Here is a 72,089-nt window from a genome sequence, read left to right as displayed (position 1 = left end):
CAACGCATAGTGTTTCCTAGTGTATGTAGGTGTTTTCACTGTATTCTGAGTGTCTTTTAACATAGCACTGGCTCTAGGACTGGTTAGTCAGACTCAGTTACCACCAGTATCCGTCTGAAAAAGTTGAGGGTACAGGATGATTTTGCAACAAGGCTTCTTTCTGCTCTTCTGTTTGTTCTTTCTGCTCGTTATCCTTCTTCCTGCACTTTTCTTCGCCATTGAGGACTTCTGTTGCTTCTTTCTGCATTTCTTTTTTTTCTTCTTTCTTCACATGTCCTATCTCTGTAGGCATAGTTAGAAATTAGCATTTAAAAAACCTTTGAAATTCACTGAAAAAACCATAGGTTTCAGGCACGTTATAGTTAGGAATTAGCATTTAAAAAACCTTAAAAATTAACTGAAAAAACCATAGGTTTCAGGGGCGTTATAGTTAGTTGGACTTTTCACTCGTACAAAACCATTGAAATTCCCCCGTTATAGTTAGTTCAGCTAACTATAACTCGTGCGGCCGCAATGCACTGCTGATGACATCACATATTACATCACTCATGACATGGTCAGTGACATCACTCATGACATCACTCATGACATCTCAAATGACATCACTGATGACGTCATCCTTGTGATAGAGTGGCAGACCTCCTCTCCCCCTAATATAACCTTTGATACACACATTCAAAAATAGAAACTAAAAGTTTCAAAACAATGGACATACCAATACCAGTTACAACAACCTATTCAGTAATTCTAAGATCCACATACACATCCACTCATTCACCAACAGTCCTATACAGTCACTCATACATGTACTCACTCATCATATGTACTCATACACCTATACATCCTGTTACACAACGCCACTCATCCATAGAGTTACTCACACACATAGACACTCATGCTAATAAAGAATCAAACATCCATTTACTTGCATATACAGTTATACACACACCACCACACTTACTTCTACAGAAACTTACACATACTTAGTCTTTTAAACAATCACTTATAGAAACACATACTTATTCATACAGGAACTCTTCCTATCTCTCACTCTCACATATACTCACTTATATACACCAATAGTCACATATACTAGTTTGAAACATATGTAGTTACTCTTAAAGACACTATTGAGACAGTCATTCACTCACTAACACACCCATGCACACACTCATCCACCCATACAGTCCTGCAAACATGCTGTCTTCAACACATACAGTGAGTCACTCATTCATGCACCTATGCACTACGTAATACCCCCCACCGAACCATGCAGACACTCAGACTGATACTCAATAAACAAACTAATAACCTATATAGACACCCATGTAGCTACTCACCAACCCATGCAGCCACTTATACACAAAGTGAGAGACTGATACAGATATTTACATATTTAAACATTACTCACTAAGCCATGTATTCACTATGATACACTTAATCAGTCAGTTACACAATCAATTTTTCAAAAACAAATCATCCATTTAGACACTTATATACCCATTTATTCTTCCATCGACCTTGAGATATACATATATAAAACATATTTAATTTTCAGAAAAACACACATTCACTGGATGATGTCATCAGTGATGTCATCAGTGATGTCATTTGAGATGTCATGAGTGATGTCATGAGGGATGTCACTGACCATGTCATGAGTGATGTAATATGTAACGTTATCAGCAGTGCATTGCGGGCGCGCGAGTTATAGTTAGCTGAACTAACTATAACGGGGGAATTTCAATGGTTTTGTACGAGTGAAAAGTCCATCTAACTATAACGCCCCTAAAACCTATGGTTTTTTCAGTGAATATATATATATATATATCATTCGAGCATGGACTCCGCAATGGGTACTTACCATTACATTGCATGATGGGTGCTGTAGTCTTCATCCACTTGACTACAGCTGCAAACAATCTGGAGGAGCCAGCTGACTTCCCGCCCAAGGGGAGGACCTTAGCAGTACAAAGGGGAAGGGGTTGGTGTAATCCTGGTCTTGCAAAGGGCGTCTGATGAAGGCACACATACGCCGAAATGCATTATGCCCTGCATCCTTCAATAAAGAATCTTCCGGAAAAGCCCCGCTGTGTCCTCTGATCTCTTTCTATCGGAGTGGTCGTTGGTTGATATATATATACTTGGCCTCATCATTACATTGCTGTTTAGGCACTGTCCGTTTAGATTTTATTTGGTATTTATATCATTTAGACTAATTATTTATTTGGATATGTAATGAGAAATATTTTTTTAACAATATTTATGGATAAATAAGTATGATGTTATACTATGTTTGTTCTTACTAAAGGACACATAAAGATTTTCGATTTTCAATTCATAGCAGTATGTTTTCTAGCTTTACTATTGCCCTATAGTCAGGTGACCCGCATATGTTCAGGGAAGCACTATAAATTATTCACTGGTGTTCCGGTGTGTCATGTGATCAAGGCTGCGGAGACGCAGCCGAAACGCGTCATGCTGATTTTGTGACTGGGAAAATAAAAGCATAATCAAACTGCACTGCTGTGGTCCGTACCTGCTTTGATAATTACCAAGGAAGGTGGTAATCCAGGATTGTGTTTCTTGATATATATATATATATATATATATATATATATATATATATATATATATATATATATATATATATATATATTTACAGCTCCCAAAAACTCTCGTTGTTCGCACAGAGTTGAGCACTCACAGGAGGGGTTCTGTATCAATAATTAGTTTATTTCGGCAGAAATCCAAATAGCAGCGAGACAGACGCGTTTCAAATCAATCTTCATCAGAGACACTGATGAAGATTGATTTGAAACGCGTCTGTCTCGCTGCTATTTGGATTTCTGCCGAAATAAACTAATTATTGATACAGAACCCCTCCTGTGAGTGCTCAACTCTGTGCGAACAACGAGAGTTTTTGGGAGCTGTAATTATTGTGGGGCACCGCCACATCATAGCACCCGCCTGCGAGTGACCCGGCTGCCGGTGCAACCTTGGGAGCCTTCATATATATATATATATATATATACACATATATATATATATATATATATATATATATATATATATATATATATATATATATATATATAATCTACTGGCGGTCGCCAGTAGATAGTTATTCCATAGGAAATCCGCAACATTCTATTTGGAATAACTTTGGCGCCGGTTGACGAATCCTCGCAAAATTTTCAAAATAGGTGGGGCGCTCCGTTCCGCTCCTACCCTGAAAGTCTCGGGGTCATTCGTCAAGCGGGGGCCGAGAAAAAAGGGGGGTCCCAAAACGCGTTTTTCCCATGCAATTTTCCATAGGGACCTTTAGTCCAAGGTACAGCCCGAACGGCTGAATAGAATAACTTGAAATTTGGCAGAGAGGTAGTCCTCAGGTCAGGGATGTGCCTTTTGCAGGTCTGGTGTCAATCTGTTCAGTAGTTCCTGAGAAAATCAAAAGTAAAATCATATATATATGTGGGCGGAGCCTAACCACACATCTCATCCTGAGATCTGATTGGCTGTCAGCACTTCATCCAAGAAGTGTTGGCAGCCATCTTGGGACCAATATACATGATAGCACCTCATTAAAAAGCATTGCAGTTAATAGAAGGTTTTAAGTCTTTAGTTACATTATAAATCATTTGTTGATGGTACCATACTCATTTTAGGAATTGTGGTATGTTCTAAGGTGATTTCACCATGTGAAAAAGCCTTCTGCTGGGATATCATGATTGAGAGAAAAATATTTTCTCATGCTTTTCCCACAGAGGTTTGGTAGGTGATCTATAAGCTAAACTGAGAGCTTATTTTCTGTAAATTCACATTATCTTTCTCAGTCATGTGAGAATGAAATCTGACATTCTCAGTAAAACATGTACATCCAACAAGGGCAGAGGCTGTCAGTTGATTCCTTTGTGTTCTACTGCAGCTTCCCAGAGTGTTCCAAAGAACAACTAGAGCGCTAACAGTCCTACTTATGATAAACGTATGGCACACCTGAAGCCATCTTGCTTGGATTAAAGTGGTAACTCTTAAAACATTTAATTTAAAAAGGAACAAAATGAGGGGGTTCATTTTTCCATAAAAAGTATGATTAGTGCTGCAGAAAGAAAAATTAGGGCACATTTTGAGTGACTTCTCAAATCCTCTTCTATTCCATTAAAAAATTCTGACATACAGACTGAAACATGCACTTTCAATACCAGCTGCAGTTTCCCCTGGTGAGCAGTAGCTTTACTACAGTGATCTAATGAGCAAAAAGAGTGCTAACATTCTGAATGTATGGCAAATGTGTGACACATCTGAATGCCTTCTTGATGGAATCAAAGTAAAAAACTGAAAGTATTTCCTACTGAGGAGACTGCAGTAAATGAGGAAATTAGGAAACTTCATAACAAATAAGTCTCCCAAGATGGCCACCGGAGACAAAAGAGCCCAAATGTAGCCCAAATATCACCCAGATGTAGCCCAAGTATAGCCCAATGACAGAATGTCCCAGAGTGTTCTTAAAAACAACTAGAGCGCTTACTGTCTTCATTATGACAAAAGTATGGCACACCTGAAGCCATCTTCATTGGAATAAACTGGTAACACTTAAAACATTTAATTTAAAAAGGAACACAATGAGGGGGTTCATTTTGCCATAGAAATTATGATTAATGCTGAAGAAAGAAAATGAGGGCACATTTTGAGTGACTTCTCAAATCCTCTTCTATTTCATTAAAACATTCTGACATGCAGACTGAAACATGCACTTTTAATACCAGGAGCAGACTTCCATGGTGAACAGTAGTTTTACTACAGTGATCTAATGAGCAACTAGAGTGCTAACATTCAGAATTTATGGCAAATGTGTGACATATCTGAATACCTTCATGATGGAATCAAAGTAAAAAACTGAAAGCATTTCCTACTGAGGTGACTGCAGTACATGAGGAAATTAGGAAACTTCATTACAAATAAATCTCCCAAGATGGCCACCGGAGACAAAAGAGCCCAAATGTAGCCCAAAATCACCCAGATGTAGCCCAAATATAGCCCAATGACAGAAGTGTGCAAAACACTTATTATTTTGTGTTTTTGCAGTGTTATATAGTGCAGACTTGTCAGGTATTGGAGTGCTTTACATGAGCATTGGTTACATCACACAAGAACAAATTCATTTTGGTTGTAGACATGGGGAGACTAAGTGATTTGACCAGAATCACAGAATGTCGAGCTGAAGCAGAAACTCCAACCTGGTCCCCAGTTGCAAAGTCTGCAGTTCTGGAAGTAACACCACATCCTCTCCCCTAAGTGCAACATTTAATCAAGTGGTCAACTGGATAAAAAAACATAAAGATAGCAAATAATTTAAAAGTGCTTTGTCGCTATTTGAAAACTCAGAAAATATGACCTTATTTTAGTCTTTTAGAGCACTAACCATAATTTTGATGCCAATAAGACCCTCTCATATATGTAATTTCTAAAGGAAATGCTCTAGGTATTACAGTTTTGATTACATCAAGATGAAGTCAGGCGTTCCACACTTTTGTAATAAATATAGAATGTTAGAAAGCTAGTTGTTCATTAGGATACTGTTGAGAGGCAGAGGCCAGGGGCACGGACTCTGAAAATTGAAGGCAGGTAGGAGGGTGTAAAGGCAACAATTTAACCACACTGAGCAGGCAGGAAGGGCCGTGGCAGCACAACAGACTATGGAGGGCAGTGGAAAGGGGGGCAGGGGCAACAAACCAACAATACAGGACTTGCAAGAGAGGCTGTGGCAATGTAATAGACCATTGTGGGCAGAAGGAAGAGGCAATGGTAGTACAACCATACATGCCAACAGACCCGATTCAGCCAGGAAATGTCCAATGTTTTTAAGCTCAAATGGGCTTTATTTGATCTGTCTCCTGTCTACAATCTCCTCTTTTTCAATGTAACTCAAAGGGGAAAATCAATACCCCAGTTTTTTTTCAAAATCTCCCTCTTACCAAGTTCAAAATGTTCGCAAGTATGGTACATTGAATCATGGAAGGAAATGGGGTAGGGACATGGACTTGGATAACAGAGGACAGGAGGGACATGGAGAGGTGCACCAAACTGACCCTGCAGGGCAGGCATCAGGGTTTGCAGCAGCACAATACACCACACAGGGCATGCAGGACGAGAGTGCAGCACAACAATCCATAGAAAGCAAGAGGGAGGGGACAGGACCATGCACATGGACAACAGAGAACAAGAGAGGGGCAAGAGGCAATGGTAGCTAGCTGACCATAATGGACAGACAGGAGAGAAAGCTGCAGCATAACAGACCATAAAGGGCAGGAGGGACGGATCAGGGGCATTACAATGGAACAGACAAGCCAGGAGGGAGTGAGTAGGGGTCTGCACATGTAAACAGAGGGCTGGGGGCAAGGGGGCAGGGCAGGAGCAGCAAGATAGCCATGGAGGTCAGGCAGGATGGGCACTAGAAGCAAGACACACCATGAAGAGCAACAGTGAGACTGTGATGGCATACACACAGACCATGGAGGGAAGGTGGGAGGGGGTCGGGGGCAGCTAACTAACCACACAGGGAAGGTGGGAGGGGCCATGGCAGCACAGAAGACCATGCATAGCAAGTGGGAGGGTTAGTGGCAGCACAATGGCTATGATGGGCAAGAAGGAGGGTGCAGGGGCATGCACAAAGGACGATGGAGGATAGAAGGGAGGGTCAGGACCTGTGCACAGACAAGAAAGTTCAGGGGAAGGGGCCTCACAACAGACTGCATGGGGCAGGCGGGAGGAGCAGTTGCAGCACAACAGACCAGGGAGGGCAGAAGGGCATGGCAGTACAATGGACCATGTAGGACAGGAGGAAGAGGATAGGGGCATGGCATGTGGATAGGCAGGGTGGAGGTGGCAGGGACAGGTTACAGTCATCTGACAATGCTAGGCAGGTGGGAGGGGAGTGGCAGCTCAACAGAACACTCAGAGTAGATAGGAGTGGCAGCTCCATGGAACATGGTGGGCAAAAAGGATGGAGCAGGGGCATGCACAAAGACATCGGAGGGCAGGGGGAAGGAGAATAGGGGCAGCAAGCTAAGCACAGAGTTTAAGCAGGAGGTCAATGATGGGGCATAGAATTGGGCAATGGAGGGCAGGAGGAGTGGACTGGTAAATCATACTAAATTGAGGGCAGTGGCAGCACATCAGACCATGCATGGCAGGAGGGAGGAGGCTAGTCCATGGATTCACACAACAGAGGATAGGGAGGAGGGGGATGGAGCAGCAAGCTAACTGTTCAGAGAAGGCGGTTATTAGGAACTTTATTGTTTTTAAAACGTGTGTCTGTGCGAACTACTTAAAATATGAACAAGTATGCAGCATAATCTCACTTTTATTCAGGAAGAAGAGGACGTTTGTGACTGTGACTCCGGGCTCACTTGGCAGAAACACCCCCTACCCTCCACCCCCCATCACAAAATGTAATGCCTGTGAAAAGGGTAGGTGGACGCAGTGTTATATAGGACATAGTCCTGAGAGCACGATTGAAAATGAAAACTATATATAGTATATGGTATAAACTATGCACCAAAAAGTTTGATATAAGATTAACCGGGCCGTGAAATATAATATGCAATACATTGTGCGCAATGACAGATTCATTGGAGAGCGCGAGATAGCACAGGCACAGGCACGTGCTATGCGATATGCGCCTTGGAGTGTAATATGCACAGGGCAGTGTTGTGTAACCTAACTAGTCTCTAAAGTTGTAATATAAAATATGTGCTGGGGAGTGTAACGTTGCATATGCACTGTGACAAAGATATGGATCCCAGATTGTAATATGTATGGCATAGCGCTGTGCGTTATAACATAGGCATCGAGGAAGGCATGTTAGATGGGGCAATATAACCCGTGCGAAGGCAAGTGTGGCATGACATATTCACGGGGTGGTGTTACAGTGCACATGGGCTAGAGAGTGTCATAGCATACGCACTAGCTGGTGGAATACAACACAGAGGTGTGTGGCACTCGGCGGGCACTGGTGGGTGTAACACAGCATTGGGCTCATCCAGGAGCACGCTGTGATTCTCAAGTGAGGTTCGTCTCCTTTCCAGAGAGTAAAATAAAAAGTATTACACATCCGGCCGTGGATGTGTGTTTTATTAACTGTGAGGGGGGTTTCTTGCATAGTTTGGTCGAATTTTTGTCGAATCCCCTTTGAATGGCTTGGTGTGCGTGTGTATTAAATATGCCCGTCAATAGCTACCCATGTTTGTATAAATAAACGACAAGGGTGTCTACTTGGAGAGTACCCACCGGCGGGGGCGCCGGGATTAGGCACGGTAGGGCGTCAGACACGTCAGAGCTTCAATAACGGTGTAAATACATTCTACGTGGATTCATTGTATGCATAGTCGCCTTTTAATGAATATCACGCAAATCATCATGGTGATAGGTACATACAGTTTGTCCAGCATGTCCTAGGTGTTTCTATAAATATATATTCTTTTTAAATAATAAAAAACAAAGGCCGACCCCGGGGGATGGGGTCTCTGGGGCCATAATTGGCCTGAGGAGGGGGGCAGCGCAGCCCCCCTCCTAAAGAATAAAATTTTAAAAAAAGGCCATGGCCCGGGCGTTGGGATCCCCGGGGCCGATTAAGGCCTTGGGAGGGGGGCCACGCCGCCCCCTTCCAAATTAATTTTTTTTAACAAACAAAATTAGGGTGCAGGCCCTGGGGGATGGTGTCCCCAGGGCCAATAAATTAGAAAAAGAAGGGGGGCCACACAGCCCTCCTTCCTAAAAAAATTAAATAAATAAAAGACCGGCATCGCGCCAGAGGCCACGCCCCCTCCTTGCAGCACTCTGCAAATGCGCCCCCGGGCCAGTTGTAAGTTGGGGAATTAATTCACCTTCAATACTGAGTGTGCCTGAGGGCCAACTAGCCCAACAGGTATCTCCAGTATGCGCCAGGGAGCTGCGTTGCTGACAGGTGTTCTGAGGCCACGCCCCCTTTTATACCTCTATGCAACGCAGCTCTGTGGCGCTTACTGGAGGTACCTAGTGGGCTAGTTTGACCCTAGGGGCCCTTAGGATTCAAGGGGACTTATTCTCTCAACTTAGAACGGCCACAGGGTGCGTTTACACAGTGGTGAAGGGAGGGGACGGGGCCTGAGGTGACGTGTGCAAACACGCCCTGTGGCACGTTTAAAGTTGGGGAAAAAATTCCCTTTCAATCTTGAGGGACCCTGGGGGCCAACTAGCCCACCAGGTGCTTCCAGTAAGCCCCACTGCTCTGCGTTGCAGAGAGGTGGTGCAGGCCGTGCCCCTTTTTACACCTCTCTGCAATGGTGCTTACTGGACCTACCTAGTGGACTATTTTGCCCCTAGGCACCCTCAGGATTCAAGGGGACTTAATCTCCCAACTTAAAACGGCCACAGGGCGTGTTTACACAGTGGGGAAGGGAGGAGGCGGGGTCTGAGGCGACGTGTGCAAACATGCCCTATGGCGCGTTTTAAGTTGGGGAAATAATTCCCCTTCAATCCTGAGGGACCCTGGGGGCCAACTAGCCCACCAGGTGCTTCCAGTAAGCGCCACTGCGCTGCGTTGCAGAGAGGTGATCTAGGCCGTGCCCCTTTTTACATCTCTCTGCAACGCAGCTCTGTGGCGCTTACTGTAGATACCTTGTGGTCTAGTTGGACCCTAGGGACCCTCAGGACTCAAGGGGACTTAATCTCCCAACTTAAAACGGCCACAGGGCGTGTTTCCACAGTGGGGAAGGGAGGGGACAGGGCCTGAGGTGACTTGTGCAAACACGCCCTGTGGCGCGTTTTAAGAGGTAGTTTTAATCCCCTGCCCTATTATATACTAGGGGCTTACAGAGGAGGTCATGCTAATCACAGGGGGACCCCAACGCATAGTGTTTCCTAGTGTATGTAGGTGTTTTCACTGTATTCTGAGTGTCTTTTAACATAGCACTGGCTCTAGGACTGGTTAGTCAGACTCAGTTACCACCAGTATCCGTCTGAAAAAGTTGAGGGTACAGGATGATTTTGCAACAAGGCTTCTTTCTGCTCTTCTGTTTGTTCTTTCTGCTCGTTATCCTTCTTCCTGCACTTTTCTTCGCCATTGAGGACTTCTGTTGCTTCTTTCTGCATTTCTTTTTTTTCTTCTTTCTTCACATGTCCTATCTCTGTAGGCATAGTTAGAAATTAGCATTTAAAAAACCTTTGAAATTCACTGAAAAAACCATAGGTTTCAGGCACGTTATAGTTAGGAATTAGCATTTAAAAAACCTTAAAAATTAACTGAAAAAACCATAGGTTTCAGGGGCGTTATAGTTAGTTGGACTTTTCACTCGTACAAAACCATTGAAATTCCCCCGTTATAGTTAGTTCAGCTAACTATAACTCGTGCGGCCGCAATGCACTGCTGATGACATCACATATTACATCACTCATGACATGGTCAGTGACATCACTCATGACATCACTCATGACATCTCAAATGACATCACTGATGACGTCATCCTTGTGATAGAGTGGCAGACCTCCTCTCCCCCTAATATAACCTTTGATACACACATTCAAAAATAGAAACTAAAAGTTTCAAAACAATGGACATACCAATACCAGTTACAACAACCTATTCAGTAATTCTAAGATCCACATACACATCCACTCATTCACCAACAGTCCTATACAGTCACTCATACATGTACTCACTCATCATATGTACTCATACACCTATACATCCTGTTACACAACGCCACTCATCCATAGAGTTACTCACACACATAGACACTCATGCTAATAAAGAATCAAACATCCATTTACTTGCATATACAGTTATACACACACCACCACACTTACTTCTACAGAAACTTACACATACTTAGTCTTTTAAACAATCACTTATAGAAACACATACTTATTCATACAGGAACTCTTCCTATCTCTCACTCTCACATATACTCACTTATATACACCAATAGTCACATATACTAGTTTGAAACATATGTAGTTACTCTTAAAGACACTATTGAGACAGTCATTCACTCACTAACACACCCATGCACACACTCATCCACCCATACAGTCCTGCAAACATGCTGTCTTCAACACATACAGTGAGTCACTCATTCATGCACCTATGCACTACGTAATACCCCCCACCGAACCATGCAGACACTCAGACTGATACTCAATAAACAAACTAATAACCTATATAGACACCCATGTAGCTACTCACCAACCCATGCAGCCACTTATACACAAAGTGAGAGACTGATACAGATATTTACATATTTAAACATTACTCACTAAGCCATGTATTCACTATGATACACTTAATCAGTCAGTTACACAATCAATTTTTCAAAAACAAATCATCCATTTAGACACTTATATACCCATTTATTCTTCCATCGACCTTGAGATATACATATATAAAACATATTTAATTTTCAGAAAAATACACATTCACTGGATGATGTCATCAGTGATGTCATCAGTGATGTCATTTGAGATGTCATGAGTGATGTCATGAGGGATGTCACTGACCATGTCATGAGTGATGTAATATGTAACGTTATCAGCAGTGCATTGCGGGCGCGCGAGTTATAGTTAGCTGAACTAACTATAACGGGGGAATTTCAATGGTTTTGTACGAGTGAAAAGTCCATCTAACTATAACGCCCCTAAAACCTATGGTTTTTTCAGTGAATATATATATATATATCATTCGAGCATGGACTCCGCAATGGGTACTTACCATTACATTGCATGATGGGTGCTGTAGTCTTCATCCACTTGACTACAGCTGCAAACAATCTGGAGGAGCCAGCTGACTTCCCGCTCAAGGGGAGGACCTTAGCAGTACAAAGGGGAAGGGGTTGGTGTAATCCTGGTCTTGCGAAGGGCGTCTGATGAAGGCACACATACGCCGAAATGCATTATGCCCTGCATCCTTCAATAAAGAATCTTCCGGAAAAGCCCCGCTGTGTCCTCTGATCTCTTTCTATCGGAGTGGTCGTTGGTTGATATATATATACTTGGCCTCATCATTACATTGCTGTTTAGGCACTGTCCGTTTAGATTTTATTTGGTATTTATATCATTTAGACTAATTATTTATTTGGATATGTAAAGAGAAATATTTTTTTAACAATATTTATGGATAAATAAGTATGATGTTATACTATGTGTGTTCTTACTAAAGGACACATAAAGATTTTCGATTTTCAATTCATAGCAGTATGTTTTCTAGCTTTACTATTGCCCTATAGTCAGGTGACCCGCATATGTTCAGGGAAGCACTATAAATTATTCACTGGTGTTCCGGTGTGTCATGTGATCAAGGCTGCGGAGACGCAGCCGAAACGCGTCATGCTGATTTTGTGACTGGGAAAATAAAAGCATAATCAAACTGCACTGCTGTGGTCCGTACCTGCTTTGATAATTACCAAGGAAGGTGGTAATCCAGGATTGTGTTTCTTGATATATATATATATATATATATATATATATATATATATATATATATATATATTTACAGCTCCCAAAAACTCTCGTTGTTCGCACAGAGTTGAGCACTCACAGGAGGGGTTCTGTATCAATAATTAGTTTATTTCGGCAGAAATCCAAATAGCAGCGAGACAGACGCGTTTCAAATCAATCTTCATCAGAGACACTGATGAAGATTGATTTGAAACGCGTCTGTCTCGCTGCTATTTGGATTTCTGCCGAAATAAACTAATTATTGATACAGAACCCCTCCTGTGAGTGCTCAACTCTGTGCGAACAACGAGAGTTTTTGGGAGCTGTAATTATTGTGGGGCACCGCCACATCATAGCACCCGCCTGCGAGTGACCCGGCTGCCGGTGCAACCTTGGGAGCCTTCATATATATATATATATATATATACACATATATATATATATATATATATATATATATATATATATATATATATATATATATATATATAATCTACTGGCGGTCGCCAGTAGATAGTTATTCCATAGGAAATCCGCAACATTCTATTTGGAATAACTTTGGCGCCGGTTGACGAATCCTCGCAAAATTTTCAAAATAGGTGGGGCGCTCCGTTCCGCTCCTACCCTGAAAGTCTCGGGGTCATTCGTCAAGCGGGGGCCGAGAAAAAAGGGGGGTCCCAAAACGCGTTTTTCCCATGCAATTTTCCATAGGGACCTTTAGTCCAAGGTACAGCCCGAACGGCTGAATAGAATAACTTGAAATTTGGCAGAGAGGTAGTCCTCAGGTCAGGGATGTGCCTTTTGCAGGTCTGGTGTCAATCTGTTCAGTAGTTCCTGAGAAAATCAAAAGTAAAATCATATATATATGTGGGCGGAGCCTAACCACACATCTCATCCTGAGATCTGATTGGCTGTCAGCACTTCATCCAAGAAGTGTTGGCAGCCATCTTGGGACCAATATACATGATAGCACCTCATTAAAAAGCATTGCAGTTAATAGAAGGTTTTAAGTCTTTAGTTACATTATAAATCATTTGTTGATGGTACCATACTCATTTTAGGAATTGTGGTATGTTCTAAGGTGATTTCACCATGTGAAAAAGCCTTCTGCTGGGATATCATGATTGAGAGAAAAATATTTTCTCATGCTTTTCCCACAGAGGTTTGGTAGGTGATCTATAAGCTAAACTGAGAGCTTATTTTCTGTAAATTCCCATTATCTTTCTCAGTCATGTGAGAATGAAATCTGACATTCTCAGTAAAACATGTACATCCAACAAGGGCAGAGGCTGTCAGTTGATTCCTTTGTGTTCTACTGCAGCTTCCCAGAGTGTTCCAAAGAACAACTAGAGCGCTAACAGTCCTACTTATGATAAACGTATGGCACACCTGAAGCCATCTTGCTTGGATTAAAGTGGTAACTCTTAAAACATTTAATTTAAAAAGGAACAAAATGAGGGGGTTCATTTTTCCATAAAAAGTATGATTAGTGCTGCAGAAAGAAAAATTAGGGCACATTTTGAGTGACTTCTCAAATCCTCTTCTATTCCATTAAAAAATTCTGACATACAGACTGAAACATGCACTTTCAATACCAGCAGCAGTTTCCCCTGGTGAGCAGTAGCTTTACTACAGTGATCTAATGAGCAAAAAGAGTGCTAACATTCTGAATGTATGGCAAATGTGTGACACATCTGAATGCCTTCTTGATGGAATCAAAGTAAAAACCTGAAAGTATTTCCTACTGAGGAGACTGCAGTAAATGAGGAAATTAGGAAACTTCATAACAAATAAGTCTCCCAAGATGGCCACCGGAGACAAAAGAGCCCAAATGTAGCCCAAATATCACCCAGATGTAGCCCAAGTATAGCCCAATGACAGAATGTCCCAGAGTGTTCTTAAAAACAACTAGAGCGCTTACTGTCTTCATTATGACAAAAGTATGGCACACCTGAAGCCATCTTCATTGGAATAAACTGGTAACACTTAAAACATTTAATTTAAAAAGGAACACAATGAGGGGGTTCATTTTGCCATAGAAATTATGATTAATGCTGAAGAAAGAAAATGAGGGCACATTTTGAGTGACTTCTCAAATCCTCTTCTATTTCATTAAAACATTCTGACATGCAGACTGAAACATGCACTTTTAATACCAGGAGCAGACTTCCATGGTGAACAGTAGTTTTACTACAGTGATCTAATGAGCAACTAGAGTGCTAACATTCAGAATTTATGGCAAATGTGTGACATATCTGAATACCTTCATGATGGAATCAAAGTAAAAAACTGAAAGCATTTCCTACTGAGGTGACTGCAGTACATGAGGAAATTAGGAAACTTCATAACAAATAAATCTCCCAAGATGGCCACCGGAGACAAAAGAGCCCAAATGTAGCCCAAAATCACCCAGATGTAGCCCAAATATAGCCCAATGACAGAAGTGTGCAAAACACTTATTATTTTGTGTTTTTGCAGTGTTATATAGTGCAGACTTGTCAGGTATTGGAGTGCTTTACATGAGCATTGGTTACATCACACAAGAACAAATTCATTTTGGTTGTAGACATGGGGAGACTAAGTGATTTGACCAGAATCACAGAATGTCGAGCTGAAGCAGAAACTCCAACCTGGTCCCCAGTTGCAAAGTCTGCAGTTCTGGAAGTAACACCACATCCTCTCCCCTAAGTGCAACATTTAATCAAGTGGTCAACTGGATAAAAAAACATAAAGATAGCAAATAATTTAAAAGTGCTTTGTCGCTATTTGAAAACTCAGAAAATATGTCCTTATTTTAGTCTTTTAGAGCACTAACCATAATTTTGATGCCAATAAGACCCTCTCATATATGTAATTTCTAAAGGAAATGCTCTAGGTATTACAGTTTTGATTACATCAAGATGAAGTCAGGCGTTCCACACTTTTGTAATAAATATAGAATGTTAGAAAGCTAGTTGTTCATTAGGATACTGTTGAGAGGCAGAGGCCAGGGGCACGGACTCTGAAAATTGAAGGCAGGTAGGAGGGTGTAAAGGCAACAATTTAACCACACTGAGCAGGCAGGAAGGGCCGTGGCAGCACAACAGACTATGGAGGGCAGTGGAAAGGGGGGCAGGGGCAACAAACCAACAATACAGGACTTGCAAGAGAGGCTGTGGCAATGTAATAGACCATTGTGGGCAGAAGGAAGAGGCAATGGTAGTACAACCATACATGCCAACAGACCCGATTCAGCCAGGAAATGTCCAATGTTTTTAAGCTCAAATGGGCTTTATTTGATCTGTCTCCTGTCTACAATCTCCTCTTTTTCAATGTAACTCAAAGGGGAAAATCAATACCCCAGTTTTTTTTCAAAATCTCCCTCTTACCAAGTTCAAAATGTTCGCAAGTATGGTACATTGAATCATGGAAGGAAATGGGGTAGGGACATGGACTTGGATAACAGAGGACAGGAGGGACATGGAGAGGTGCACCAAACTGACCCTGCAGGGCAGGCATCAGGGTTTGCAGCAGCACAATACACCACACAGGGAATGCAGGACGAGAGTGCAGCACAACAATCCATAGAAAGCAAGAGGGAGGGGACAGGACCATGCACATGGACAACAGAGAACAAGAGAGGGGCAAGAGGCAATGGTAGCTAGCTGACCATAATGGACAGACAGGAGAGAAAGCTGCAGCATAACAGACCATAAAGGGCAGGAGGGACGGATCAGGGGCATTACAATGGAACAGACAAGCCAGGAGGGAGTGAGTAGGGGTCTGCACATGTAAACAGAGGGCTGGGGGCAAGGGGGCAGGGCAGGAGCAGCAAGATAGCCATGGAGGTCAGGCAGGATGGGCACTAGAAGCAAGACACACCATGAAGAGCAACAGTGAGACTGTGATGGCATACACACAGACCATGGAGGGAAGGTGGGAGGGGGTCGGGGGCAGCTAACTAACCACACAGGGAAGGTGGGAGGGGCCATGGCAGCACAGAAGACCATGCATGGCAAGTGGGAGGGTTAGTGGCAGCACAATGGCTATGATGGGCAAGAAGGAGGGTGCAGGGGCATGCACAAAGGACGATGGAGGATAGAAGGGAGGGTCAGGACCTGTGCACAGACAAGAAAGTTCAGGGGAAGGGGCCTCACAACAGACTGCATGGGGCAGGCGGGAGGAGCAGTTGCAGCACAACAGACCAGGGAGGGCAGAAGGGCATGGCAGTACAATGGACCATGTAGGACAGGAGGAAGAGGATAGGGGCATGGCATGTGGATAGGCAGGGTGGAGGTGGCAGGGACAGGTTACAGTCATCTGACAATGCTAGGCAGGTGGGAGGGGAGTGGCAGCTCAACAGAACACTCAGAGTAGATAGGAGTGGCAGCTCCATGGAACATGGTGGGCAAAAAGGATGGAGCAGGGGCATGCACAAAGACATCGGAGGGCAGGGGGAAGGAGAATAGGGGCAGCAAGCTAAGCACAGAGTTTAAGCAGGAGGTCAATGATGGGGCATAGAATTGGGCAATGGAGGGCAGGAGGAGTGGACTGGTAAATCATACTAAATTGAGGGCAGTGGCAGCACATCAGACCATGCATGGCAGGAGGGAGGAGGCTAGTCCATGGATTCACACAACAGAGGATAGGGAGGAGGGGGATGGAGCAGCAAGCTAACTGTTCAGAGAAGGCGGTTATTAGGAACTTTATTGTTTTTAAAACGTGTGTCTGTGCGAACTACTTAAAATATGAACAAGTATGCAGCATAATCTCACTTTTATTCAGGAAGAAGAGGACGTTTGTGACTGTGACTCCGGGCTCACTTGGCAGAAACACCCCCTACCCTCCACCCCCCATCACAAAATGTAATGCCTGTGAAAAGGGTAGGTGGACGCAGTGTTATATAGGACATAGTCCTGAGAGCACGATTGAAAATGAAAACTATATATAGTATATGGTATAAACTATGCACCAAAAAGTTTGATATAAGATTAACCGGGCCGTGAAATATAATATGCAATACATTGTGCGCAATGACAGATTCATTGGAGAGCGCGAGATAGCACAGGCACAGGCACGTGCTATGCGATATGCGCCTTGGAGTGTAATATGCACAGGGCAGTGTTGTGTAACCTAACTAGTCTCTAAAGTTGTAATATAAAATATGTGCTGGGGATTGTAACGTTGCATATGCACTGTGACAAAGATATGGATCCCAGATTGTAATATGTATGGCATAGCACTGTGCGTTATAACATAGGCATCGAGGAAGGCACGTTAGATGGGGCAATATAACCCGTGCGAAGACAAGTGTGGCATGACATATTCACGGGGTGGTGTTACAGTGCACATGGGCTAGAGAGTGTCATAGCATATGCACTAGCTAGTGGAATACAACACAGAGGTGTGTGGCACTCAGCAGGCAATGGTGGGTGTAACACAGCATTGGGCTCTGCCAGGAGCGCGCTGTGACTCTCAAGTGATGTTCGTCCCCTTTCCAGAGAGTAAAATAAAAAGTATTACACATCCAGCAGTGGATGTGTGTTTTATTAACCGTGAGGGGGGTTTCTTGCATAGTTTTGGTCGAATTTTCGTCGAATCCCCTTTGAATGGCTTGGTGTGCATGTGTATTAAATGTGCCTGTCAATAGCTACCCCTGTTTGTATAAATAAACGACAAGGGTGTCTACCGGGATTAGGCACGGCAGGGCATCAGACATGTCAGAGCTTCACTAGTGGTGTAAATACATTCCACGTGGATTCATTGTATGCATAGTCGCCTTTTAATGAATATCACGCAAATCGTCATGGTGATAGGTACGTACGGTTTGTCCAGCATGTCCTAGGTGTGTCTATAAATATATATTTTTTAAAAATAATAAAAAACAGTGGCCGGCCCTGGGGATTGGGGTCAAAAAAATATAATTAGGAGACAGGCCCTGGGGGATGGGGTCATCAGGGCCAATAAATTAGAAGAAGAAGGGGAACCACACAGCCCCCCTTCTTAAAAAATTAAAATAAATAAAAGACTGGCATCGTGCCGGAGGCCATGCCCCTCCTTGCAGCACTCTGCAAACGCGCCCACTGGCGAGTTGTAAGTTGGGAAATAAATTCCTCTTCAATACTGAGGGTCCCTGAGGGCCAACTAGCCCGACAGGCATCTCCAGTATGCACCAGGGAGCTGCGCTGCAGACAGGTGTTCTGAGGCCAAGCCCCTTTTTACACCTCTCTGCAACGCAGCTCTGTGGCGCTTACTGGAGGTACCTAGTGGTCTAGTTTGACCCTAGGGACCCTTAGGATTCAAGGGGACTTAATCTCTCAAGTTAGAACAGCCACAGGGCGCGTTTACACAGTGGTGAAGGGAGGGGACGGGGCCTGAGGTGACGTGTGCAAACAGGCACTATGGCACGTTTTAAATTGGGGATATAATTTCCCTTCAATACTGAGGGCCCCTGGGGGCTAACTAGCCCACCAAGTGCTTCCAGTAAGCGCCACTGAGCTGCATTGCAGAGAGGTGGTCCAGGCCGTGCCACTTTTTACACCTCTCTGCAACGCAGCTCTGTGGCACTTACTGGAGGTACCTAGTGGGCTAGTTGGACCCTAGGGACCCTCAGGATTCAAATGAACTTAATCTCCCAACTAAAAACGGACACAGGGCGTGTTTACACAGTGGTGAAGGGAGGGGACGGGGCCTGAGTTAACCTGTGCAAAAACGCCCTGTGGCCTGTTTTAAGAGGTAGTTTTAATCCCCCTGCCCTATTATATACTAGGGGCTTACAGAGGAGGTCATGCTAATCACAGGGGGACCCCAACGCATAATGTTCCCTAGTGTAGGTAGGTGTTTTCACTGTATTCTAAGTGTCTTTTAACATAGCACTGGCTCTAGGACTGGTAAGTCAGACTCAGTTACCACCAGTATCCGTCTGAAAAAGTTGAGGGTACAGAATGATTTTGCAACAAGGCTTCTTTCTGCTCTTCTTTTTGTTCTTTCTGCACGTTATCCTTCTTCCTGCACTTTTCTTCGTCTTTGAGGACTTCTGTTGCTTCTTTCTGCACTTCATTTTTTCTTTCTGTGCATTTTTTCTTCTTTCTTCAGATGTCCTATCTCTGTAGGCATAGTTAGAAATTAGCATTTAAAAAACCTTTGAAATTCACAGAAAAAACCATAGGTTTCAGGCACGTTATTGTTAGGAATTAGCATTTAAAAAAACTCAGAAATTCACTGAAAAAACCATAGGTTTCAGGGGTGTTATAGTTAGCTGGACTTTTCACTTGTACAAAACCATTGAAATTCCCCCGTTATAGTTAGTTCAGCTAACTATAACTCGCGCGCCCGCAATGCACTGCTGATGACGTCACATATTACATCACTCATGACATGGTCGGTGACATCACTCATGACATCACTGATGACATCTCAAATGACATCACTGATGACATCATCCTTGTGATAGAGTGGCAGACCTCTTCTCACCCTAATATAACCTTTGATACACACATTCAAAAATAGAGACTCAAATTTTCAAAACAATGGACATACCAATACCAGTTACAACAACCTCTTCAGTAATTCTAAGATCCACATACACATCCACTCATTCACCAACAGTCCTATACAGTCACTCATACATGTACTCACTCATCATATGTACTCATACACCTATACATCCTGTTACACAATGCCACTCATCCATAGAGTTACTCACACACATAGTCACTCATGCTAATAAAGAATCAAACATACATTTACTTGCATGTACAGTTATACACACACCACCACACTTACTTCTATGGAAACTTACACATACTTAGTCTTTTAAACAATCACTTATAGAAACACATACTTATTCATACAGGAACTCTTTCAATCTCTCACTCTCACATATACTCACTTATATACACCAATAGTCACATATACTAGTTTTAAACATATGTAGTTACCCATAAAGACACTATTGAGACAGTCATTCACTCACTAACACACCCATACACACACTCATCCACCCATACAGTCCTGCACACATGCTGTCTTCAACACATACAGTGAGTCACTCATTCATGCACCTATGCACTACGTAATACCCCCCACCGAACCATGCAGACACTCAGACTGATACTCAATAAACAAACTAATAACCTATATAGACACCCATGTAGCTACTCACCAACCCATGCAGCCACTTATACACAAAGTGAGAGACTGATACAGATATTTACATATTTAAACATTACTCACTAAGCCATGTATTCACTATGATACACTTAATCAGTCAGTTACACAATCAATTTTTCAAAAACAAATCATCCATTTAGACACTTATATACCCATTTATTCTTCCATCGACCTTGAGATATACATATATAAAACATATTTAATTTTCAGAAAAACACACATTCACTGGATGATGTCATCAGTGATGTCATCAGTGATGTCATTTGAGATGTCATCAGTGATGTCATGAGTGATGTCACTGACCATGTCATGAGTGATGTAATATGTGATGTCATCAGCAGTGCATTGCGGGCGCGCGAGTTATAGTTAGCTGAACTAACTATAACGGGGGAATTTCAATGGTTTTGTACAAGTGAAAAGTCCAGCTAACTATAACACCCCTGAAACCTATGGTTTTTTCAGTGAATTTATATATATATTACCTACTGGCGGTCGCCAGTAGGTAGTTATAGTTAGGACCCCTTTTCCATAGGTAAACCTCAACATTCTATTTTGAATAACTTTGGCGCCGGTCGATGAATCCTCGCGAATTTCTCAAAATAGGTGGGGCGCTACGCTCCGCTCCTACCCTGAAAGTCTCGGGGGGATCCGTCAAGCGGGGGCTGAGATAAAAGGGGGGTCCCAAAACGCGTTTTTCCCATGCATTTTTCCATAGGACCTTTAGAACGAGCTACAGCCCGAACGGCTGAACAGAATTACTCGAAATTTGGCAGAGAGGTAGTCCCTAGGTCAAGGAAGTGCCTTTTGTAGGTTTGGTGTAAATCTGTTCAGTAGATTCTGAGAAAATAGCCTTTAAATCAATATATATATCTGAGCCCGCTTACGGTACGCTTACCGTACGCTTACCGTAAGCGTACGGTGGCGTGCGCGAGCGCGATTCTGATTGGCTCTTAGATCTTAGTAAACATTCGAATCGGCCGAAACCAGGAAGCGGCGGCCGCCATTTTGTGTATTTCACTCAGAAAAAAAAGAGTGAAAACAAGAAAAGGGGGCAATGAGGAGAGTTACAGACCCCCTTACATTTGTGAGGGGGTCAAAGAAGGACTGTAAAGTACAAAGAAAACATTTATTGATTTTAAAAAAAATCACGGGGTACGCGTACGGTAAGCTTACGGTGAGCGTACGGTAGAAAAAAAAAAAAAAAAAAAATGAAAATCAGATTTAAGTGTTTAGATATTAGGGGGCTCTAAAAAGAGCCGTTGTGTTTATGAAATGATTTTTTAGTGGTACCTACAAGTAAGTACCGATGCAGAGTCTAAGGTTCAAGAGGAAGACTCTGTTCCCTTCATCATTGAAGTGCACACCATCTCCTCTATAAATGTCTTGCATGTCATAACGCAAGTTGTTGTGGTAAATGGCACCCATACCATAGTCACGGAGGAAAGCAGAAACAGATTTGTTGACGTGCTTTCTTGCTTTGTCATCGCACCGCGTGCCCACCGTGCGTGCACGGCACTAACTGCGTAAAGTGGGCGCGCGGTGCGCGAAGCGCACCGCGTGCTCACTGTGCGCGCACGGTGCGCGAAGCGCACCGTGCGCGCACGGAACGAACTGCGTTAAGTGGGCGCGCACGCCACGAATGGCGTAAAGTAACTTAGCATTTAAAAAACCGTACAAATTCACTGAAAAAACCATAGGTTTCACACACGTTATAGTTAGGAATTAGCATTTAAAAAACCTTGCAAATTCACTGAAAAAACCATAGGTTTCACACATGTTATAGTTAGCGGAAATTTTACTGATAAAAAACCAATGAAATTCCCCCGTTATAGTTAGTGCAGGCAACTATAACTCACGCGACCGCAATCTTCTGCTGATGACATATGTGTCTTTATGAAAAAAAAATATTTGTAATATATGTATAGCTAAAAATGTATGGAAGAAGACATGGGCAAATAAGTGTCTAAATACAGTATTAGCATCAGCAGAGGATTGCGGTCGCGTGAGTTATAGTTGCCTGCACTAACTATAACGGGGGAATTTCATTGGTTTTTTATCAGTAAAATTTCCGCTAACTATAACATGTGTGAAACCTATGGTTTTTTCAGTGAATATATATATATATATATCACCAAAACTGCCCAGCAGATGAGGCCGCAGCACACAGCAAGTGAAGGAACAACCTTTATTTCCCACAACAGACAGCTTACAATTCCGTTTTTTATTCCTCCTGGCCACCCTCCAGTGGGTCCCATGAGTCACAAGTCTTTAAAGAGTCTGATTCAAGCCCCAATTGGGACCCCGAATCGTACGTTGACTGTTGAAATTAATGCTTGCTGTGCCTTTTAACAAGGGGGAAGCTTCCCCCCCTGCAAGCATCCCAGTGTCGGATGGCGCGATCCCTCCACGGCCTGGACCCGCCGTGTAAATATATCACCAAAACTGCCCAGCAGATGAGGCCGCAGCACACAGCAAGTGAAGGAACAACCTTTATTTCCCACAACAGACAGCTTACGATTCCGTTTTTTATTCCTCCTGGCCACCCTCCAGTGGGTCCCATGAGTCACAAGTCTTTAAAGAGTCTGATTCAAGCCCCAATTGGGACCCCGAATCGTACGTTGACTGTTGAAATTAATGCTTGCTGTGCCTTTTAACAAGGGGGAAGCTTCCCCCCCTGCAAGCATCCCAGTGTCGGATGGCGCGATCCCTCCACGGCCTGGACCCGCCGTGTAAATATATCACCAAAACTGCCCAGCAGATGAGGCCGCAGCACAAAGCAAGTGAAGGAACAACCTTTATTTCCCACAACAGACAGCTTACGATTCCGTTTTTTATTCCTCCTGGCCACCCTCCAGTGGGTCCCATGAGTCACAAGTCTTTAAAGAGTCTGATTCAAGCCCCAATTGGGACCCCGAATCGTACGTTGACTGTTGAAATTAATGCTTGGTGTGCCTTTTAACAAGGGTGAAGCTTCCCCCCCTGCAAGCATCCCAGTGTCGGATGGCGCGATCCCTCCACAGCCTGGACCCGCCGTGTAAATATATCACCAAAACTGCCCAGCAGATGAGGCCGCAGCACACAGCAAGTGAAGGAACAACCTTTATTTCCCACAACAGACAGCTTACGATTCCGTTTTTTATTCCTCCTGACACCCTCCAGTGGGTCCCATGAGTCACAAGTCTTTAAAGAGTCTGATTCAAGCCCCAATTGGGACCCCGAATCGTACGTTGACTGTTGAAATTAATGCTTGCTGTGCCTTTTAACAAGGGGGAAGCTTCCCCCCCCCCTGCAAGCATCCCAGTGTCGGATGGCGCGATCCCTCCACGGCCTGGACCCGCCGTGTAAATATATCACCAAAACTGCTCAGCAGATGAGGCCGCAGCACACAGCAAGTGAAGGAACAACCTTTATTTCCCACAACAGACAGCTTACGATTCCGTTTTTTATTCCTCCTGGCCACCCTCCAGTGGGTCCCATGAGTCACAAGTCTTTAAAGAGTCTGATTCAAGCCCCAATTGGGACCCCGAATCGTACGTTGACTGTTGAAATTAATGCTTGCTGTGCCTTTTAACAAGGGGGAAGCTTCACCCCCTGCAAGCATCCCAGTGTCGGATGGCGCGATCCCTCCACGGCCTGGACCCGCCGTGTAAATATATCACCAAAACTGCCCAGCAGATGAGGCCGCAGCAGGCCAGGAGGAATAAAAAACGGAATCGTAAGCTGTCTGTTGTGGGAAATAAAGGTTGTTCCTTCACTTGCTGTGTGCTGCGACCTCATCTGCTGGGCAGTTTTGGTGATATATTTACACGGCGGGTCCAGGCCGTGGAGGGATCGCGCCATCCGACACTGGGATGCCTGCAGGGGGGGAAGCTTCCCCCTTGTTAAAAGGCACAGCAAGCATTAATTTCAACAGTCAACGTACGATTCGGGGTCCCAATTGGGGCTTGAATCAGACTCTTTAAAGACTTGTGACTCATGGGACCCACTGGAGGGTTAAATTTGCATTATTTTACCACAAGGACCAGCATGCATTGGTTGAAAAGAGCGAAGAAGGCACACCTGGTGCCAATTGAAAAAAACGATAAAACATGCAGGGAACTTGTGGCAGCACGAAATCCATTTGCACAAGGGGCCTCTGAGGAGAAGGGAGACACCCTTTGAAACGCGTCAGGCCAGGAGGAATAAAAAACGGAATCGTAAGCTGTCTGTTGTGGGAAATAAAGGTTGTTCCTTCACTTGCTGTGTGCTGCGGCCTCATCTGCTGGGCAGTTTTGGTGAGATATATATATATATATATATATATATTTGGCGGCCCATCCAGGTCGCGGAGAACCCCTCCTGTTGAAGTACGGGTCCGGCGCCGTCACTAGAACGGCGCGATTGGAACAACGTGCGGTTTTGCCAGGGAAAGGACAGTGCAACAGCATTATTTGTATAACAGAGCAACCCACTGTGGTAATCAATATCCTTGAGGAGAACTGGCAACAGCATTGACATAAAGAATGACTACTAGTACCAGAAGGCATTGAGCTGACACGCCCATGGGTGGTACTCTGGAACAATTTAAAAGTCACCTGCTTGTTGCTTCTCCCTATTGGCCATCCCTGTGAGCAAGGGCGGAAGGATGCCTGAAACATGTTAGGGGATAGATGGCAGAATTACGCTATGTCTACAAGTTTATTTGCTGCACTGCCTGACAGAATAAAGGAACGAACGCACGCAGTCTGTGGGTCTCCAATTGTGGGTGTTTTGCGATTGGAATATTTGGCGGCCCATCCAGGTCGCGGAGAACCCCGCGATTTAAAAAAAAATATATATATGGTTTTTTTACCCTTGGGGGTCCTTCTGTGACCCCCTGACAAAGGCTAGGGGGTCAGGAACTCTCTTCCCTGCCCCCTTTTCACGTTTTCCACCTTTTTTCCACCTTTTCTTTTCAGTGCGACAGACAAAATGGCGGCCGACACTTCCTGATTTCGACCGATTCGAATGTTGACTGACATCTAACAACCAATCAGAATTTCGCTTGCGCACGGCGCACTGTGCGTGCACGGTGCGCGCGTATAGATATTTATATGCTTTTAAATGCTATTTTCTCAGGAAATACTGAACAGATTTACACCAGACCTGCAAAAGGCACTTCCCTGACCTGAGGACTACCTCTCTGCCAAATTTGAAATATTTCTGTTCAGCCGTTCGGGCTGTACCTTCGACTAAAGGTCCTATGGGAAAATGCATGGGGAAAACGCGTTTTGGGACCCCCCTTTTTTCTCGGCCCCCGCTTGACAAATCACCCCGAGACTTTTAGGGTAGGAGCTGAACGGAGCGCCCCATTAGTTTTGAAAATTTCGCAAGGATTCGTCAACCGGCGCCAAAGTTATTCAAAATAGAATTTTGAGATTTCCTATGGAAACACGATCCTAACTATAACTATCTACTGGCGACCGCCAGTAGATAAAATATATATATATATATATATTCAATGAAAAAACCAAAGGTTTCACACATGTTATAGTTAGCTGGACATTTCACTCGTAAAAAACCATTGAAATTCCCCCGTTATAGTTAGTTCAGCTAACTATAACTCGCGCGCCCGCAATGCACTACTGATGACGTCACATATTACATCACTCATGACATGGTCACTGACATCACTCATGACATCACTGATGACATCTCAAATGACATCACTGATGACATCACTGATGACATCATCCTTGTGATAGAGTGGCAGACCTCCTCTCCCCCTAATATAACCATTGAAACACACATTCAAAAATAGAAACTAAAATGTTCAAAATAATGAACATATCAATATCAGTTACAACAACCTATTCAGTAATTCTAAGAACCACATACACATACAGTAATTCACCAACAGTCCTCTACAGTCACTCATACATGTACTCACTCATCATATGTACTCATACACCTGTACATCCCGTTACACAATGCCACTCATCCAAAGAGTAACTCACACACATAGTCACTCATGCTAATAAAGAATCAATCATCCATTTACTTGCATATACAGTTATACACACACCACCACACTTACTTCTACAGAAACTTACATATACTTACTCTTTTAAACAATCACTTATAGAAACACATACTTATTCATACAGGAACTCTTCCAATCTCTCACTCTCACATATACTCACTTATATACACCAATAGTCACATATACTAGTTTAAAACATATGTAGTTACTCATAAAGACACTATTGAGACAGTCATTCACTCACTAACACACCCATGCACACACTCATCCACCCATACAGTCCTGCACACATGCTGTATTCAACACATACAAACAGTGAGTCACTCATTCATGCACCTATGCACTAAGTAATACCCCCCACCGAACCATACAGAAACTCAGACACTCATAGTGATAAAAAACCAACTAATAACCTATATAGACACTCATGTAGCTACTCACCAACCCATGCAGCCACTTATACACAAAGTAAGAAACTGATACAGATATTTAAATATTTAAAGATTACTCAGTAAGCCATGTATTCACTATGATACACTTAAACAGTCAGTTACACAAAAAAAATTCAAAAAAAAAGTATCCATTTAGACACTTATATACCCATTTATTCTTCCTTTGACCTTGAGATATACATAAATATAAAAAATATATAATTTTCATAAAAACACACAATCACTGGATGATGTCATCAGTGATGTCATCAGTGATGTCATTTGAGATGTCATCAGTGATGTCATGAGTGATGTCAGTGACCATGTCATGAGTGATGTAATATGTGACGTCATCAGTAGTGCATTGCGGGCGCGCGAGTTATAGTTAGCTGAACTAACTATAACGGGGGAATTTCAATGGTTTTTTACGAGTGAAATGTCCAGCTAACTATAACATGTGTGAAACCTTTGGTTTTTTCATTGAATTTCTAAGGTTTTTTAAATGCTAATTCCTAACTATAACGTGTGTGAAACCCATGGTTTTTTCAGTGAATTTCAAAGGTTTTTTAAATGCTAATTTCTAACTATGCCTACAGAGATAGGACATGTGAAGAAAGAAGAAAAAATGCACAGAAAGAAACAAAAGAAGTGCAGAAAGAAGCAACAGAAGTCCTCAAATACGAAGATAAGTGCAGGAAGAAGGATAACGTGCAGAAAGAACAAAAAGAAGAGCAGAAAGAAGCCTTGTTGCAAAATCATCCTGTACCCTCAACTTTTTCAGACGGATACTGGTGGTAACTGAGTCTGACTAACCAGTCCTAGAGCCAGTGCTATGTTAAAAGACACTTAGAATACAGTGAAAACACCTACATACACTAGGGAACATTATGCGTTGGGGTCCCCCTGTGATTAGCATGACCTCCTCTGTAAGCCCCTAGTGTATGATAGGGCATGGGGATTAAAACTACCTCTTAAAACAGGCCACAGGGCGTTTTTGCACACATTAACTCAGGCCCCGTCCCCTCCCTTCACCACTGTGTAAACACGCCCTGTGTCCATTTTTAGTTGGGAGATTAAGTTCATTTGAATCCTGAGGGTCCCTAGGGTCCAACTAGCCCACTAGGTACCTCCAGTAAGTGCCACAGAGCTGCGTTGCAGAGAGGTGTAAAAAGTGGCACGGCCTGGACCACCTCTCTGCAATGCAGCTCAGTGGCGCTTACTGGAAGCACTTGGTGGGCTAGTTAGCCCCCAGGGGCCCTCAGTATTGAAGGGAAATTATATCCCCAATTTAAAACATGCCATAGTGCGTGTTTGCACACGTCACCTCAGGCCCCGTCCCCTCCCTTCACCACTGTGTAAACGCGCCCTGTGGCTGTTCTAAGTTGAGAGTCCCCCTGAATCCTAAGGGCCCCTAGGGTCAAACTAGACCACTAGGTACCTCCAGTAAGCGCCACAGAGCTGCGTTGCAGAGAGGTGTAAAAAGGGGCTTGGCCTCAGAACACCTGGCTGCAGCGCAGTTCCCTGGCGCATACTGGAGATGCCTGTTGGGGGCGCGTTTGCAGAGTGCTGCACGGAGGGGGCATGGCCTCCGGCACGATGCCAGTCTTTTATTTATTTTAGTTTTTTAAGAAGGGGGGCTGTTTGGTTCCCCTTCGTATTCTAATTTATTGGCCCTGATGACCCCATCCCCCAGGGCCAGTCTCCTAATTATATTTTTTTGACCCCAATCCCCAGGGCCGGCCACTGTTTTTTATTATTTTTAAAAAATATATATTTATAGACACACCTAGGACATGCTGGACAAACCGTACGTACCTATCACCATGACGATTTGCGTGATATTCATTAAAAGGCGACTATGCATGCAATGAATCCACGTGGAATGTATTTACACCACTAGTGAAGCTCTGACATGTCTGATGCCCTACCGTGCCTAATCCTGGTAGACACCCTTGTCGTTTATTTATACAAACATGGGTAGCTATTGACGGGCACATTTAATACACATGCACACCAAGCCATTCAAAGGGGATTCGACAAAAATTCGACCAAAACTATGCAAGAAACCCCCCTCACGGTTAATAAAACACACATCCACTGCCGGATGTGTAATACTTTTTATTTTACTCTCTGGAAAGGGGACGAACATCACTTGAGAGTCACAGCGTGCTCCTGACAGAGCCCAATGCTGTGTTACACCCACCATTGCCTGCCGAGTGCCACACACCTCTGTGTTGTATTCCACTAGCTAGTGCATATACTATGACACTCTCTAGCCCATGTGCACTGTAACACCACCCCGTGAATATGTCATGCCACACTTGTCTTCGCACGGGTTATATTGCCCCATCTAACGTGCCTTTCTCGATGCCTATGTTATAACGCACAGTGCTATGCCATACATATTACAATCTGGGATCCATATATTTGTCACAGTGCATATGCAACGTTACACTCCCCAGCACATATTTTATATTACAACTTTAGAGACTAGTTAGGTTACACAACACTGCCCTGTGCATATTACACTCCAAGGCGCATATCGCATAGCACGCGCTAGTGCCTGTGCTATCTCGCGCTCTCCAATGAATCTGTCATTGCGCACAATGTATTGCAAATTATATTTCACGCCCGGTTCATCTTATATCACACTTTTTGGTGCATAGTTTATACCATACACTATATCTAGTTTTCATTTTCAATCGTGCTCTCAGGACTATGTTCTATATAACACTGTGTTCACCTACCCTTTTCACGGGCATTACATTTTGCGATAGGGGGTGGAGGGTCAGGGGGTGTTTCTGCCAAGTGAGCCCGGAGTCACAGTCACAAACGTCCTCTTCTTCCTGAATAAAAGTGAGATTATGCTGCATACTTGTTCATATTTTAAGTAGTTTGCACAGACACAATGTTTTAAAAACAATAAAGTTCCTAATACCCGCCTTCTCTGAACAGTTAGCTTGCTGCCCCATCCCCTTCCTCCCTATCCTCTGTTGTGTGAATCCATGGACTAGCCTCCTCCCTCCTGCCATGCATGGTCTGATGTGCTGCCACTGCCCTCAATTTAGTATGATGTACCAGTCCAGTCCTCCTGCCCTCCATTGCCCAATTCTATGCCCCATCATTGACCTCCTGCTTAAACTCTGTGCTTAGCTTGCTGCCCCTATTCTCCTTCCCCCTGCCCTCCGATGTCTTTGTGCATGCCCCTGCTCCATCCTTTTTGCCCACCATGTCCCATGGACCTGCCACTCCTATCTACTCTGAGTGTTCTGTTGAGCTGCCACTCCCCTCCCACCTGCCTAGCATTGTCAGATGACTGTAACCTGTCCCTGCCACCTCCACCCTGCCTGTCCACATGCCATGCCCCTATCCTCTTCCTCCTGTCCTACATGGTCCATTGTACTGCCACACCCTTCTGCCCTCCCTGGTCTGTTGTGCTGCAACTGCTCCTCCTGCCTGCCCCGTGTGGTCTGTTGTGAGGTCCCTTCCCCTGAACTTTCTTGTCTGTGCACAGGTCCTGACCCTCCCTTCTATCCTCCATTGTCCTTTGTGCATGCCCCTCCACCCTCCTTCTTGCCCATCATAGCCATTGTGCTGCCACTAACCCTCCCACTTGCCATGCATGGTCTTCTGTGCTGCCATGGCCCCTCCCACCTTCCCTGTGTGGTCAGTTAGCTGCCCCTGACCCCCTCCCACCTTCCCTCCATGGTCTGTGTGTATGCCATCACAGTCTCACTGTTGCTCTTCATGGTGTGTCTTGCTTCTAGTGCCCATCCTGCCTGACCTCCATGGCTATCTTGCTGCTCCTGCCCTGCCCCCTTGCCCCCAGCCCTACTCCCTCCCTCCTGGCTTGTCTGTTCCATTGTAATGCCCCTGATCCGTCCCTCCTGCCCTTTATGGTCTGTTATGCTGCAGCTTTCTCTCCTGTCTGTCCATTATGGTCAGCTAGCTACCATTGCCTCTTGCCCCTCTGTTCTCTGTTGTCCATGTGCATGGTCCTGTCCCCTCCCTCTTGCTTTCTATGGATTGTTGTGCTGCACTCCCGTCCTGCATGCCCTGTGTGGTGTATTGTGCTGCTGCAAACCCTGATGCCTGCCCTGCAGGGTCAGTTTGGTGCACCTCTCCATGTCCCTCCTGTCCTCTGTTATCCAAGTCCATGTCCCTATCCCATTTCCTTCCATGATCCAATGTACCATACTTGCGAACATTTTGAACTTGGTAAGAGGGAGATTTTGAAAAAAAACTGGGGTATTGATTTTCCCCTTTGAGTTACATTGAAAAAGAGGATATTGTAGACAGGAGACAGATCAAATAAAGCCCATTTGAGCTTAAAAACATTGGACGTTTCCTGGCTGAATCGGGTCTGTTGGCATGTATGGTTGTACTACCATTGCCTCTTCCTTCTGCCCACAATGGTCTATTACATTGCCACAGCCTTGAAGGAGGGTAGATTTTGTATCACAGGGGGCCCCTGGCCCGTTCTGTCCACACCTGAAGTATGAGACCCTTGTCCTTGCCCTGCCAGCTGCATTTGTAGGCTGTATTAAATTGACCAGCGGGTCCTGTATTGCTATATAATTATCCTGAGACATCCTTACCACTCAGCCAGCATAAAACCCCTGTGTAGGCCCTTCTGTTCAATATGTAGGCCTCTTTGTTAAATTGACCATAGCTCTGCAATTTTAGTGTATAGCAGTCTGAAGGCAGGTCTGCGAGGCCTTCTGATCCAAACTAGTAGCCCCCACCCTACCCGAGTGCTCCGTGCTCGGTATCAAAGTTCAACATCCCCCTGAAGCTGTCGACATACAGTAGGCTGCATCCTGGACTGGTACTTGCTTCCTGGGCAGGTTTCCCGCTTTTAAGGAAGTGGCAACCGCAGAGCGTCAAGTTAGGAGAACTGAGGAGATTTTATACATGAATATATTGAATTCCCGTACAATACCCATTATTTTCTGCTTGCTCTATGGAACTTACGATAAGCGATTGGCCTGAGAGACTGACCTTTTCACCCAGTCCATTGTCAGCATTAAGTGGGTAAATGACGAAATGTCTGGTAAAATCTGCAGTCGAAGCTTTTGGGTAGCATACGTAGGTAGATGTAGCGTGCAAAGGAGCCCACAAAATGATATAAAAAGGGAGCACCCACAGATATCGACGGACTACCTCGCCGTCTGTATGTAGGTTAACAGGCAGTGCAGGTTTCCCCAAGAGCTGGGAGCTCTTGTCTTCCTTTGCTTAAAATGTCTTGCTCTGCTTTGCTTGAAGTATCTTATTCTATTTTACCTATATGAAATGTCATGTTATGTTTAACCATTGTTCTCTTTACTTTTGCATTTAAAAGATTTTGTATTGTAATTGCAGGAATGCTTGCTCTAAGAGTAAACGTGAGTGTTCCTAGGTAACATTTTCCTTGGTGTAACTTGTTTCTCATGATGCATTTATAGATGTGTTTTCTCTCTCTCTCTGTCAGTACATTAATTGAGATACAGAGAATATTATGACAGCTGTATGATTATCTGGATTCTGTTTTTTGTACTTTATGTCTCTATTCTGCGGTTTCTTTGAAGTTGCATCTTCTCATTAAACTGCCATTGTATTCTGCCTCCAATTCCATGTCTCATATGTCTGTTTTCTTCATTTTTGGAGCAAGCGTTCCTAGGCACCCCGGCTCAAATTAAGGTGCCCCTTTTGTCCCTGACTCACTCTCCTGCTCAGTTCTGTGGTGGCTCCCGGGGATCTGGGGACCGCCCCTAGCTTCCTTGACCCGTAATAGATCTTCCCTCCAACAGCCTCTCTTGCAAGTCCTGTATTGTTGGTTTGTTGCCCCTGCCCCCCTTTCCACTGCCCTCCATAGTCTGTTGTGCTTCCACGGCCCTTCCTGCCTGCTCAGTGTGGTTAAATTGTTGCCTTTGCACCCTCCTACCTGCCTTCAATTTTCAGAGTCCGTGCCCCTGGCCTCTGCCTCTCAACAGTATCCTAATGAACAACTAGATTGCTAACATTCTATATTTATTACAAAAGTGTGGAACGCCTGACATCATCTTGATGTAATCAAAACTGTAATACCTAGAGCATTTCCTTTAGAAATTACATATATGAGAGGGTCTTATTGGCATCAAAATTATGGTTAGTGCTCTAAAAGACTAAAATAAGGACATATTTTCTGAGTTTTCAAATAGCGACAAAGCACTTTTAAATTATTTGTTATCTTTATGTTTTTTTATCCAGTTGACCACTTGATTAAATGTTGCACTTAGGGGAGAGGATGTGGTGTTACTTCCAGAACTGCAGACTTTGCAACTGGGGAACCAGGTTGAAGTTTCTGCTTCAGCTCGACATTCTGTGATTCTGGTCAAATCACTTGTCCCCATGTCTACAACCAAAATGAATTTGTTCTTGTGTGATGTAACCAATGCTCATGTAAAGCACTCCAATACCTGACAAGTCTGCACTATATAACACTGCAAAAACACAAAATAATAAGTGTTTTGCACACTTCTGTCATTGGGCTATATTTGGGCTACATCTGGTTGATTTTGGGCTACATTTGGGCTCTTTTGTCTCCGGTGGCCATCTTGGGAGATTTATTTGTTATGAAGTTTCCTAATTTCCTCATGTACTGCAGTCTCCTCAGTAGGAAATGCTTTCAGTGTTTTACTTTGATTCCATCATGAAGGTATTCAGATATGTCACACATTTGCCATAAATTCTGAATGTCAGCACTCTAGTTGCTCATTAGATCACTGTAGTAAAACTACTCCACCATGGAAGTCTGCTCCTGGTATTAAAAGTGCATGTTTCAGTCTGCATGTCAGAATTTTTTAATGAAATAGAAGAGGATTTGAGAAGTCACTCAAAATGTGCCCTCATTTTCTTTCTTCAGTATTAATCATAATTTCTATGGCAAAATGAACCTCCTCATTGTGTTCCTTTTTAAATTAAATGTTTTAAGTGTTACCAGTTTATTCCAATCAAGATGGCTTCAGGTGTGCCATACTTTTGTCATAATGAAGACAGTAAGCGCTCTAGTTGTTTTTAAGAACATTCTGGGACATTCTGTCATTGGGCTATACTTGGGCTACATCTGGGTGATATTTGGGCTACATTTGGGCTCTTTTGTCTCTGGTGGCCATCTTGGGAGACTTATTTGTTATGAAGTTTCCTAATTTCCTCATTTACTGCAGTCTCCTCAGTAGGAAATACTTTCAGTTTTTTACTTTGATTCCATCAAGAAGGCATTCAGATGTGTCACACATTTGCCATAAATTCAGAATGTTAGCACTCTTTTTGCTCATTAGATCACTGTAGTAAAGCTACTGCTCACCAGGGAAAACTGCTGCTGGTATTGAAAGTGCATGTTTCAGTCTGCATGTCAGAATTTTTTAATGAAATAGAAGAGGATTTGAGAAGTCACTCAAAATGTGCCCTAATTTTTCTTTCTGCAGCACTAATCATACTTTTTATGGAAAAATGAACCCCCTCATTTTGTTCCTTTTTAAATTAAATGTTTTAAGAGTTACCACTTTAATCCAAGCAAGATGGCTTCAGGTGTGCCATACGTTTATCATAAGTAGGACTGTTAGCGCTCTAGTAGTTCTTTGGAACACTCTGGGAAGCTGCAGTAGAACACAAAGGAATCAACTGACAGTCTCTGCCCTTGTTGGATGTACATGTTTTACTGAGAATATCAGACTTCATTCTCACATGACTGAGAAAGATAATGTGAATTTACAGAAAATAAGCTCTCAGTTTAGCCTATAGATCACCTTCCAAACCTCTGTGGTAAAAGCATGAGAAAATATTTTTCTCTCAATCATGATATCCCAGCGGAAGGCTTTTTCACATGGTGAAATCACCTTAGAACATACCACAATTCCTAAAATGAGTATGGTACCATCAACAAATGATTTATAATGTAACTAAAGTCTTAAAACCTTCTATTAACTGCAATGCTTTTTAATGAGGTGCTATCATGTATATTTGTCCCAAGATGGCTGCCAACACTTCTTGGATGAAGTGCTGACAGCCAATCAGATCTCAGGAGGAGATGTGTGGTTAGGCTCCGCCCACATATATATATGCTTTTAAATGCTATTTACTCAGGAAATACTGAACAGATTTACACCAGACCTGCAAAAGGCACTTCCTTGACCTTATGGCTACCTCTCTGCCAAATTTCTAGTAATTCTGTTCAGCCGTTCGGGCTGTAGCTCGTTCTAAAGGTCCTATGGAAAAATGCATGGGAAAAACGCGTTTTGGGACCCCCCTTTTATCTCAGCCCCCGCTTGACGAATCCCCCCGAGACTTTCAGGGTAGGAGCGGAGCGTAGCGCCCCACCTATTTTGAGAAATTCGCGAGGATTCATCGACCGGCGCCAAAGTTATTCAAAATAGAATGTTGCGGATTTCCTATGGAAAAGGGGTCCTAACTATAACTACCTACTGGCGACCGCCAGTAGGTAATATATATATATATATATATATATATATATATATATATATATATATATATATATATTCAATGAAAAAACCAAAGGTTTCACACATGTTATAGTTAGCTGGACATTTCACTTGTAAAAAACCAATGAAATTCCCCCGTTATAGTTAGTTCACCTAACTATAACTCGCGCGCCCGCAATGCACTACTGATGACGTCACATATTACATCACTCATGACATGGTCACTGACATCACTCATGACATCACTGATGACATCTCAAATGACATCACTGATGACATCACTGATGACATCATCCAGTGAATGTGTGTTTTTCTGAAAATTAAATATGTTTTATATTTATGTATATCTCTAGGTCAATGGAAGAATAAATGGGTATATAAGTGTCTAAATGGATGATTTGTTTATGAAAAATTGATTGTGTAACTGACTGATTAAGTGTATTATAGTGAATACATGGCTTAGTGAGTAATGTTTAAATATGTAAATATCTGTATCAGTCTCTCACTTTGTGTATAAGTGGCTGCATGGGTTGGTGAGTAGCTACATGGGTGTCTATATAGGTTAATAGTTGTTTTTTTGAGTATCAGTCTGAGTGTCTGCATGATTCGGTGGGGGGTATTACGTGGTGCATAGGTGCATGAATGAGTGACTCACTGTTTGTATGTGTTGAAGACAGCATGTGTGCAGGACTGTATGGGTGGATGAGTGTGTGTATGGGTGTGTTAGTGAGTGAATGACTGTCTCAATAGTGTCTTTATGAGTAACTACATATGTTTTAAACTAGTATATGTGACTATTGGTGTATATAAGTGAGTATATGTGAGAGTGAGAGATTGAAAGAGTTCCTTTATGAATAAATATGTGTTTCTATAAGTGATTGTTTAAAAGACTAAGTATGTGTAAGTTTCCGTAGAAGTAAGTGTGGTCGTGTGTTTATAACTGTATATGCAAGTAAATGTATGTTTGATTCTTTATTAGCATGAGTGACTATGTGTGTGAGTAACTCTATGGATGAGTGGCATTGTGTAACAGGATGTATAGGTGTATGAGTACATATGATGAGTGAGTACATGTATGAGTGACTGTATAGGACTGTTGGTGAATGAGTGGAAGTGTATGTGGATCTTAGAATTACTGAAGAGGTTGTTGTAACTGGTATTGGTATGTCCATTGTTTTGAAAATTTTAGTCTCTATTATTGAATGTGTGTATCAAAGGTTATATTAGGGTGAGAGGAGGTCTGCCACTCTATCACAAGGATGATGTCATCAGTGATGTCATCAGTGATGTCATTTGAGATGTCATCAGTGATGTCATGAGTGATGTCAGTGACCATGTCATGAGTGATGTAATATGTGACGTCATCAGTAGTGCATTGCGGGCGCGCGAGTTATAGTTAGGTGAACTAACTATAACGGGGGAATTTCATTGGTTTTTTACGAGTGAAATGTCCAGCTAACTATAACATGTGTGAAACCTTTGGTTTTTTCATTGAATTTCTAAGGTTTTTTAAATGCTAATTCCTAACTATAACGTGTGTGAAACCCATGGTTTTTTCAGTGAATTTGCAAGGTTTTTTAAATGCTAATTCCTAACTATAACGTGAGTGAAACCCATGGTTTTTTCAGTGAATTTGCAAGGTTTTTTAAATGCTAATTTTTCTTTTTTTTTCTTTTTTTTTTACATATTTTTATTTTAATTTTCTATCCTTTTTTAAAAAACTATGGTTAAAATTTAAAAATTCTACAATATGTTTTTATTTTACATTTTTTTAAAAATAAACAGGTAAAATTTATTAGCAATATTTTTTTTTTTTTTTTTTTTTACCGTGCGCGTACCGTAAGCGCACGTCGCGACGTAATTACGCTATTTTCCTACGCTGTTTGCGTTCATTTACGCAATTTGCGTAGTCATACGTCACGCGCGCATAGCGCGTAACGCGTACGCTGCACGCGCACGTTATGCGGAAGTGGAGGGGCGTGCCTGTTGTGCGCATGGGCGCGTGAGCGTGTCTTTTTTACGCGCATGCGTACTTTTTGCCGTAAGCGCACCGTGAGCGTACCGTAAGCGTACGGTAGGTCATGTGATCATGAAACACAACTTTTGATTGGTTGAAACTACTTTCAGTTCTAGAACTCTCCTACACCACACCCATTCCCCTCATTTCTGCTTGTGATCCCTTAGGAGAAGGAGCTGGGTTGTCTTTGTGATACGATGGCAGAACAGCAGAGCCCTTCTGAGAGTGAGGCTAGCAGCACTACCTTGAGGCAGAGAGCGAGGAAACAAAAGACCTCTTATGTATGGGATTATTTTACTTTTCCTGAAGGCCAGCAAAAGGTAAATGCACCCTTAGTAACTTGTAAGCTGTGTAAGCGTGTACTTTCAAGAGGTAATCCTGACAGGAAGTATTCCTTTGGGAATCATACCATGATGAGACACCTCAAGGATGTACACAGAAGGACACATGCTCGACTTACTGGAGGTAACCCTTCAGTAAGTCAACCAAGCACATCCACAGCAGCTCAGCCTGGACCATCATCTGCAGGGCCGAGTCCTTCTTCTGCAGATCAGGTGAGCCCTTCATCTGTGGGGGGAGCATCTCCTTTTTCTGGCCCTCTGGAAATTAACCCTCGGTTTCTGAGGGTTGATATACGGTGCGCCAGTTGTCATGATCTAATTTGTCATAGGGAGACCAGTGTTTCCCTAGTGAACAACAAAATAGATCAGCACACTTGTCGCAGAGACTAATATTCCCAATCTTTCTTTCCTCTGTCCCTGCATGAACACAACGGCTCTTTTAAGAGCCAACCTTATCTTTCATCTTTTTTTTATATATGTTTTTAAAAACTTTTTTTTTTTTTTTACCGTACGCGTACGGTGCGCGTAATTTTTTTTTTTTTTTAAAAACAGTAAAAATCAATTATCACATTACAAGGTCCTTGAGAGACTACAATTAAAAACTGAAAATGTGATTGTAGAGAAGTAGAAAAAAAGGAACCATGATATTATTGACTTACCATACCCACTCAAAAAAATATTTATTCATTTGTTTTTTTTTAAAATTGCTTTAAAAATGGTTCTAGGTTTCGAAAATTTTCTATATCAATCTGAAAAAAAAGAAAAAAGTATTAATATTTTTTAAAACATTTCATAATACAGTACACATATTTACATATTTATCAAAAAATATTTTTGCCTTATTTTTGCTGTTTTCAGAATATATTGCATTTCACTATAAATTGTGAAAGCAATTGCATTCATCATTTAACAGCGGGCAAAAAAAAATAACAATCTCAAAGATTGTATTAAAAAAGCCCAGACTCTCTTCTCACTTAAACTTAACATTATAGAAATGCATAATATTCTAAAAAAACATCATCAAAAAACAATACTTATTTCTTTAAAATACCGTCTGATATTTTTGTTTCAGAAGTATAATCACAATATTATATCTCAAATAACTCCACAATACATCTGATTCCATTTCCTTTAGGCCAAATAGTAATTTTAAAATTCTTTTTTGATTAAATTTCCAATGGTAATCCAATAAAATTCTAAAGTTTAATTTGTACAGATCTCACCGATTCTCTGTTACATTTTGGTTCCCGAAAGATTTATTAATAATTTATTAAGTCCACAATAGAATTGGTTACTTTTCCGCATGGCCAAATAGTAATTTTTAAAATCTTTTTTGAAAAAATTTCCAATGGCACTCCAATAACATTCCAAAATTTAAATTGTGCAGATGTTACCGATTTTCTCTAAATTTTTGGTTTTTGAAAGTTTCATAAAAAATTAAAAAAGTCCACATTACAATTGGTTATCTTTCCATTAGGCCAAATGATAATTTAAAAAATCTTTTTTTTTGAAAATTCCAATGGTAATCCAATAAAATGGTAAAATTGTTTTGTCCAGATCTTGCCAAGTCTCTCTAAAATTTAGGTTTCAGGAAGATTAGATAGGAATTTGATAAATCAAAAGGCAAACGTTGCTTAAAAACCAATTGGGAATCATTACACAGTGTCCAGCCTTTTTCACATTTAAGATAAACTGTGTAATGTCCAGAAGTAACAGTAGGTCCTTCATGGAAAATTATTGCAACAGTTACAAAAGTTTTTCCTGAAATTGATAATTGCTGTCCTGTAAACTTCTTTATTAAAGTATCCAATTTTGAACCATCAGCTCTACATCGTTGCATCATTAAAATTACATACTGTCCGTATTCCTTTAAAATTAACGTTGAAAACATGTCAGATTGACACTCACCGCATTGCATGCTATGATTAGCATCTTTAACTAATTTAGCAAAAGTGACTGTTTTACTCTCTGGCAATGTCAAATAAATAAACCTTTCATTATCAACATTAGAGCCACATATATTATAACAGTTTTCACAACTATGTTCCCATTTATAAGAGAGACCAAATAAATTATCAATTGCAACTTCTTCTTCTTCCAGTACCTGAAGAAAATACATCAAAAATTCTTGTGCGTCTTGCTGTTCATTTTGAGAAAACTGTGTTCGTCCTGAACATACATCTAAAAGTTTTCTAATTTCAGTAGCACTTTCTATTTTAGTTTTATCAATACTCAGCTTTTCAAAAAGGAGACTCAGCTCAGAACAGAATCTTTTTCCCTGATTTACTATTATCTGCTCTTGCAAACTTTCCAGATAAAATGCAACATTCAGCACTACATTAGCGTAGCAGTTGACACCAGAGCTATTTTCAAAATGACATCCTACAACCTGTTCTTCTTTTTCCTTACTCTTTTTGCTTGCAATTACATCACTCCTCTTTTTTTTCCTCCTCTCTACATCTTCATTACAGATATTCTCATTTCTCCTTTTACGAGAAACTACACGTTTCTCCAACACAGGATACTGACCTAAATGAGGAGCATAGCTTCTTCTTAATCTATTATACTCCTTTACACAATTTGTATCAGCACTAACTTTTGAGTCATCAAAGTCTATCATGAATAAACCTGATAATGTTTTCACTCGTGACAAAGCAACATATGCCATACCTTCTTTGAACACAGTTGAACCAATGTTCACAAATGCACAATCTACAGTCAATCCTTGAGACTTGTGAATAGTTACAGCATATGCTAGCGAAAACGGAAACTGCTTCCTACGTACATATAAGTCTTTCACAAGCATGAAACGAACTGTACAACGACAAATGTCTTTAACTTCTTCTATCTGATCAAATTTTATTTTTAAACATTTAATTCCATCTTTTTTCTGATAATTAATAAAACCCACAACTCTTCCCATAGCTCCATTAACTAAACCTTTTTCAATATCCAAATTTCTCCTTAAAAATACTCTACAGTTCATGCAAACATATAGATTTTTTTCTAATCCAGCTGTTTTGGAAATGTTCTTCTCTAGTGACTCCAATTTATTTTTCAGTGTGCCTGTTAATGTGATAGTAATTCTTCCATCCTCAATTTTGTCCACTGCTTCCAATTTCCTGATCTCTTCCTTTTCCAATTTCAAAAGCTCCTCATTGAATATTGAGCATTCACGTAGAGTTGGCATTAAGCAGATGACACTTTTGTTTTCTGCAATGTTCTTGTATATCTTCTCTGCAACTATTTCTTCCTTTGGAAATAAATTATGTAGCAGCCGACTCTGTAATGCTTTTTTGCCAACTTCAGTGAGTAGTCCAATTCTGATATCTTTCAGAATACTTCCATATTCTTCATCGTTTGCTTGCCTCATATTAGTAGTAAGTTCCTTGTACTCAAAGAAGGACCAAATATTTGTATTACCGATGCTTCCCAATGACTTCTTCGTGTCTTCATGTGTCACAGTATTAAACACTGGTTGTCCTTTAACTGGAGTAAGTTGCAAAAGATCTCCAAAAACTATGACGTGTTTTCCACCAAATAACATGTCATAGTCTGTCTTCAGAATTTGCTGCATTATTAAATGCACAAAGGCAAGCATTAAGTTTGAAACCATGCTCACCTCATCAATAATGAGAACTTGCACCTTCTTCAATACTCTTGAAACTTCCAACGATGCTTCTCCAGTTAGCTTGTTGTATTGTATTTTGTTCTCATGCTCCACTGGTAACATTAGCAAACGATGTAAAGTGATTCCTTTTATGTTATATGCTGCTAACCCAGTTGGAGCAGTAACCACACAAGACAAAGTAGAATCCGTTTTTTGCTGTAGGTAGCTTCTGATGACTTTTATTAAGAAACTTTTTCCAGTTCCAGCTTGTCCGCTTACATACATCCTGATTGGATGAAATGATGTGCATGAGCACTCTTTTTTTTCATGTAGAAATCCGTGATCAATTTTGTTTCTGATCTCTTCATAAATTTGTTGCTGCTCTTCATTCAGTTGTCTTTCCAAATTTTGTAAGTCTATAAATTCTTCTTGAGCTTGATTCATAGCCGTTTCCACTTCATTCATGGCTATTGATGCTTCATTTTCAACGATTGGTTGTCCTAGGGGATCTTGACTGAGTGTTCCTGAACTTTGGCTGTCCTGAGAACTGTCTCTAGCTATTTCTGCTGCAATTGTAGTTTCCTGTTCAATTTCTTCATTTAACATTTGCAGATAACTTGAGAATGTACTGCATTGTATGCTGTCTTTGCAAGCATTAAAAGAATCTTCATAGCTTTGAAATTCTCCCAGTAGTTCATCCTCTGTACGCCATGGTTTAAACAGCTGTAAAAGAGCCAAGTAGTAAAATTCCTTCTTGTCAGTAGTGTCGCAACTCAGCTTCCTGTGATTTATCAAACTTCCTTTTGTTTGCTTCACCAAACATCCTTCCTCACCAATGACTTTATATTTTCCATTGTTGATGTCTTCTGTGGCTTTCCGTGAATAAATGTAGTTCTGCAGCACTTCATAGAGAGACATGTTCTCCAGATGATGACTTCTCTTGGGATAATATGTGTCCAACATGTTTGATTTCAAAATATCTGTACTTTCTGGGTCATTCTCGGCCAAATATTCAATTTCTCCAACAGATTTCAGTACCCGATTTCTCATTGCTGCAAGGCCTAAACTTGCCCAAATTATTCTTCTTGATTTCGAGTAGAGACTTGCAGAAGATAACCTATCTGAACATTCGTAGGATCCAATTTCTCGATGCGATAACATCTTCAAACTGAAACTGTACAGCTTCTTATTGACAGTCTTCTCGTGAGAAATCTCTTCCCACATTTCCTTCAATTCTGTTTTTTCTGATTTCGTAATGTAAGACGTTACATATCGAGCAACAGCAATGGAATTGTCAGCTACATACTGTATATCCATGTTAGCGTTCCACATGGATAAAATGACTGGGTTGTAGTCATTTATATTTTTTGATTCTTCTTTTCTTTTAAGGTTGTAGGTATTCTTAGGTGATTTTCTTGTGATAGTATGTCTCACAGCTGACATAAAACTGTTTACTCTTCCATTTGAAAGAACAGGTCTAGGAAATTCAAATCGACATTTAGTGTAGTATTTATCTTTGCTCTTGTATTTCCGTCGACAGTATTTTCCACACCGATGACTTTGGAAACGTAAAACTTGCTCCTTTAACTTTTTCTCTTCTGTACTTTTTGGTATAGCACATGTTGCATATTCTTCAATGTATGATAACACTGCTTCATCAGGATCTGTTCCAAACTTTGGGGCATCCTTGATCCACAACAGCATATGAATATGAGGAGCACCTCTTGCCTGGTACTCTTTTCTCCAAAAGAAATCCACTACTTCTCCTAGAGGTGGATTTTTTTATTGCAGATGAAGGACATCATAGCCTCAAATCTATGATTGAAATATCTGCAAACATTAACCGGATCCAATGAGCACAGTTCTCCAGCTGTCTTGTATTCGATGTTTTTAATGTTTGAATTTGCCTCTCGTAGAAAATCCAGTAAATCATCCCAAGCGTACTCGGCACAGCTTAGGGTTGGTGTTCCTAAATTCCGTAACATGCATTTTAATTCACCATGGCGTCGGTACCAATATTCATTTGTCCCACGCTGACAAGCCATCAGATTGATCAGTTGTGTTTCCAAATGATCATCTCGGTGCTGCACTTTCTCCATAAAATCCTTAGCAGACACATTTTGTAAATGTACTCCACTTTTTAAAATGTGATTTACTGCATAAGACAGTGCAGACAAATCGCTTTCAAATAAAAGATGGAACAAATAAGGAATACTTTGTCGAAATCTGGGATCTTCAGCATATAGTCTTGTAGTCCGATACTCAGAAGCTGGAATCTGTTCCGGACGTTCATCGTATCGTCCTCCTTTTCCTTTAGGAAACAGCTGGGGAAAACATCGAGCTTCCAAGCTCTCCTCCCATACACTCACGGGAGTTCCTTTTGCTTTCTTCATCTGAAAGAGATCAATATTGTCTCCCATAACTTCTTTTGAATGAAGAGGATGTATGCTAAAATGTTCATAAATTTCTTCTTCCTTTGACTTGTCCACTTTTTCAATTTGTCCAGTTGGTGTTTCTGTGTCTTCTTGTAAATCTTCTTCTTCTTCTTCTTCTATATAAATTGATTCATACCATTTGTTATTCCTTTTCAAATACAAATTTGCTCTTTGTACTTTCCGCACATCTACCAGCTCCTGCCAAATCTTCTTATTCTTTGTAGGTACACCATTAACCAGAATTATTAATGGTTCAGTTTCCAAAGTATCCGCATCAATAGTTTCCATATTTTTTTTCAAATCCAAGGGCAAATACACCACTCTACCTTTTAAACCTCTCAGTAAATCTGAAGGAGGTAATTTACCAGTTTTAGGCTCCATACGTACTATGGTCTGGAACGGATGAACACATTGAATGAGTATAGACTCATATGTATTTAATTCAGAAAGTTCTGCAGGAATAGCATCCAATTCTAAATTATTATGTACAGCTCTGGTTGGCATTCTATTTTCCTCTAACTTGTTGTAACAGTATTTACAAATATGCTGATCTTCACCCAATTCAAAACAATTTTCAAGAAATATATATGTGGCAAAATCCTTCCACTTATAATTATCTTCATTTTCACTCTTTCTGTAGAGATCAACATTCCTAGTTTGTTTTCTATAATGAGTTCTGCGGCAACAAATACAAGTAAAATTTGGTCTTTCATTAGAGATTATTGCAAATTTTGTTATGTGATCATTAAATGTCTTACTTACAGAGGGTTCTACATTCTCTTCCACTTCTTCCTCATTTACTGTGTCCTTCTCTGCACTGTTTTGTTCAGGACCAAAGTAACAAAACTGAATTTCATCAACAACCTTCTCTACATCTGATACCGTTCCTCGGAACAGAGCCCTATTCAATTCATTTAACTTTATTGCTGGACTTTTAGCAAAATACAACCGTCTCACAAACTTTCTCATTTCAGTATGATGAACAGCCAGCATCCTAAAATGATGGAAAACACTATTACACACTTTTCTAGATAGACAAGCCAGAGAATGACCCTGCAAACCAGTATTCTCTCTCACTCTGCATGGATCCAGACTTTGAAGCACCTTAATCTTCTGTTTTATACTTTTTTTACTATATTCTCTTAGAAACTCACGAAATTTATCAATAGATTCCTGACGCACAGTGCAAATACTACTACAATTCCAAGTGTACACTGGGGCTTTAGGACGTCTCCCCATAGCCTCATCCGCCATCACTTGTACCTCATCTCTTGGAACCATTATCTCCTTCTCCATTATGCAACCATTTTTCACTTCGTAAGCACGACCTCTGGTGTCAACTGCATGCAGCAAACTATTACTTTGAAAATAGCTCTCTTCATTAAAAAAAGGTTCACTACTTGAACTATGCATCCACTTTCCTAAAAACACTTTACAAAAGTTTGTTCTGTTCACTACTCTTTTCCTTTTGCTATGTGATTTCAGTACATTAACCATTTTGTCTAATGTACGCATCCTATTCAAAATTAAAATGAATAGTTTCCTTTTTAATTCTAATGCCTTTGCTGCAATGGCTTCAATTTCTTTTTTTCTCTTGTAATATTTTGCCTTTTGCTTATATTTCTTCACATCCTTTATCAAATTGGACATAACTCTTCTCTGAAACATTTTTCTATGTATCTCTTTAAACGCTGTTTTTCTGTTTATGTCAATCTTTTCAGTTGCAGAAGGTATATTTGCATTAACTAAATTCTCAATTTTTTCCTGTCCTTTTCTTTTCAAAACATTCTTTCCAGTACAGACATTTTGTACATTTTTCCTTTTTTTGAATATGTTTTTAAGAAATTGTTTTGTCTGCTTACCAGAAGATTTTTTCTTTTTCCCAACATGAGCATCTTCTACTAACTTAGGTCCTCCAGTTGTCTTCAAATATAGGTTTTTTTTGTGGTCTTTTTTTAGTCTGGATTTTGTAGGCATCTTAAATTTTGTTCACTGCTCTTCAGCAATACCTGAAAAAAACTAAAAAAAAAAACCTTTATTTTATTTAAATATATTACTACATTTGTTTTCACATTAGTCACAAAACGAAATTTCTTTGCCAATTTGAAAGCACACTTACTGCTCTTTTTTTTGGCAAGTGATAATCACTTTTACAGACTGACACATTATGAATCCACTTTTCAGATTCTTAAAAAAGCACATGTCCAAACTGCTTTTTCAGACCACCACCATGTGTATCCTGGGTGACTGCCTACATACCAGCAAGGGCAACCAGCCTTAGTGATGCTGAATGTATTTGCATTACAGACTGAAACCTCAAACCCCACTCGCTTGTAAATACTGTGCATGATTCCACATGGAAAGCAGCTGGGTGTGTGCTAAGAGTCTGCTTCTGCACCAAAAAATGGCTCCCCCTTTTTCCTACTAATGCAACTGTGAAATCACCAGAGCAATACGCAATAAATCTCTGTCTATAAATCCTCTTTGCACACAGAGTCATGTTTTCACATTAGTCACAAAACGAAATTTCTTTCCCAATTTGAAAGCACACTTACTGCTCTTTTTTTTGACAAGTGACAATCACTTTTACAGACTGACACATTATGAATCCACTTTTCAGATTTTTTTAAAAGCCCATGTCCAGACTGCTTTTTCAGACCACCACCATGTGTATCCTGGGTGACTGCCTACATACCAGCAAGGGCAACCAGCCTTAGTGATGCTGAATGTATTTGCATTACAGACTGAAACCTCAAACCCCACTCGCTTGTAAATACTGTGCATGATTCCACATGGAAAGCAGCTGGGTGTGTGCTAAGAGTCTGCTTCTGCACCAAAAAATGGCTCCCCCTTTTTCCTACTAATACAACTATGAAATCACCAGAGTAGTACACAATAAATCTCTGCCTGTAATTCCTATATGCACACAGAGTCATATTTTCACATTAGTCACAAAACGAAATTTCTTTGCCAATTTGAAAGCACACTTACTGCTCTTTTTTTTGACAAGTGACAATCACTTTTACAGACTGACACATTATGAATCCACTTTTCAGATTCTTAAAAAAGCACATGTCCAAACTGCTTTTTCAGACCACCACCATGTGTATCCTGGGTGACTGCCTACATACCAGCAAGGGCAACCAGCCTTAGTGATGCTGAATGTATTTGCATTACAGACTGAAACCTCAAACCCCACTCGCTTGTAAATACTGTGCATGATTCCACATGGAAAGCAGCTGGGTGTGTGCTAAGAGTCTGCTTCTGCACCAAAAAATGGCTCCCCCTTTTTCCTACTAATGCAACTGTGAAATCACCAGAGCAAAACGCAATAAATCTCTACCTGTAATTCCTATATGCACACAGAGTCATGTTTTCACATTAGTCACAAAACGAAATTTCTTTGCCAATTTGAAAGCACACTTACTGCTCTTTTTTTTGGCAAGTGACAATCACTTTTACAGACTGACACATTATGAATCCACTTTTCAGATTCTTAAAAAAGCACATGTCCAGACTGCTTTTTCAGACCAGCACCATTTGTAACCTGGGTGACTGCCTACATACCAGCAAGGGCAACCAGCCTTAGTGATGCTGAATGTATTTGCATTACTGACTGAAACCTCAAACCCCACTCGCTTGTAAATACTGTGCATGATTCCACATGGAAAGCAGCTGGGTGTGTGCTAAGAGTCTGCTTCTGCACCAAAAATGGCTCCCCCTTTTTCCTACTAATGCAAATGTAAAATCACCAGAGTAGTACACAATAAATCTCTGCCTGTAATTCCTATATGCACACAGAGTCATATTTTCACATTAGTCACAAAACGAAATTTCTTTCCTAATTTGAAAGCACACTTACTGCTCTTTTTTTTGGCAAGTGATAATCACTTTTACAGACTGACACATTATGAATCCACTTTTCAGATTCTTAAAAAACCACATGTCCAAACTGCTTTTTCAGACCACCACCATGTGTATCCTCGGTGACTGCCTACATACCAGCAAGGGCAACCAGCCTTAGTGATGCTGAATGTATTTGCATTACAGACTGAAACCTCAAACCCCACTCGCTTGTAAATACTGTGCATGATTCTACATGGAAAGCAGCTGGGTGTGTGCTAAGAGTCTGCTTCTGCACCAAAAAATGGCTCCCCCTTTTTCCTACTAATGCAACTGTGAAATCACCAGAGCAAAACGCAATAAATCTCTACCTGTAATTCCTATATGCACACAGAGTCATGTTTTCACATTAGTCACAAAACGAAATTTCTTTGCCAATTTGAAAGCACACTTACTGCTCTTTTTTTTGGCAAGTGATAATCACTTTTACAGACTGACACATTATGAATCCACTTTTCAGATTCTTAAAAAACCACATGTCCAAACTGCTTTTTCAGACCACCACCATGTGTATCCTGGGTGACTGCCTACATACCAGCAAGGGCAACCAGCCTTAGTGATGCTGAATGTATTTGCATTACAGACTGAAACCTCAAACCCCACTCGCTTGTAAATACTGTGCATGATTCTACATGGAAAGCAGCTGGGTGTGTGCTGAGAGTCTGCTTCTGCACCAAAAAATGGCTCCCCCTTTTTCCTACTAATGCAACTGTGAAATCACCAGAGCAAAACGCAATAAATCTCTACCTATAATTCCTATATGCACACAGAGTCATGTTTTCACATTAGTCACAAAACGAAATTTCTTTGCCAATTTGAAAGCACACTTACTGCTCTTTTTTTTGACAAGTGATAATCACTTTTACAGACTGACACATTATGAATCCACTTTTCAGATTCTTAAAAAAGCACATGTCCAGACTGCTTTTTCAGACCACCACCATGTGTAACCTGGGTGACTGCCTACACACCAGCAAGGGCAACCAGCCTTAGTGATGCTGAATGTATTTGCATTACTGACTGAAACCTCAAACCCCACTCGCTTGTAAATACTGTGCATGATTCTACATGGAAAGCAGCTGGGTGTGTGCTAAGAGTCTGCTTCTGCACCAAAAAATGGCTCCCCCTTTTTCCTACTAATGCAACTGTGAAATCACCAGAGCAAAACACAATAAATCTCTACCTGTAATTCCTATATGCACACAGAGTCATGTTTTCACATTAGTCACAAAACGAAATTTCTTTGCCAATTTGAAAGCACACTTACTGCTCTTTTTTTTGACAAGTGATAATCACTTTTACAGACTGACACATTATGAATCCACTTTTCAGATTCTTAAAAAAGCACATGTCCAGACTGCTTTTTCAGACCACCACCATGTGTAACCTGGGTGACTGCCTACACACCAGCAAGGGCAACCGGCCTTAGTGATGCTGAATGTATTTGCATTACTGACTGAAACCTCAAACCCCACTCGCTTGTAAATACTGTGCATGATTCTACATGGAAAGCAGCTGGGTGTGTGCTAAGAGTCTGCTTCTGCACCAAAAAATGGCTCCCCCTTATTCCTACTAATGCAAATGTAAAATTACCAGAATAGTACACAATAAATCTCTGCCTGTAATTCCTATTTGCACACAGAGTCATGTTTTCACATTAGTCACAAAACGAAATTTCTTTGCCAATTTGAAAGCACACTTACTGCTCTTTTTTTTGACAAGTGATAATCACTTTTACAGACTGACACATTATGAATCCACTTTTCAGATTCTTAAAAAAGCACATGTCCAGACTGCTTTTTCAGACCACCACCATGTGTAACCTGGGTGACTGCCTACATACCAGCAAGGGCAACCAGCCTTAGTGATGCTGAATGTATTTGCATTACTGACTGAAACCTCAAACCCCACTCGCTTGTAAATACTGTGCATGATTCTACAAGGAAAGCAGCTGGGTGTGTGCTAAGAGTCTGCTTCTGCACCAAAAAATGGCTCCCCCTTTTTCCTACTAATGCAAATATAAAATTACCAGAGTAGTACACAATAAATCTCTGCCTATATTTCCCAACATGTGTAACCTGGGTGACTGCCTACATTCCAGCAAGGGCAACCAGCCTTAGTGATGCTGAATGTATTTGCATTACTGAGTCCAACCTCAAACCCTTAAACTATTCTTTTTTTATACCAATACACCTTAATTTATCGTGAAAACATAGTCCATATTATTTTACATGTTCCTCACATTTAAATTTCTCCCAAAACAGAAAATAATAAACACAACTTCAACAAAAAGAATTAAATTTCTATTATTCATTTCTTAATTTACCATATACATCTCCTCTCAAACTCTAAACTCACCTTTAAAATTAGTTAGTTGTGAAAGAAATGTGGGACTCAAACAGCAGATTATCAGAGCCAGGATCTCTGTTCTCTACACCTCTCTCCTCTCAGCAGAACCAGATAATGGCAAACTTTCCCTCTCTTTTTCCACACATATACATGTTAATTTCAAATCTCAGTGCTTCCCCCTTTTTTTCAAATGTAATCACACATTTCTATTGGTTGAAAACCAACCCTTTTCCAAAAGTACCCTTCCCCCAACTTGACTTCTGCCTAGTACCCTTCCCCCAACTTGACTTCTGCCTGCTACCATAGCAACAGCTCATGGAACACTGCTGTGTGGAGTTAGGTCAGAAGTTCGCCAAACAATGTTTCAATTCCACAGAGCAAGAGTGCTTGACTTTTCAAACCTAACAGCAAATCCATAGTACTGTTCTTTGCTAACACATTTTTCTGTACCAATACAAAACATGCTTCTATAAATTTACACATACAGCCTAGTTTTTAGTGTAGAATGGTATGAAACAGCCAATCAGTTCTTTTTTTTTATAAAAAAATATGTATGCCTCCATTTCCAAACTGTCTTTCATTTCTTTTTACCATTCTACTGAAATACACCTCCTGAGTGCATCCAGATCTCCTTTGAAGATGTTCACAGTGTGGATTGTAGGACACAGCTATGTCTTCTGGAGTGAAAAGTTTGCAGAGAAAACAGGTATGGTGAGAGACCTTGCTTTGCCAAATGTAGACATTAAATGGATTGGTCAGAGAGGGTTAAAGTGGCACCAATTGATGCCATTGGTGAAATCCTTCATGCAAATCCAACACCCTGACCTCATAATAGTGCACTGTGGTGGCAATGACCTAGGCACTTTGACTGGGGTAGGTCTGGAAATGCTTATGAAGGACACCTTTGCACAACTGTTTTCACTTTTCCCTAAAACTGCCTTTGTGTTTTCTAACATATGCCAAAGGCAAAAATGGAACTGGTCCAATCATTTCTGTCCGATGATTGACAAAGCAAGAAAGCACGTCAACAAATCTGTTTCTGCTTTCCTCCGTGACTATGGTATGGGTTCCATTTACCACAACAACTTGCGTTACGACATGCAAGACATTTATAGAAGAGATGGTGTGCACTTCAATGATGAAGGGAACAGAGTCTTCCTCTTGAACCTTAGACTCTGCATCGGTACTTACTTGTAGGTACCACTAAAAAATAACTTCATAAACACAACGGCCCCGTGATTTTTTTTAAAATCAATAAATGTTTTCTTTGTACTTTTCTGTCCTTCTTTGACCCCCTCACAAATGTTAGGGGGTCTGTAACTCTCCTCCTTGCCCCCTTTTCTTGTTATCACTCTTTTTTTTCTGAGTGAAACACACGAAATGGCGGCCGACGCTTCCTTGTTTCGGCCGATTCGAATGTTTACTAAGATCTAAGAGCCAATCAGAATCGCGCTCGCGCACGCCACCGTACGCGTACGGTAAGCGTACCGTAAGCGTACCGTAAGCTGGCTGGCCGCAGCAGGCCAGGAGGAATAAAAAACGGAATCGTAAGCTGTCTCTTGTGGGAAATAAAGGTTGTTCCTTCACTTGCTGTGTGCTGCGGCCTCATCTGCTGGGCAGTTTTGGTGATATATTTACACGGCGGGTCCAGGCCGTGGAGGGATCGCGCCATCCGACACTGGGATGCTTGCAGGGGGGGAAGCTTCCCCCTTGTTAAAAGGCACAGCAAGCATTAATTTCAACAGTCAACGTACGATTCGGGGTCCCAATTGGGGCTTGAATCAGACTCTTTAAAGACTTGTGACTCATGGGACCCACTGGAGGGTTAAATTTGCATTATTTTACCACAAGGACCAGCATGCATTGGTTGAAAAGAGCGAAGAAGGCACACCTGGTGCCAATTGAAAAAAACGATAAAACATGCAGGGAACTTGTGGCAGCACGAAATCCATTTGCACAAGGGGCCTCTGAGGAGAAGGGAGACACCCTTTGAAACGCGTCAGGCCAGGAGGAATAAAAAACGGAATCGTAAGCTGTCTGTTGTGGGAAATAAAGGTTGTTCCTTCACTTGCTGTGTGCTGCGGCCTCATCTGCTGGGCAGTTTTGGTGATATATTTACACGGCGGGTCCAGGCCGTGGATGGATCGCGCCATCCGACACTGGGATGCTTGCAGGGGGAGAAGCTTCCCCCTTGTTAAAAGGCACAGCAAGCATTAATTTCAACAGTCAACGTACGATTCGGGGTCCCAATTGGGGCTTGAATCAGACTCTTTAAAGACTTGTGACTCATGGGACCCACTGGAGGGTTAAATTTGCATTATTTTACCACAAGGACCAGCATGCATTGGTTGAAAAGAGCGAAGAAGGCACACCTGGTGCCAATTGAAAAAAACGATAAAACATGCAGGGAACTTGTGGCAGCACGAAATCCATTTGCACAAGGGGCCTCTGAGGAGAAGGGAGACACCCTTTGAAACGCGTCAGGCCAGGAGGAATAAAAAACGGAATCGTAAACTGTCTGTTGTGGGAAATAAAGGTTGTTCCTTCACTTGCTGTGTGCTGCGGCCTCATCTGCTGGGCAGTTTTGGTGATATATATATATATATATATTATCAAACAAATGCCCGAAAGCTTTAGGGGCGAACACACAAACAGGGAAACCATCCGGTTTTCTCACTGGCAGCTCGCATCGGACATGAAGACACAAGCCACTTGCTTCGTCACTTGAAAACAGTCTCCCTTGGACCTGACGCGTTTCAGGGCTCACGCCCTTTCTTCAGAGGTCACTTGTAAGTATTTGGCTTGCAGGGGGTTCTGAGCATGCTCCTCCTTTTGTACTACCCTGAGTGGGCCCCGCTTCACGCGAGTCGTGACTGATGCATGCTGGGATATAAAGTCCCGTTTCAGAAAAATGAAATTTTCTTTGAGTAAGTCCTGCGCAAAATACTGGATTTAAAACATATTTTCTACCCTGAGTGGGTTCCCAAATGACGAGCAAGTTCTTTTTCGCCCTCCCTGTTGCGCTGTGTTCGGCAAGAACAGTTCTGGCCACAGCCTCCTTCGTAGCTCCTCGGATGGTTCTGCCCCCCACGGCAGGGCAGCCGTGCAAAAATAGTATCAAACAAATGCCCGAAAGCTTTAGGGGCGAACACACAAACAGGGAAACCATCCGGTTTTCTCACTGGCAGCTCGCATCGGACATGAAGACACAAGCCACTTGCTTCGTCACTTGAAAACAGTCTCCCTTGGACCTGACGCGTTTCAGGGCTCACGCCCTTTCTTCAGAGGTCACTTGTAAGTATTAGGCTTGCAGGGGGTTCTGAGCATGCTCCTCCTTTTGTACTACCCTGAGTGGGCCCCGCTTCACGCGAGTCGTGACTGATGTATGCTGGGATATAAAGTCCCGTTTCAGAAAAATGAAATTTTCTTTGAGTAAGTCCTGCGCAAAATACTGGATTTAAAACATATTTTCTACCCTGAGTGGGTTCCCAAATGACGAGCAAGTTCTTTTTCGCCCTCCCTGTTGCGCTGTGTTCGGCAAGAACAGTTCTGGCCACAGCCTCCTTCGTAGCTCCTCGGATGGTTCTGCCCCCCACGGCAGGGCAGCCGTGAAAAAATAGTATCAAACAAATGCCCGAAAGCTTTAGGGGCGAACACACAAACAGGGAAACCATCCGGTTTTCTCACTGGCAGCTCGCATCGGACATGAAGACACAAGCCACTTGCTTCGTCACTTGAAAACAGTCTCCCTTGGACCTGACGCAATTCAGGGCTCACGCCCTTTCTTCAGAGGTCACTTGTAAGTATTAGGCTTGCAGGGGGTTCTGAGCATGCTCCTCCTTTTGTACTACCCTGAGTGGGCCCCGCTTCACGCGAGTCGTGACTGATGCATGCTGGGATATAAAGTCCCGTTTCAGAAAAATGAAATTTTCTTTGAGTAAGTCCTGCGCAAAATACTGGATTTAAAACATATTTTCTACCCTGAGTGGGTTCCCAAATGACGAGCAAGTTCTTTTTCGCCCTCCCTGTTGCGCTGTGTTCGGCAAGAACAGTTCTGGCCACAGCCTCCTTCGTAGCTCCTCGGATGGTTCTGCCCCCCACGGCAGGGCAGCCGTGCAAAAATAGTATCAAACAAATGCCCGAAAGCTTTAGGGGAGAACACACAAACAGGGAAACCATCCGGTTTTCTCACTGGCAGCTCGCATCGGACATGAAGACACAAGCCACTTGCTTCGTCACTTGAAAACAGTCTCCCTTGGACCTGACGCGTTTCAGGGCTCACGCCCTTTCTTCAGAGGTCACTTGTAAGTATTAGGTTTGCAGGGGGTTCTGAGCATGCTCCTCCTTTTGTACTACCCTGAGTGGGCCCCGCTTCACGCGAGTCGTGACTGATGCATGCTGGGATATAAAGTCCCGTTTCAGAAAAATGAAATTTTCTTTGAGTAAGTCCTGCGCAAAATACTGGATTTAAAACATATTTTCTACCCTGAGTGGGTTCCCAAATGACGAGCAAGTTCTTTTTCGCCCTCCCTGTTGCGCTGTGTTCGGCAAGAACAGTTCTGGCCACAGCCTCCTTCGTAGCTCCTCGGATGGTTCTGCCCCCCACGGCAGGGCAGCCGTGCAAAAATAGTATCAAACAAATGCCCGAAAGCTTTAGGGGCGAACACACAAACAGGGAAACCATCCGGTTTTCTCACTGGCAGCTTGCATCGGACATGAAGACACAAGCCACTTGCTTCGTCACTTGAAAACAGTCTCCCTTGGACCTGAAGCGTTTCAGGGCTCACGCCCTTTCTTCAGAGGTCACTTGTAAGTATTTGGCTTGCAGGGGGTTCTGAGCATGCTCCTCCTTTTGTACTACCCTGAGTGGGCCCCGCTTCACGCGAGTCGTGACTGATGCATGCTGGGATATAAAGTCCCGTTTCAGAAAAATGAAATTTTCTTTGAGTAAGTCCTGCGCAAAATACTGGATTTAAAACATATTTTCTACCCTGAGTGGGTTCCCAAATGACGAGCAAGTTCTTTTTCGCCCTCCCTGTTGCGCTGTGTTCGGCAAGAACAGTTCTGGCCACAGCCTCCTTCGTAGCTCCTCGGATGGTTCTGCCCCCCACGGCAGGGCAGCCGTGCAAAAATAGTATCAAACAAATGCCCGAAAGCTTTAGGGGCGAACACACAAACAGGGAAACCATCCGGTTTTCTCACTGGCAGCTCGCATCGGACATGAAGACACAAGACACTTGCTTCGTCACTTGAAAACAGTCTCCCTTGGACCTGACGCGTTTCAGGGCTCACGCCCTTTCTTCAGAGGTCACTTGTAAGTATTAGGCTTGCAGGGGGTTCTGAGCATGCTCCTCCTTTTGTACTACCCTGAGTGGGCCCCGCTTCACGCGAGTCGTGACTGATGCATGCTGGGATATAAAGTCCCGTTTCAGAAAAATGAAATTTTCTTTGAGTAAGTCCTGCGCAAAATACTGGATTTAAAACATATTTTCTACCCTGAGTGGGTTCCCAAATGAAGAGCAAGTTCTTTTTCGCCCTCCCTGTTGCGCTGTGTTCGGCAAGAACAGTTCTGGCCACAGCCTCCTTCGTAGCTCCTCAGATGGTTCTGCCCCCCACGGCAGGGCAGCCGTGCAAACATAGTATCAAACAAATGCCCGAAAGCTTTAGGGGCGAACACACAAACAGGGAAACCATCCGGTTTTCTCACTGGCAGCTCGCATCGGACATGAAGACACAAGCCACTTGCTTCGTCACTTGAAAACAGTCTCCCTTGGACCTGACGCGTTTCAGGGCTCACGCCCTTTCTTTAGAGGTCACTTGTAAGTATTAGGCTTGCAGGGGGTTCTGAGCATGCTCCTCCTTTTGTACTACCCTGAGTGGGCCCCGCTTCACGCGAGTCGTGACTGATGCATGCTGGGATATAAAGTCCCGTTTCAGAAAAATGAAATTTTCTTTGAGTAAGTCCTGCGCAAAATACTGGATTTAAAACATATTTTCTACCCTGAGTGGGTTCCCAAATGACGAGCAAGTTCTTTTTCGCCCTCCCTGTTGCGCTGTGTTCGGCAAGAACAGTTCTGGCCACAGCCTCCTTCGTAGCTCCTCGGATGGTTCTGCCCCCCACGGCAGGGCAGCCGTGCAAAAATAGTATCAAACAAATGCCCGAAAGCTTTAGGGGCGAACACACAAACAGGGAAACCATCCGGTTTTCTCACTGGCAGCTCGCATCGGACATGAAGACACAAACCACTTGCTTCGTCACTTGAAAACAGTCTCCCTTGGACCTGACGCGTTTCAGGGCTCACGCCCTTTCTTCAGAGGTCACTTGTAAGTATTAGGCTTGCAGGGGGTTCTGAGCATGCTCCTCCTTTTGTACTACCCTGAGTGGGCCCCGCTTCACGCGAGTCGTGACTGATGCATGCTGGGATATAAAGTCCCGTTTCAGAAAAATGAAATTTTCTTTGAGTAAGTCCTGCGCAAAATATTGGATTTAAAACATATTTTCTACCCTGAGTGGGTTCCCAAATGACGAGCAAGTTCTTTTTCGCCCTCCCTGTTGCGCTGTGTTCGGCAAGAACAGTTCTGGCCACAGCCTCCTTCGTAGCTCCTCGGATGGTTCTGCCCCCCACGGCAGGGCAGCTGTGCAAAAATAGTATCAAACAAATGCCCCCTTTTCACATTTTCCACCTTTTTTCCACCTTTTCTTTTCAGTGCGACAGACAAAATGGCGGCCGACACTTCCTGATTTCGACCGATTCGAATGTTGACTGACATCTAACAACCAATCAGAATTTCGCTTGCGCACGGCGCGCGCGTATAGATATTTATATGCTTTTAAATGCTATTTTCTCAGGAAATACTGAACAGATTTACACCAGACCTGCAAAAGGCACTTCCCTGACCTGAGGACTACCTCTCTGCCAAATTTCAAATATTTCTGTTCAGCCGATCGGGCTGTACCTTCGACTAAAGGTCCTATGGGAAAATGCATGGGGAAAACGCGTTTTGGGACCCCCTTTTTTCTCGGCCCCCGCTTGACAAATCACCCCGAGACTTTAAGGGTAGGAGCTGAACGGAGCGCCCCATTAGTTTTGAAAATTTCGCAAGGATTCGTTAACCGGCGCCAAAGTTATTCAAAATAGAATTTTGAGATTTCCTATGGAAACACAATCCTAACTATAACTATCTACTGGCGACCGCCAGTAGATAAAATATATATAATAACATCATATCAGTGATGTCATCAGTGATGTCATTTGAGATGTCATCAGTGATGTCATGAGTGATGTCAGTGACCATGTCATGAGTGATGTAATATGTGACGTCATCAGTAGTGCATTGCGGGCGCGCGAGTTATAGTTAGGTGAACTAACTATAACGGGGGAATTTCATTGGTTTTTTACGAGTGAAATGTCCAGCTAACTATAACATGTGTGAAACCTTTGGTTTTTTCATTGAATTTCTAAGGTTTTTTAAATGCTAATTCCTAACTATAACGTGTGTGAAACCCATGGTTTTTTCAGTGAATTTGCAAGGTTTAAATGCTAATTCCTAACTATAACGTGAGTGAAACCCATGGTTTTTTCAGTGAATTTGCAAGGTTTTTTAAATGCTAATTTTTTTTTTTTTTTCTTTTTTTTTACATATTTTTATTTTAATTTTCTATCCTTTTTTAAAAAACTATGGTTAAAATTTAAAAATTCTACAATATGTTTTTATTTTACATTTTTTTTAAAAATAAACAGGTAAAATTTTTTTTTTTTTTACCGTGCGCGTACCGTAAGCGCACGTCGCGACGTAATTACGCTATTTTCCTACGCTGTTTGCGTTCATTTACGCAATTTGCGTAGTCATACGTCACGCGCGCATAGCGCGTAACGCATACGCTGCACGCACACGTTACGCGGAAGTGGAGGGGCGTGCCTGTTGTGCGCATGGGCGCGTGAGCGTGTCTTTTTTACGCGCATGCGTACTTTTTGCCGTAAGCGCACCGTAAGCGTACCGTAAGCGTACGGTAGGTCATGTGATCATGAAACACAGCTTTTGATTGGTTGAAACTACTTTCAGTTCTAGAACTCTCCTACACCACACCCATTCCCCTCATTTCTGCTTGTGATCCCTTAGGAGAAGGAGCTGGGTTGTCTTTGTGATACGATGGCAGAACAGCAGAGCCCTTCTGAGAGTGAGGCTAGCAGCACTACCTTGAGGCAGAGAGCGAGGAAACAAAAGACCTCTTATGTATGGGATTATTTTACTTTTCCTGAAGGCCAGCAAAAGGTAAATGCACCCTTAGTAACTTGTAAGCTGTGTAAGCGTGTACTTTGTAAATGTAAATGTAAATGTATGTGTCTTGTAAAGCGCACTGCTGCCCTGAGGCGTCCTGGCGCTGTAGACCGCTGGGGAACCCGTCCTGGCTATCCCTGTGAGATGGTCCCTCCAGGGTATCTCCAAGGTGAAACCAGGCATCCCCGGCGAATGTGGGGGGCCGTTGAGGAGATGAGGCAAGCTAATGCCCAGAGTTGCCGAGTGTGTTCCTGGTTAGAGTAGGTACCGAGGCGAGAATTATCGAGTCCGTTTTGACCCTGGTCCACGACCCTGCCGCGTCGGGAATTGAACCCTGGTCCCTGGCCGATTCTCTGCTTACGGATCTGCCGCCTCTAACCAGTGAGCCACACCTCTCCACTCCTTTCAAGAGGTAATCCTGACAGGAAGTATTCCTTTGGGAATCATACCATGATGAGACACCTCAAGGATGTACACAGAAGGACACATGCTCGACTTACTGGAGGTAACCCTTCAATAAGTCAACCAAGCACATCCACGGCAGCTCAGCCTGGACCATCATCTGCAGGGCCGAGTCCTTCTTCTGCAGATCAGGTGAGCCCTTCATCTGTGGGGGGAGCATCTCCTTTTTCTGGCCCTCTGGAAATTAACCCTCGGTTTCTGAGGGTTGATATACGGTGCGCCAGTTGTCATGATCTAATTTGTCATAGGGAGACCAGTGTTTCCCTAGTGAACAACAAAATAGATCAGCACACTTGTCGCAGAGACTAATATTCCCAATCTTTCTTTCCTCTGTCCCTGCATGAACACAACGGCTCTTTTAAGAGCCAACCTTATCTTTCATCTTTTTTTTATATATGTTTTTAAAAACTTTTTTTTTTTTTTTTTTACCGTACGCGTACGGTGCACGTAATTTTTTTTTTTTTTTTTAAAAAACAGTAAAAATCAATTATCACATTACAAGGTCCTTGAGAGACTACAATTAAAAACTGAAAATGTGATTGTAGAGAAGTAGAAAAAAAGGAACCATGATATTATTGACTTACCATACCCACTCAAAAAAATATTTATTCATTTGTTTTTTTAAAAAATTGTTTTAAAAATGGTTCTAGGTTTCGAAAATTTTCTATATCAATCTGAAAAAAAAGAAAAAAGTATTAATATTTTTTAAAACATTTCATAATACAGTACACATATTTACATATTTATCAAAAAATATTTTTGCCTTATTTTTGCTGTTTTCAGAATATATTGCATTTCACTATAAATTGTGAAAGCAATTGCATTCATCATTTAACAGCGGGCAAAAAAAAAATGACAATCTCAAAGATTGTATTAAAAAAGCCCAGAATCTCTTCTCACTTAAACTTAACATTATAGAAATGCATAATATTCTAAAAAAATATCATCAAAAAACAATACTTATTTCTTTAAAATACCGTCTGATATTTTTGTTTCAGAAGTATAATCACAATATTATATCTCAAATAACTTCACAATACATCTGATTCCATTTCCTTTAGGCCAAATAGTAATTTTAAAATTCTTTTTTGATTAAATTTCCAATGGTAATCCAATAAAATTCTAAAGTTTAATTTGTACAGATCTCACCGATTCTCTGTAACATTTTGGTTCCCGAAAGATTTATTAATAATTTATTAAGTCCACAATAGAATTGGTTACTTTTCCGCATGGCCAAATAGTAATTTTTAAAATCTTTTTTGAAAAAATTTCCAATGGCACTCCAATAACATTCCAAAATTTAAATTGTGCAGATGTTACCGATTTTCTCTAAATTTTTGGTTTTTGAAAGTTTCATAAAAAATTTAAAAAGTCCACATTACAATTGGTTATCTTTCCATTAGGCCAAATGATAATTTAAAAAATCTTTTTTTTTGAAAATTCCAATGGTAATCCAATAAAATGGTAAAATTGTTTTGTCCAGATCTTGCCAAGTCTCTCTAAAATTTAGGTTTCAGGAAGATTAGATAGGAATTTGCTAAATCAAAAGGCAAACATTGCTTAAAAACCAATTGGGAATCATTACACAGTGTCCAGCCTTTTTCACATTTAAGATAAACTGTGTAATGTCCAGAAGTAACAGTAGGTCCTTCATGGAAAATTATTGCAACAGTTACAAAAGTTTTTCCTGAAATTGATAATTGCTGTCCTGTAAACTTCTTTATTAAAGTATCCAATTTTGAACCATCAGCTCTACATCGTTGCATCAATAAAATTACATTCTGTATTCCTTTAAAATTAACGTTGAAAACATGTCAGATTGACACTCACCGCATTGCATGCTATGATTAGCATCTTTAACTAATTTAGCAAGAGTGACTGTTTTACTCTCTGGCAATGTCAAATAAATAAACCTTTCATTATCAACATTAGAGCCACATATATTATAACAGTTTTCACAACTATGTTCCCATTTATAAGAGAGACCAAATAAATTATCAATTGCAACTTCTTCTTCTTCCAGTACCTGAAGAAAATACATCAAAAATTCTTGTGCATCTTGCTGTTCATTTTGAGAAAACTGTGTTCGTCCTGAACATACATCTAAAAGTTTTCTAATTTCAGTAGCACTTTCTATTTTAGTTTTATCAATACTCAGCTTTTCAAAAAGGAGACTCAGCTCAGAACAGAATCTTTTTCCCTGATTTACTATTATCTGCTCTTGCAAACTTTCCAGATAAAATGCAACATTCAGCACTACATTAGCGTAGCAGTTGACACCAGAGCTATTTTCAAAATGACATCCTACAACCTGTTCTTCTTTTTCCTTACTCTTTTTGCTTGCAATTACATCACTCCTCTTTTTTTTCCTCCTCTCTACATCTTCATTACAGATATTCTCATTTCTCCTTTTACGAGAAACTACACGTTTCTCCAACACAGGATACTGACCTAAAGGAGGAGCATAGCTTCTTCTTAATCTATTATACTCCTTTACACAATTTGTATCAGCACTAACTTTTGAGTCATCAAAGTCTATCATGAATAAACCTGATAATGTTTTCACTCGTGACAAAGCAACATATGCCATACCTTCTTTGAACACAGTTGAACCAATGTTCACAAATGCACAATCTACAGTCAATCCTTGAGACTTGTGAATAGTTACAGCATATGCTAGCGAAAACGGAAACTGCTTCCTACGTACATATAAGTCTTTCACAAGCATGAAACGAACTGTACAACGACAAATGTCTTTAACTTCTTCTATCTGATCAAATTTTATTTTTAAACATTCAATTCCATCTTTTTTCTGATAATTAATAAAACCCACAACTCTTCCCATAGCTCCATTAACTAAACCTTTTTCAACATCCAAATTTCTCCTTAAAAATACTCTACAGTTCATGCAAACATATAGATTTTTTTCTAATCCAGCTGTTTTGGAAATGTTCTTCTCTAGTGAATCCAATTTATTTTTCAGTGTGCCTGTTAATGTGATAGTAATTCTTCCATCCTCAATTTTGTCCACTGCTTCCAATTTCCTGATCTATTCCTTTTCCAATTTCAAAAGCTCCTCATTGAATATTGAGCATTCACGTAGAGTTGGCATTAAGCAGATGACACTTTTGTTTTCTGCAATGTTCTTGAATATCTTCTCTGCAACTATTTCTTCCTTTGGAAATAAATTATGTAGCAGCCGACTCTGTAATGCTTTTTTGCCAACTTCAGTGAGTAGTCCAATTCTGATATCTTTCAGAATACTTCCATATTCTTCATCGTTTGCTTGCCTCATATTAGTAGTAAGTTCCTTGTACTCAAAGAAGGACCAAATATTTGTATTACCGATGCTTCCCAATGACTTCTTCGTGTCTTCATGTGTCACTGTATTAAACACTGGTTGTCCTTTAACTGGAGTAAGTTGCAAAAGATCTCCAAAAACTATGACGTGTTTTCCACCAAATAACATGTCATAGTCTGTCTTCAGAATTTGCTGCATTCTTAAATGCACAAAGGCAAGCATTAAGTTTGAAACCATGCTCACCTCATCAATAATGAGAACTTGCATCTTCTTCAATACTCTTGAAACTTCCAAGGATGCTTCTCCAGTTAGCTTGTTGTATTGTATTTTGTTCTCATGCTCCACTGGTAACATTAGCAAACGATGTAAAGTGATTCCTTTTATGTTATATGCTGCTAACCCAGTTGGAGCAGTAACCACACAAGACAAAGTAGAATCCGTTTTTTGCTGTAGGTAGCTTCTGATGACTCTTATTAAGAAACTTTTCCAGTTCCAGCTTGTCCGCTTACATACATCCTGATTGGATGAAATGATGTGCATGAGCACTCTTTTTTTTCATGTAGAAATCCGAGATCAATTTTGTTTCTGATCTCTTCATAAATTTGTTGCTGCTCTTCATTCAGTTGTCTTTCCAAATTTTGTAAGTCTATAAATTCTTCTTGAGCTTGATTCATAGCCGTTTTCACTTCATTCATGGCTATTGATGCTTCATTTTCAACGATTGGTTGTCCTAGGGGATCTTGACTGAGTGTTCCTGAACTTTGGCTGTCCTGAGAACTGTCTCTAGCTATTTCTGCTGCAATTGTAGTTTCCTGTTCAATTTCTTCATTTAACATTTGCAGATAACTTGAGAATGTACTGCATTGTATGCTGTCTTTGCAAGCATTAAAAGAATCTTCATAGCTTTGAAATTCTCCCAGTAGTTCATCCTCTGTACGCCATGGTCTAAACAGCTGTAAAAGAGCCAAGTAGTAAAATTCCTTCTTGTCAGTAGTGTCGCAACTCAGCTTCCTGTGATTTATCAAACTTCCTTTTGTTTGCTTCACCAAACATCCTTCCTCACCAATGACTTTATATTTTCCATTGTTGATGTCTTCTGTGGCTTTCCGTGAATAAATGTAGTTCTGCAGCACTTCATAGAGAGACATGTTCTCCAGATGATGACTTCTCTTGGGATAATATGTGTCCAACATGTTTGATTTCAAAATATCTGTACTTTCTGGGTCATTCTCGGCCAAATATTCAATTTCTCCAACAGATTTCAGTACCCGATTTCTCATTGCTGCAAGGCCTAAACTTGCCCAAATTATTCTTCTTGATTTCGAGTAGAGACTTGCAGAAGATAACCTATCTGAACATTCGTAGGATCCAATTTCTCGATGCGATAACATCTTCAAACTGAAACTGTACAGCTTCTTACTGACAGTCTTCTCGTGAGAAATCTCTTCCCACATTTCCTTCAATTCTGTTTTTTCTGATTTCGTAATGTAAGACGTTACATATCGAGCAACAGCAATGGAATTGTCAGCTACATACTGTATATCCATGTTAGCGTTCCACATGGATAAAATGACTGGGTTGTAGTCATTTATATTTTTTGATTCTTCTTTTCTTTTAAGGTTGTAGGTATTCTTAGGTGATTTTCTTGTGATAGTATGTCTCACAGCTGACATAAAACTGTTTACTCTTCCATTTGAAAGAACAGGTCTAGGAAATCCAAATCGACATTTAGTGTAGTATTTATCTTTGCTCTTGTATTTCCGTCGACAGTATTTTCCACACCGATGACTTTGGAAACGTAAAACTTGCTCCTTTAACTTTTTCTCTTCTGTACTTTTTGGTATAGCACATGTTGCATATTCTTCAATGTAAGATAACACTGCTTCATCAGTATCTGTTCCAAACTTTGGGGCATCCTTGATCCACAACAGCATATGAAAATGAGGAGCACCTCTTGCCTGGTACTCTTTTCTCCAAAAGAAATCCACTACTTCTCCTAGAGGTGGATTTTTTTTATTGCAGATGAAGGACATCATAGCCTCAAATCTATGATTGAAATATCTGCAAACATTAACCGGATCCAATGAGCACAGTTCTCCAGCTGTCTTGTATTCGATGTTTTTAATGTTTGAATTTGCCTCTCGTAGAAAATCCAGTAAATCATCCCAAGCGTACTCGGCACAGCTTAGGGTAACGAACCATGTTGGTGTTCCTAAATTCCGTAACATGCATTTTAATTCACCATGGCGTCGGTACCAATATTCATTTGTCCCACGCTGACAAGCCATCAGATTGATCAGTTGTGTTTCCAAATGATCATCTCGGTGCTGCACTTTCTCCATAAAATCCTTAGCAGACACATTTTGTAAATGTACTCCACTTTTTAAAATGTGATTTACTGCATAAGATAGTGCAGACAAATCGCTTTCAAATAAAAGATGGAACAAATAAGGAATACTTTGTCGAAATCTGGGATCTTCAGCATATAGTCTTGTAGTCCGATACTCAGAAGCTGGAATCTGTTCCGGACGTTCATCGTATCGTCCTTTTTTTCCTTTAGGAAACAGCTGGGGAAAACATCGAGCTTCCAAGCTCTCCTCCCATACACTCACGGGAGTTCCTTTTGCTTTCTTCATCTGAAAGAGATCAATATTGTCTCCCATAACTTCTTTTGAATGAAGAGGATGTATGCTAAAATGTTCATAAATTTCTTCTTCCTTTGACTTGTCCACTTTTTCAATTTGTCCAGTTGGTGTTTCTGTGTCTTCTTGAAAATCTTCTTCTTCTTCTTCTTCTATATAAATTGATTCATACCATTTGTTATTCCTTTTCAAATACAAATTTGCTCTTTGTACTTTGCGCACATCTACCAGCTCCTGCCAAATCTTCTTATTCTTTGTAGGTACACCATTAACCAGAATAATTAATGGTTCAGTTTCCAAAGTATCCGCATCAATAGTTTCCATATTTTTTTTCAAATCCAAGGGCAAATACACCACTCTACCTTTTAAACCTCTCAGTAAATCTGAAGGAGGTAATTTACCAGTTTTAGGCTCCATATGGTCTGGAACGGATGAACACATTGAATGAGTATAGACTCATATGTATTTAATTCAGAAAGTTCTGCAGGAATAGCATCCAATTCTAAATTATTATGTACAGCTCTGGTTGGCATTCTATTTTCCTCTAACTTGTTGTAACAGTATTTACAAATACGCTGATCTTCACCCAATTCAAAACAATTTTCAAGAAATATATATGTGGCAAAATCCTTCCACTTATAATTATCTTAATTTTCACTCTTTCTGTAGAGATCAACATTCCTAGTTTGTTTTCTATAATGAGTTCTGCGGCAACAAATACAAGTAAAATTTGGTCTTTCATTAGAGATTATTGCAAATTTTGTTATGTGATCATTAAATGTCTTACTCACAGAGGGTTCTACATTCTCTTCCACTTCTTCCTCATTTACTGTGTCCTTCTCTGCACTGTTTTGTTCAGGACCAAAGTAACAAAACTGAATTTCATCAACAACCTTCTCTACATCTGATACCGTTCCTCGGAACAGAGCCCTATTCAATTCATTTAACTTTATTGCTGGACTTTTAGCAAAATACAACCGTCTCACAAACTTTCTCATTTCAGTATGATGAACAGCCAGCATCCTAAAATGATGGAAAACACTATTACACACTTTTCTAGATAGACAAGCCAGAGAATGACCCTGCAAACCAGTATTCTCTCTCACTCTACATGGATCCAGACTTTGAAGCACCTTAATCTTCTGTTTTATACTTTTTTTACTATATTCTCTTAGAAACTCACGAAATTTATCAATAGATTCCTGACGCACAGTGCAAATACTACTACAATTCCAAGTGTACACTGGGGCTTTAGGACGTCTCCCCATAGCCTCATCCGCCATCACTTGTACCTCATCTCTTGGAACCATTATCTCCTTCTCCATTATGCAACCATTTTTCACTTCGTAAGCACGACCTCTGGTGTCAACTGCATGCAGCAAACTATTACTTTGAAAATAGCTCTCTTCATTAAAAAAAGGTTCACCACTTGAACTATGCATCCACTTTCCTAAAAACACTTTACAAAAGTTTGTTCTGTTCACTACTCTTTTCCTTTTGCTATGTGATTTCAGGACATTAACCATTTTGTCTAATGTACGCATCCTATTCAAAATTAAAATGAATAGTTTCCTTTTTAATTCTAATGCCTTTTTTTCTCTTGTAATATTTTGCCTTTTGCTTATATTTCTTCACATCCTTTATCAAATTGGACATAACTCTTCTCTAAAACATTTTTCTACGTATCTCTTTAAACGCTGTTTTTCTGTTTATGTAAATCTTTTCAGTTGCAGAAGGTATATTTGCATTAACTAAATTCTCAATTTTTTCCTGTCCTTTTCTTTTCAAAACATTCTTTCCAGTACAGACATTTTGTACATTTTTCCTTTTTTTGAATATGTTTTTAAGAAATTGTTTTGTCTGCTTACCAGAAGATTTTTTCTTTTTCCCAACATGAGCATCTTCTACTAACTTCGGTCCTCCAGTTGTCTTCAAATATAGGTTTTTTTTGTGGTCTTTTTTTAGTCTGGATTTTGTAGGCATCTTAAATTTTGTTCACTGCTCTTCAGCAATACCTGAAAAAAACTAAAAAAAAAAACCTTTATTTTATTTAAATATATTACTACATTTGTTTTCACATTAGTCACAAAACGAAATTTCTTTGCCAATTTGAAAGCACACTTACTGCTCTTTTTTTGGGCAAGTGATAATCACTTTTACAGACTGACACATTATGAATCCACTTTTCAGATTCTTAAAAAAGCACATGTCCAAACTGCTTTTTCAGACCACCACCATGTGTATCCTGGGTGACTGCCTACATACCAGCAAGGGCAACCAGCCTTAGTGATGCTGAATGTATTTGCATTACAGACTGAAACCTCAAACCCCACTCGCTTGTAAATACTGTGCATGATTCCACATGGAAAGCAGCTGGGTGTGTGCTAAGAGTCTGCTTCTGCACCAAAAAATGGCTCCCCCTTTTTCCTACTAATGCAACTGTGAAATCAACAGAGCAATACGCAATAAATCTCTGTCTATAATTCCTCTTTGCACACAGAGTCATGTTTTCACATTAGTCACAAAACGAAATTTCTTTCCCAATTTGAAAGCACACTTACTGCTCTTTTTTTTGACAAGTGACAATCCCTTTTACAGACTGACACATTATGAATCCACTTTTCAGATTTTTTTAAAAGCCCATGTCCAGACTGCTTTTTCAGACCACCACCATGTGTATCCTGGGTGACTGCCTACATACCAGCAAGGGCAACCAGCCTTAGTGATGCTGAATGTATTTGCATTACAGACTGAAACCTCAAACCCCACTCGCTTGTAAATACTGTGCATGATTCCACATGGAAAGCAGCTGGGTGTGTGCTAAGAGTCTGCTTCTGCACCAAAAAATGGCTCCCCCTTTTTCCTACTAATGCAACTGTGAAATCACCAGAGCAAAACGCAATAAATCTCTACCTGTAATTCCTATATGCACACAGAGTCATGTTTTCACATTAGTCACAAAACGAAATTTCTTTGCCAATTTGAAAGCACACTTACTGCTCTTTTTTTTGGCAAGTGACAATCACTTTTACAGACTGACACGTTATGAATCCACTTTTCAGATTCTTAAAAAAGCACATGTCCAGACTGCTTTTTCAGACCAGCACCATTTGTAACCTGGGTGACTGCCTACATACCAGCAAGGGCAACCAGCCTTAGTGATGCTGAATGTATTTGCATTACAGACTGAAACCTCAAACCCCACTCGCTTGTAAATACTGTGCACGATTCCACATGGAAAGCAGCTGGGTGTGTGCTAAAAGTCTGCTTCTGCACCAAAAAATGGCTCCCCCTTTTTCCTACTAATGCAAATGTAAAATCACCAGAGTAGTACACAATAAATCTCTGCCTGTAATTCCTATTTGCACACAGAGTCATGTTTTCACATTAGTCACAAAACGAAATTTCTTTGCCAATTTGAAAGCACACTTACTGCTCTTTTTTTTGACAAGTGATAATCACTTTTACAGACTGACACATTATGAATCCACTTTTCAGATTCTTAAAAAAGCACATGTCCAGACTGCTTTTTCAGACCACCACCATGTGTAACCTGGGTGACTGCCTACACACCAGCAAGGGCAACCAGCCTTAGTGATGCTGAATGTATTTGCATTACTGACTGAAACCTCAAACCCCACTCGCTTGTAAATACTGTGCATGATTCTACATGGAAAGCAGCTGGGTGTGTGCTAAGAGTCTGCTTCTGCACCAAAAAATGGCTCCCCCTTTTTCCTACTAATTCAAATGTAAAATTACCAGAATAGTACACAATAAATCTCTGCCTGTAATTCCTATTTGCACACAGAGTCATGTTTTCACATTAGTCACAAAACGAAATTTCTTTGCCAATTTGAAAGCACACTTACTGCTCTTTTTTTGACAAGTGATAATCACTTTTACAGACTGACACATTATGAATCCACTTTTCAGATTCTTAAAAAAGCACATGTCCAGACTGCTTTTTCAGACCACCACCATGTGTAACCTGGGTGACTGCCTACATACCAGCAAGGGCAACCAGCCTTAGTGATGCTGAATGTATTTGCATTACTGACTGAAACCTCAAACCCCACTCGCTTGTAAATACTGTGCATGATTCTACATGGAAAACAGCTGGGTGTGTGCTAAGAGTCTGCTTCTGCACCAAAAAATGGCTCCCCCTTTTTCCTACTAATGCAAATATAAAATTACCAGAGTAGTACACAATAAATCTCTGCCTATATTTCCCAACATGTGTAACCTGGGTGACTGCCTACATTCCAGCAAGGGCAACCAGCCTTAGTGATGCTGAATGTATTTGCATTACTGAGTCCAACCTCAAACCCTTAAACTATTCTTTTTTTATACCAATACACCTTAATTTATCGTGAAAACATAGTCCATATCATTTTACATGTTCCTCACATTTAAATTTCTCCCAAAACAGAAAATAATAAACACAACTTCAACAAAAAGAATTACATTTCTATTATTCATTTCTTAATTTACCATATACATCTCCTCTCAAACTCTAAACTCACCTTTAAAATTAGTTAGTTGTGAAAGAAATGTGGCACTCAAACAGCAGATTATCAGAGCCAGGATCTCTGTTCTCTACTCCTCTCTCCTCTCAGCAGAACCAGATAATGGCAAAGTTTCCCTCTATTTTTCCACACATATACATGTTAATTTCAAATCTCAGTGCTTCCCCCTTTTTTTCAAATGTAATCACACATTTCTATTGGTTGAAAACCAACCCTTTTCCAAAAGTACCCTTCCCCCAACTTGACTTCTGCCTAGTACCCTTCCCCCAACTTGACTTCTGCCTGCTACCATAGCAACAGCTCTTGAAACACTGCTGTGTAGAGTTAGGTCAGAATTTCGCCACACAATGTTTCATTTCCAAAGAGCAGGAGTGCTTGACTTTTCAAACCTAACAGCAAATCCATAGTACTGTTCTTTGGTAACACATTTTTCTGTACCAATACAAAACATGCTTCTATAAATTTACACATACAGCCTAGTTTTTAGTGTAGAATGGTATGAAACAGCCAATCAGTTCTTTTTTTTTATAAAAAAATATGTATGCCTCCATTTCCAAACTGTCTTTCATTTCTTTTTACCATTCTACTGAAATACACCTCCTGAGTGCATCCAGATCTCCTTTGAAGATGTTCACAGTGTGGATTGTAGGGCACAGCTATGTCTTCTGGAGTGAAAAGTTTGCAGAGAAAACAGGTATGGTGAGAGACCTTGCTTTGCCAAATGTAGACATTAAATGGATTGGTCAGAGAGGGTTAAAGTGGCACCAATTGATGCCATTGGTGAAATCCTTCATGCAAATCCAACACCCTGACCTCATAATAGTGCACTGTGGTGGCAATGACCTAGGCACTTTGACTGGGGTAGGTCTGGAAATGCTTATGAAGGACACCTTTGCACAACTGTTTTCACTTTTCCCTAAAACTGCCTTTGTGTTTTCTAACATATGCCAAAGGCAAAAATGGAACTGGTCCAATCATTTCTGTCCGCAGATTGACAAAGCAAGAAAGCACGTCAACAAATCTGTTTCTGCTTTCCTCCGTGACTATGGTATGGGTTCCATTTACCACAACAACTTGCGTTACGACATGCAAGACATTTATAGAAGAGATGGTGTGCACTTCAATGATGAAGGGAACAGAGTCTTCCTCTTGAACCTTAGACTCTGCATCGGTACTTACTTGTAGGTACCACTAAAAAATAACTTCATAAACACAACGGCTCTTTTTAGAGCCCCCTAATATCTAAACTCTTAAATCTGCATTTAATTTTTTTTTTCTTTTTTTTTTTTACCGTACGCTTACCGTACGCGTACCCCGTGATTTTTTTTTAAATCAATAAATGTTTTCTTTGTACTTTTCTGTCCTTCTTTGACCCCCTCACAAATGTTAGGGGGTCTGTAACTCTCCTCCTTGCCCCCTTTTCTTGTTATCACTCTTTTTTTCTGAGTGAAACACACGAAATGGCGGCCGCCGCTTCCTGGTTTCGGCCGATTCGAATGTTTACTAAGATCTAAGAGCCAATCAGAATCGCGCTCGCGCACGCCACCGTACGCGTACGGTAAGCGTACCGTAAGCGTACCGTAAGCTGGCTCAGATATATATATTGATTTAAAGGCTATTTTCTCAGAATCTACTGAACAGATTTACACCAAACCTACAAAAGGCACTTCCTTGACCTGAGGACTACCTCTCTGCCAAATTTCTAGTAATTCTGTTTAGCCGTTCGGGCTGTAGCCCTGTCTAAAGGTCCTATGGAAAAATGCATGGGAAAAACGCGTTTTGGGACCCCCCTTTTATCTCAGCCCCCGCTTGATGAATCCCCCCGAGACTTTCAGGGAAGGAGCGGAGCGTAGCGCCCCACCTATTTTGAACAATTCGCGAGGATTCGTCGACCGGCGCCAAAGTTATTCAAAATAGAATGTTGCGGATTTCCTATGGAAACGTGGTCCTAACTATAACTACCTACTGGCGACCGCCAGTAGGTAATATATATATATATATATATATATATATCCACTGATAAAAATCAAAGGTCCAAGTAACGTGACAGTTAGGTGAATATGTCAGTGACCACATTTTTTAACAAAAAAACCCACAAATTCAACAGAGATAACAATAACTTGCCCCCTGCTGTGTACTGCCGATAACCTCATGTATTACATCATTCATTTTTTTTTTTTTTTAAAACATGTTTTTTATTGCAACATTTTCAGCAACATAACCATCGGGGCAACCGGCACCCCCTACAATCTCCGGTCATATTCCTCGGTTTAGCAACGCACACAGCCATTCAGCCCACATCCCGGAGGCCGGGCGGCATAGATGGATAGTTAAGCAATGGAACACAACTATCGCCTCACAGCGGTGCCTGGTGCATGCCCCATGGGAGCCTCTGCTTTTCTGTCCCACCAGCTACATTCTTCACCCAACTCAGTGTAGCATTACCCTCCCACCGCAGGAACTCCCCCCCCTCCCATCCCGCCCCCCCCAACTGCTGCTGCTGCGGGCCCCTCCAGTGGTCCCTAACTCTAATTCGTGCCAGCTATCTGGGGTACATCTATTGTCCTCAGCCTCAAGGAACTCCGTTCTCCTCACGCTCCCGTTCCGCTCGCTCGAGCCGGCAATCCTGCAGGGCCTGCTTGATCTGCTCCCATGCCCTTACCCACTCCAGCCCCGCTTCATTGTCCGTCCTAATCGCTTGGCGCCTTCT

This window comes from Triturus cristatus, chromosome 4_2, assembly GCF_964204655.1.
Source record: "Triturus cristatus chromosome 4_2, aTriCri1.1, whole genome shotgun sequence".
Lineage (NCBI taxonomy): Eukaryota > Metazoa > Chordata > Amphibia > Caudata > Salamandridae > Triturus > Triturus cristatus.
The sequence above is the reverse complement of the archived record's forward strand: the minus strand, read 5'-3'. Positions refer to the sequence as shown.